Genomic DNA, 72,089 nt, shown 5'->3' on the forward strand with positions numbered 1-72,089 from the left:
TTTGTGTATTCCGATGTGGTGGAGTACAAAGTGGTGGGACACACCTCTGTGCCGTTACTGCGTGTCATTCCTTTCAAAGTGGATAGTACCACGACCAGTGACCAGGAAGGTGGGAACACTTATCACGTCCACCGCGAATTTGTCCATCCTCACTATTTGCCCGTCAGCAAGTCGTATTTGGACACGGTCAACATTGCTATAAAAGGAGATTTGGGACAAAATATTCCATTCACCAAAGGAAAAGTCACGGTGAAACTCCATTTTCGAAAACGGTTTTCTCACGACTCGTAAGTAAGTCATTTATCCAGTGTACCGAGGGGTTGCACGACAGCGAGGGCACGGTTTAGGAGATATGTTAAAATCGGCCTTTCGTTCGGTGGCCCCAGTGTTAAAACCGATGGTGACACGCGGATTGCACGCCTTGAAAGATGCGGCACTGACGCAAGGCAAAGAATTTCTCCAAAATGTCATCATCGACAAACAAAACCCTAAAGAAGCTTTCATGAGGGCAGGCAAAAATGTCTTGCTGCAAATGGGTAAAGACATTTTGGACCGACGAGACACACCTATAAATGCCCTGCACGCTACAGAGTCAGGCATTCAGCAAGGACAAGGCAGAAAGAGACGAAGAAGAAAACACCCTTTCACCAGATTTCAAGCTAGAAAGGCAAAGAAAAGAAGAACCGTTCGAGACTTAGACGTTTTCGATTATTGAGAAACAGACAAAAAATGATGCACCGAGAGTCTTGCGCTTGTTCCAAGTCGGAACTGGATCTGTTTGCCATGCCACCCACCATGATAACCATGCAAGAATCCCAATGGGTGGAATTTCATCCCGTCTCCTCATTGACCGATTCCGCTCCCATCGAGTTTGAAATCAAAGGGCAGCCCGAAGATTACATCACTCTGAATAGCAGTTACTTGTATCTGAAAGTCAAAGTTCTAGATAAGACAGGAGGTGATATAGACACTGAAGCAGTAGCTCCCGTCAACAATTTCATGCATTCCTTGTTCAGTGGAGTGGACTTGTACTTGAATAACAAACTGGTCAGTAGCAGCATGGATACATACCCTTACCGTGCCTACCTGGAAAATCTCTTGACGTACGGAATAGACGCCAAGAACACTCATCTCAATGCCTGTGTGGTATGGGAAGCTGACGAAGCAGGCCAGTTTGAATTATTGGAAACTGATACAACTGATAAAAAGAAAGAATACAATGAGGGATTTGTAGAACGAAGAAACAAAATCAAAGATGGACAGAGTTTAGAACTGATGGATCGTTTGCATTTGGACATGTGGTTGCAAGAAAAGTATTTGCTGAACGGGGTGGATGTCCGCCTGAGACTGAATCGTAGCAGTAGCGCTTTCCATTTAATGGCTGATAGTGACGGTTACAAAACCAAAATCCAAGAAGCCAGACTCTACGTACGCCGTGTGGAAGTGTTACCTAAAGTGGGAAACGACATCAGTCAGACGTTGAGCAGAACGACCGCCAAGTATCCCACACGACGCGTGGAAGTGAAAACTTTCACCATTCCCAAGGGACAGCGATCCATGATCGAAGATCATCTGTTCCAAGGACAGTTACCCAAACGTTTGATCGTTGGTATCGTCGAGAATACAGCCTTCAACGGAGCTGCCGAGAAAAATCCTTTCTACTTTCAACACTTTGGCGTGTCCAAGATCGAAGTCAGTCGCGATGGCAAGACCTTGTGTACCCGACCTTTTGAACCTGACTTTACCAAGAAGAATTACTTGAGATCGTACTTGTCCCTGTACGAAGCCACTGGTCAGTTAGGAACCAACACCAGTCACGGTATTACGTACGAGGATTATGCAGGAGGCTACGCTTTGTGGGCTTTCGATTTCACTCCTGACCAAGGCAGCGACGAGAGACATTTCCACCCTATAAAATCCGGCCAGATTCGTGTGGAACTTCGTTTGCAAACCGTGTCCCTGATGAAACGGTGAACGTCATCCTGTATGCAGAATTCGATAATACGATAAAATCAACAGTTTGAGAGAAGTCATTCTAGATTACTAGAAGCCATGGAAGACTGTTATCCCTCTTTACCTAGTGGAGAAACTTTAGACATGGAATGTGAGGAGACTGTGAAAGAAGAAGATGTGATCATGATGAAGTCAAGATGGCCAGAACAAGAAGCCCGTTTAGTCTGCTGTTTTGCCAAACAGTTGGTCGAAAAAATGACGGAATTGATCAAGAAAAATTGCTATGGATGTCAAAACGATCATCCCAGTCAAATTCAACACGATAAATGCCTGATGTTAAGTCAAGAAGAAAAATTGGACGAGTATCTGGACGAAGCTTGGAGTCTCATCTCGAACAAAGACGAGTTGCATCAGTGGTATAAAGACTTGCGTGAACATTCTTGTCCACCATTAACCACTCCAGAGATCCATCGTATCGAAGCTCTCCTGAATCAAAGTGAGGAGACGAAACGAAGAAACGGTTATTTGTCAGACATTTTCAAGCAAAAAGTCAGGATCGAATTGACGACTTATTATTACCTGTGAAGAAGAAGAAAACCACACACAAAACAATGGATACCTGGGAACTTTATTACCTTTTGAACCACAGTTCGTATAAGGCTTCTTGGAATCCTGTCGTCTGTGCTAAAGAAGAACTCCCTCATCGCAAACCTCAAGACCATCTAGCTTACGTGATCAACACGGACGACAGTCATCTCCCAGGGACCCACTGGGTAGCCGTCTACTTTCCTCAAGAAGGATGTGTGGAATATTTCGATTAGTACGGATTGCCCCCTTTGGAAGACGATATCATCGACTTTATGAGAAGAAATGATCAAACCACCCGATTCAATAATGTGAAATTACAAGGCACAGATTCCTTGGTGTGTGGACAGTACTGTGTGTATTTTCTGCATCATCGCAGGTTGGGCTATTCCTTAGAACATTTAGTGACTCATTTTGATCCTCGTTCTTCTTCAAGAAACGATGTGAAAGTAGATCGATGGTTTTGTGACCATTATGCTTATCTTTTGTCTCAAGCTAGGAAACGTAGTGTCCATCAATGGCCTAATGATTTCCAACAGTGGAAATCACAATTTCATTCACAACGTTGTCAGCCCTGTTTAAGGTAGAGTGTGAATTGAGAAAAAATATTTGTGATTTCAAACAATTGTTTGATGTTATATTGTTGGATTATTGTTAAAAAATGATAGAGTTGTTGTTGGTTAGTGTTAAGTGATTATTGAATAAAAAAATGTTGTGTTTTGAAAAAAAATGCCTTTGTGGTTTGTTTAGCTATAAGAATGTTGGATTCATGCTTTTTCATTTCTTACTATCCCTCTCATGACACTCATTGAACGTTGCGACTCGAAAACCGTGTGGGGGATGTTTTCCTTCACGTCCGCGCTTTGACTTTAAGAACCGGGTTGTTTCCAGTCTAACCATCCATTGTCGACTCATCCTCCTACGAAGACGTGCTTCAAACTAGCTAAGCTCAACGAAGCCTACGTAAATTTGCATAGGGTCAAACACAGTCTGATACCGAAGCCAGAAGAAATAGAGAATGTGAGAATGCTAAAAGTCACTGAAGACCTGATAGAAGAGCTCTTCAGAGAAGAAGTGAACAGGGAGAAAGAAGAATGGACAGAGAAGTACAGACTTCAGAGACAGCAGCAACAGCAACAACAACAACAGCAGCAGCAGCAGCAGGAACCTGAACCTGACAGAGGCTTTGTCGATTGTCGTATCGACACCAAAGAGTTCTTCTTCTCTTTCCGAAGAAGCAGACCTATCGTCACAAAGTCTATCCTCAGAGGACGACGCATTCTTAGAAACTAAAAGATTGCCATAGCAAACAAAAAAAACAGCCCTTTTCAGGGCTACCCAATACTCTAGAAAAGAAATAACAATCGATTTGCCAATGTGTGTAGGTAGAGTAGTGTAAATATAAACACTGACTCTTTTGTGATGTGAGTGTATGTGTTTGTGTATAAGATTTTGTGTTTGTAAGTGCTCACGTACGTTGGTGTGGATAGTAGATTAAAATCATGTTTTTTTTTTTGCTGTTTGAGGTGTGGGAAGAGTAGATTTGGGGTTTGATTGCTTTGCGTATGTGGATAGTCTATTGAAGTGATTTATAAAAAATTTTAAAATAGTGATGGATAGCATAAAAAAGTGAGTGAGTGTTTCTTTTAGGTCCGCGCGTTGTTTTTTTTTTTGGTCATGATCTAGGTAAGATCAATTTTATGTTTTTTAGGGGGATGTTTTCCTTCACGTCCGCGCTTTCACTATAAATTGAAACTCGTTCGGCAGTCTAGCTACCATTGTTGATTGATCAACACCAAAAATGAACACGAGATTGGCGAAACTGTTGGAACTTCATGTGCATCTGGAATATGCCAGGCGCCTGTTGAACGAACTGGCCGCGAGGCCATTGTGGAAGAAGGAAGGATGAGAGAGGAGGAGCAAAGAAGAAACAAAGAAGAGGGGGAGAGAAGATATAAAGAAGAAGAGGAAAGAAGATACAAAGAGGAGGAGAGAAGATACAAAGAAGAGGAGGAGGAAAAGGAGAGAAGAAGAAATTTCAGAATCCCAGAAACCGAAAATTGGGATTCTGAAGCCACATATCCTGCCTCTGCTCTCTCCCCCCAAAAAGTAAAAAGTAACTGGGGAACAAGATGTGTATGTGGCGCCAGGCCTGGAAGGTGCCACCATTAACCAGGTGTCCATGAAGTTCCAAACAAAAAACAGCCCTTTTCAGGGCTACCCCAATACTCTAGAAAAGAAATAACGATCAATTTGCCAATGAGTGTTGGTAGAGTAGTGTGAATATAAACACTAACTCTTTTTTATAGTGCGAGTGCATGTGTTTGTGTGTTAGTGTTTGTGTTAGTAACTGTTTAAGTAAGTTGGTGTGAATAGTAGATTATGGGTTACTTTATTGTTTCTTAGCGTATGTGGAGAGTATAGTTAGGGTTTTATTATATGAAATGAGAAAAGTGGGGATGTTTTCTTTCACGTACGCGTTGTTTGGTCATGATCTAGGTAAGATCAATTTTATGTTTTATGGGGGATGTTTTCCATCACGTCCGCGCTTTCACTATAAGAACCCACAAAGTTTGATGTTGGAACCATTCTAAGGAATAACTGAGACAAAAATGACTCAAGTATCAGTTCTATTTAATCTATTGAGAGACATCTATTTCTGGATGTAGAATATGTTTTAGGAAGAATAGAAGAGGAATGGAGGCATGGAGATATGAAAGACTTTGTAACGAGACAAGTTCAAGGCCTAAAGACAGCAAGAGATATCATAGCAGGGATGATTGAAGAAGAAGTCAGTAAGTCAAGAGGCTTCATTAACTCACCTTACTTCAGAGTGGGAAGTTTGAAGGAAGCACTGGATCATGTCATCCAAGTCCGGTGCTTCCTAGAGAAAATATTGTACTGGACAGAGTGGAGAAATGTAAAATGGGGATTGGAAAAGGTGAAGAAAAGGGAAGATCTGATGAGAAAAGTAATGGAGGAAGAAGTAGAGAAGATTAAAGAGAAATGGAGGGAAGAAAGAAAAGATGTGGAAAACAAAAAGAAACAGGCAGAGTTTGAGAGGCTGAATCAGAATTGGATAAAAGTTCAGGAAAAGTTTAGAGCTCTAGGTCATCCTGACTGGATGCCAGAAAAGGAGAAAAAGAAGACAGGAATAGTGACAAAAGTGAGAAGATGGTTATAGAAGTGGAAGTGTTAGAAGAAACCCAAAGGCCCTTTTCAGGGCCCCCATATTTCTCGAAAAGAGAATGACTTTTCAATTGCCTACCCCTTTTTTTTAAAAAAAAATAAAAAAAAAATAAACAAAATCCCATATTCAATTCCCCTTGTCCCTAAACAAGCCCAAACTCTATTCCCCATGTTAAATTCCCCTTGTACGTAAAGTGGCCCACGATTTATTCCCATGTTAATTCCCCTTGTGCGTAGATTTGCCCACGATTTTTCGCCATGTTAAATTTCCATTGTACGTAGATTTGCCCGGGGGGGGGTATGTAATGCTAATTCCCATTGTACGTAGGGTGCCCCCATTCACTACTGATGGAAAAAATAAGAGGATGGTGGAAGAAGTTAAGGAGTTAGAAGAAGAAAAAAACCCAAAGGCCCTTTTCAGGGCCACCCATATTTCTCGAAAAGAGAATGACTTTCAATTGCCTACCCCTTTTTTAAATTAAAAAAAAAAATCCCATGTTAAATTCCGCTTGTCCCTAAAGTAGTTTTTTTTCTCCCATGTTAAATTCCCCTTGTCCCTAGACAAGCCCAAACTATATTCCCCATGTTAAATTCCCATTGTCCCGAGACAAGCCCAAACCCAATTCCCCATGTTAAATTCCCATTGTCCCTAGAGTGGCCCAGGGTTTTTCTCCATGTTAAATTTACATAGTCCCCAGAGTGGCCCAGGGGTGTTTTTAATGGTAATTCCCATTGTCCCTAGGGTGGCCCACTTCACTACTCATATATGACATGAATTGGAGTCATACTTACTAGTAAGAAGAACGAGGAGGGTAGTGGACCATCTTCGGTCATTTTATATGTGGACTCTAAGTGTTTTGTTTTTACTTCAAGTAAATTTGCGAACCTTAGTTGCTCCGCCCCATGAAAACCCTATCAATGATGACATTCTTTAATGTAGCTATTTGCAAATCTTTCCAGAACCACTATCCCTTTTTGGGGATATTTAGAACATGTTTCATTCTGTTCACATTTTGTACTTAATTCACACAGAGTAAATCCTGTTGTTATCTCTCCTGTTTTAGCAGAAGCGATACACACTTGCTAATCATACAGGAACAGCACCAAGTTAATTTGTAGTGTTGAAATGTTTATAGTTCAGTATTATATGTACCTAACCATTGCATATATTACACTCATATTTAGCTTTCATGCACGGAAAGAGACAAATTTGTTCACACTGGATGTCAAACTATAACTTGTTAGCAAGCTGTCTAAGGCTACTATTAAGTCAGAAAACCAGACTGGATTTTTGTATTTCTTGAGTGGGTTCCTGGTAACTATTTTTCAATTATTTGTACACATTTATTAATTGTTTTTGGTCCCGGACATTTTCCAAAAACTTGCAAGCAACATTAAGAAAAATCCCTTAGGTTGACAAATAGAATTTAATACACATATTTATGTTTTATTGAAATAACCTGTCCCGTGCTCCCTACGGAATTATTACTAACCCCAGAGAAGGACGAATAATTTAAATGTCAGATAGCTCCGAGCCCCCAGTCAGCAAAGCTGAAGGTCTAGGTGTTAAAATATAAAATTAATAAGGTGAAAGTTTTAATAATTTAATAACTATATCGCGGTATTCCACAATTACAGGACAATTTTTCAATGCAGTTGATTCCAATAAATACACGACCTATCCCAAATGGCAATTATTTTATCCCGCGAAATTAAAGGTGAGAGGGTTTCCTTCCCGTGTCCCTTCTATGTTACTCATCTGTGACTTCCGCCTTGTAATCCTTCCTGTATCTCCGGTGCCCTCGTTTCCGTTTCACGGCTCTCCTTCTCGGTACTTCCGGTACCCTCGTTTCTATTCTCTCGGTCCTCATTCCTCGCACCAAAGTCTATCTCTACGTGCTCTTAACGTTTCTTCCTCTCTAATCTTCGGGTGGCGACCGATCCCACCCGGAAAGATTCCAGTGGATTAGAAGTAATGTACAATGGTGCCTCTTTCTCGAACACGGGAGAATTAATACACTCTCACAGATCTTTATTATCAGCATAATGGCAATTAAATCGTAAGGTAACTCGTACACTCACATCTAAATATTCCACACACACACTTGTTCTATAATAAAGGCAAAAACAACAACACTAATATCACGACTTTTGATACATATATACATATCCGTAATTCTTTACATAGTAACTATCAACATCAACAAATTTCCTACGCACTTTCTACCTTACAAATTATAAAAGACACATACAAATATAAATGCCTAATTATACGTTCACAAGGCCTAACTCTGCTCAATCCACAACTATATATTAAAATACAAACAAGTACAAGGTCTAGCACCCACTATTAAGTTCAGTTCTGCACCACGATGCAACATCGTAGCAGATTACACCATCCACTTCGATTTTATCCTAACAACTACATACATTAATTTTGAATATTATTAATTAGCTATTTACTATATTACATGTTGGTAACTTAGAAATACATGGAAGATCAAATTTATACTAAATTAAATGCACATAATAACGTATAAAACTTACGACACCTAGTTAGTAAAGTGAGACAGAATCGGGCGAAGATATTTTACCTCATCGGCTTTTGTTCCAATATCGTCCGAACTTCCTAGAACTCCCTTTCCCGTCCTTTTAACGAGCGCGCAACATCAGCACTCGGAGCGCAGTCAAGTGTCCCAAACTTCCCTATTAGCTGCTCTTTCCATTTTCCAAAGGAAGTGACTGCAAATTTGACCGTAATGCAATGGCTAATTCACGGACAGGTAGTTTCTTTGGTTCAAAATCGGTCTAAAGTCGGAATATTATAAAACACGGATCGACATTACCCAAAGTACTTTTAATTACAACTTCTGTCAGAAGAAATTTATAACATGAAGCAGGAATTGCTAACAAATTTTCTCACACAACGTGACATAACCTGATTAGACCTTTATGCCCTTAGGATAATGTTTCATCTTCTCCACTTTTGTAAATATTTGGAACCTGCAATTATTAGACATAAACCTTGTAAGGAAGATTAATCTAATATTACTTTAGGTAGAAAAATGGAATTTATTAAGCATATATATAGATATATAGATGTTCTAATTAGAATTGTGAGCTATTTGTTCCATTTTAAAAAAAAATTATTCTGGATTTTTTTAAAACCAAATCTTTACATTTAAATTGTAAAAAGGTATCCACAAATAAAAAGACTAATTATCAGGCCATATGAAATATTTATTGATTAGGTCCTAAGATCGGTTTAGGTTGTTTAACTTTGTCATTATGTTTTTATGTGTACACCTGTTTAAAATTTAGAATGAGACATTTTTTAAAGATACAACATGCTGGCATGTTGCACTAACAACCACTTATCGTCACCAAATAAAATGCAGTAATCACGTTTTGCAATAATATGTAGATGACCTGATTTAGGTCATGTCAGCTAATTTTCCAGTTCGTACATATAGAGTAACATTTTGAATTTGTTTATAAACTAAACACTATTAGCGCAGTGTAGAAAAGAGGTTTCATTAGATTTCCTGTTATTATAGGATTATTTCATAATCTTAGCTTCCAGGCAGAAACTGTTTCCCTTTGACATGAAAATCGATGATTTTTATGCCACTCTACTAACAAACCTCCCTTTACATCACTTTTCCAAAACACTTCCTTTCCATGTATCAAGTAACAGTATATCAGCCTGACATTATCATAATGAGTGGAGATACGTTTTGTCTTTCAAAAACAAATATGTTTTGTCTTTCAAAAACAAATTCTTCAATTTTACCAAAGTTAAAGTGCTATGTAATGGATGTTTTGCCAGGTGAATGCATTCCAAAAAACATCCCAAGTTCATTAAAAAATTATTTTTTCGTATATAGATTTATCTACATTCAGCTGGTTGTACATGTAGTCACTTTGCAAAACTGCATGTGTATTCAACCAAAGAAAAACGTTTCTCCTATGCGCCCTAAATAGGTGAGTAACCCCTGTTTTGTGGGAAACTCATATATGAAACTATGTTATCAAATCTTAAGCTTGCATCGACTTTTCTTGCCACTGTGCGTTTACACTTATTTTTATATCTGTAAAAACGCACAATTACACGGACACACTGTATAAAACTGAAAAAGAAATAATTTTGTTTTACCTCTGGTTTTCGTGTAGAGGAATTTGTGGTGACTTTACAGTATTGTTCACATATATCAGTATTTGCTAGTTATACAGGGCACAGTTAAACCTAGCAAAGACAATACAATGTACTGACATTTTCACTTCCTTAAAATTTTCTAAATGTGCTGTATCAAGGCAAGTTTTGAATATATATATATATATACAGCAAAGAAAATTTTGTAAACCGTTCATTCTTTCTTCCCTTCATCTATTTGTGTCCACATGAGTGTGCAAATTATACATTTCCCTTCATAAAAATCAATGTGTGTGTGTGTGTGTGTATATATATATATATATAAATTATAAAATAAACAACACCAACACGTAGAATGTGTGACCGGTTTCGCTTTAATGCTTCATCAGACTGAATTCAAACTGAATTCAATATCATTGCTTACGTCATTAAATATGTTGTTTCTAAGTGATCAATGAAATAAACAATGATATAAACAAGATGACGTCATAGCTTACATTTTTAACGTAATTATCTAATACTTTAACGAATAATTTACATGGAGATGTGTATATACAGCAAAGATTAATGATATCTTAATACATAAAGATACATATATCTCTACTGAAAACTATATATACCATTTATTAACAAATAGAGATAAACAGTTTTAGTAACATTAGTATTATGTATAATACATGCTTATTATTAAAAAAAAAGAAAATAAATTACACAAAAAAAAAAATTACAAAGATAAATGTAATCAACATATACAATAGTATAATCTTTATAGCTGTGAAAATGGTTATCAGAACTCAATTTATTTAATAAAAATATAATACAAATATGGTGTGCATTACGGTTACTATCAAGTATTTTATAAATAATTAATCATATTATAATGATAATTAATTACAAATTCAATTTCATTTTTAAAGAATTAGTAAACATATTTTTATGTTATTAGATTATACTTTTACAATTAAGATTTTCTGTAAAGTAAAATAATATGAAATATTCATATCTAATTGTAAACAGGGGACATAATTCAGAAAAAAAATTAAAAATTAATAAAAAATTACTAAATGTCATATAGTGTTTTTGAATTTAGACCTTTTGGATATACCGTATTAAGACGGTGAATCCAATAGGTTTCCTTTAGTAGACGTTCCATTTCAGAATCAGCTTTAACAATAGGTTGGAAGGAGAAATCTTGCAATGTATGGGAATTTTTGTTAAAATGTGCGGCAACATGAGATGAAAATGATTGATCGATATAATTTTTTTATATCTGATCTATGTTGGTTCATACGTTTAGATATTTGTTGACTGGTTTGTCCAACATATTGGATGCCACATTTTTTGCACGTTATCAAATAAATAACATTTGATGTTGCACAATTAATGTCACAACGCATATTAAAAATTTCTTTCGTATTATTACTATAGAAAGAAGTATTTTCATTAATAAATGAACAGTGTGAGCATCTAGGTCTATTACATTTAGTTGATGATCCTATTTTATATGATGGTTTTTCTAATTTGGAATTAGTTAGGAAATCTTTCAGATTTTTAGTCCTTTTATAAGCAAGTGTGGGTTTGCTTTCATGTAGCGATTTAACACTTGCTTTACATGATAAGTTTAATAAATCCCAATATTTATTGATAATCTTACCTATATTAGGCAAACTTGGATTATATTCAATAACAAAAGGAATGATATCTTCATTTCTATTTTTGATTTTATATTGTAAAGATTCAAGCTGTGTAAGAGAAGATACCTTTTGGAAAGCAGTATTAATGATGTCAATAGGGTAATTTCTATTTAAAAAATGCTGACCTAACTCTGTCAAAGATGATTTAAAAACAGCATCATCCGAAATAATTCTTCTGTATCTTTTTGCTTGACTATATGGTATCCCATTTTTACATGATTTAGGATGGCATGAAGAATATTCAACATATTGATGAATATTCGTGTTTTTAACATGAACCATGGTAGTAATTTCATTATTTTCATTTTTCATGACATCAACGTCCAAGAATGAAACTTTAGTTTTAGAGACATTGAATGTAAATTTTATTGTTGGATGTAATTTGTTTAAACTATCTATAAAGTAATAAAGGTCTTCTAATGAATAACTCCAAATCATAAAGATATCATCTAAAAACCTTAACCATACATCCGGTTTTAAGAGGCATTTATTTAGAAAATCATTTTCTAATTTTCCCATAAATAAAGATGCATAAGCAGGTGCCATAGGACTACCCATTGCTGTTCCCATTTTTTGGAGATAGTTTGTATTACCAAATTGAAAAAAGTTATTTTCGAGCACAAGTTTTATCAAATCACAAATATGTTCTTTGGATAGTTTATATGTAAATTCGTTATCTTCCAGATAATATTTACACGCTTCGACACCATCATTGTGTGGTATATTCGTGTAGAGTGAAACCACATCAAATGTAACAAGGAATGAATTTTCCGTTAGTTTCGGTAAAGATTTCAATTTGGTAATGAAATCAAAAGTATCTTTGACGTATGAAGGTAGTGATTTCATTAGTGGTTGTAAAATGTGATCAATATATTGCGATATATTATTTGTAACTGAGTTGTATGTAGAAATAATGGGTCTACCTGGATATCCTAAAGGTAGTGACTTATCAACAGCTTTATGTATTTTTGGTAAAATATAAAACTGAGGTGTGCGTATTTTATTTGGGAAGATATCTAGTTCATCATATATAGAACAGTTGTGTACAGAGAATAAATTAATACATTGGCTTATTTTTTCTTTCGTATCTTCAGAAGGAATATAGGAAAGTTTTGTGTAATATTCTTCATCATTTAATTGTCTTTCCACTTCTTTAATATAATCTTCCTTATTCATAATTACTATGGTGCTAGACTTATCCGCTTTTTTAATAATAATGCTTTCATCTTGCGATAAGCTACGTAAAGAATTTAATTCTTCTTTAGATATGTTTGTAAAATGTTTTCTTTTAGGACTGCTATTTAAAATTTCTTGTTTAGTTGCTTCAATATAAAAATCGAGATAAATATCACGTCCACTAGAAGGTGTAAATGTTGATTCTTTTTTATTGTAAAAGGGGCTTATTTTGTAGATGGAAACTATTTTCATACTGTGAAGATGTACATGATTGTGAGAAAAATTCTTTTAATTTTAACGATCTTGTATATTTAAAAAATGCTTCTGCTAAATTAATATTATCATGCACTTTGGTTCTAGGACAATATGATAATCCCTTACCTAGAAGAATGTAATCACTATTAGTTAGAATTCGTTTATGTAGAATTCATTTTTCATGACATCAACGTCCAAGAATGAAACTTTAGTTTTAGAGACATTGAATGTAAATATATATGTATGTATGTTCATTGTTTACAGACAGGGGTGGGGGTGAAGGTGGATGCATAAAACAAGAGAAAAATACTATTAAGTAAAACATGTTATGTGCTGCAATAAAGAATAGCTGAAATAAAGTACTTTGACATGTGAACAAGTTATTATCAAAGGATAAATATAACAACTTATTTTGTTTTCATCCCAAATGCCAATTCTAGCAATGTTATTAATGTCTCCACATTTTAACACATTTCATCTGTAATACAGTTAAAACACAAAATGATGCAACATTAGATCAAAAATTTCACTTGTCATTTTTTTTCAATAATATAACAGTACATAGAAATTCCAAAATTAGACATTTTTTACTGGTATTTTAGATACAGTTTCTTTGGCCACGTTATTTTGCAAAATGTTTGATAAACGCTTGTTCTTGTGTTCTTGTTGTAAGTCTGTTGATGTGTTTTGTTTTACTTGGATATTATTCAAGAGGAAAGAAACATTTGTTTGGACTTTTCAGTGGATATCGAAAGTGGTCATTATTTGGACTATAGTATTATTCTGTAACTCTTATATAATATTTGATGACATTCTATCAGACACCATCTTGACAATGTCCCCAGTACACTTCTGGTTTTGAAATTTATACTGAATTTTTCATTTATGTAGGACTTTCATAGAACTTTATCAGGATTATTCTGGATTCACTTCATAAGGATGTAACAGTGTCTCACATTTTCAGTTATAACTTTGATAATTAAATTCTTTGTTAAGTTTTACAAAACTGGTTGGTTTTGATTCTGTTACTTATGACAATAGGGTCGCAGCACTGAAAATAAGTTTGTTGACAAAGTTGCAAAATTGTGCGGAACATTAACAAAGCAGCACGCTACTCCCTCAAATTGAACATTTCAATAGAACAAGATAAAGGCAAAGCAATTAATAATAAAAGAATTTGAGAAGCTCATACATTCCGTAATATTTTAATAGGTATAGTTTTGGCAGAATCACCAATAAGTGATATAGAACCTTTCAACATGAATGGTTCATAATTCTCCATAATAAAGTCAGACTGAGGTTTGGTCGACTCACAAATGTATTGTTTCCAATACATGACCAAGGCCTTGAACTCTTAGAAACAAATCATTTATAATAGCTCTGTCTTTATTTTGTTGCTTATTTTTCAATCTATAGACATCTGAAATAATGTGCCATGTTTTCTTGCAATAGGTTCATGTAGGAAGGGATAAGGATTTCTGATCAGTATTACCTATCTCTCTGGTGGTATAAGTGGTTAGAGTATCCGCCTCGGATATAGGAGGTCGCAGGTTTGATCCCTGGCTGAGTCATACCAAAGACTTACAAAAATGGTGCTAGCAGTTGCCTCGCTTGACACTCAGCATTAAAAGGTTAATGTTTGAAATATCGTTCTGTCGCCAGGATAATGTGAACGAGTAGGACATCATGCTACTTGTCTTAGGCAAGTTATCCCACTGCTATGCATCACTTTAAACTGCCATAATGCAGACATCATAACGATATGACTAAAATTGTTAAAGCTATGTTAAAAAAAAAAACCACATCAGTCTAATCAGAAATTTGAGTCCTCTAAGTTGAGCAAGATTGGTATTTGTAAGAACTCGCATGAGACGGATTTGGTTTCTTACTAAGAACTTGCTGAGAGGAAGATTTATTGACAAATGAAACAAGGAATAGCCAGTTGTACGAGCAACAAGCAACTTTTTCCAAAGTGTCTATAAGATGTTTATCAAGGGTAAGTCTTAACGTCAGTATAGACTCAATTCTTGAATTCTTTCTTCGACTAACATTAGTTGTCCAAGGTTGTAATAATCTTTGCTAGCCTCTTTAGTTGCATACTGCCTTTCAAATAGTCATTCATTTTCCCTAGAAAATTCAACATGGGTGAGGCTGGTTTCTTTTTTACAATTCCTAAACCTCTGTTGATATGCATCAGGTATCAACTCATAACCATTCAGGATACATTCCTTAACCACACCATAATCAGCACTTGCTTCTACTGACATTGAAGTGTCAACTTCACGATCTTTGTCGATAAGTATACTTTATAGTAACAAAATCCAGTGCTTTCTTGGTAGTTTCAAACATTTAAACTATTTTGTCAAAATGCGAGAAGTATTGATCTTCTTCTTCTTTAAAAGGAGTACTAGCCTAATTTTCTGGGTGACATGAAAACTTGAAATTTATTGAGGGGAGTGCTTTATACTTGCCTGTTCTATTTCATTAAATTTCATTTCTATTTCTTCCTTTTATATTTGCATCTTGATTTTGCTTTTCTCTTTCTCCTTTCTTCATTTCCATTTCCATGCAGGTCACAGAATTAGGCAAAGAAATAACTTGGTTTTGCCTTAGAACTATTTGACTATTTCTCGTTGTACATGCGTACAACGTTATCTAGGGTGAATAAGTGTTTTTCCAGGTAAGCGACTGTATTAACATGTACCTAGCCAAAAACTGCTTGTGATGAAGGAACATTAATAACATGATGTGCACGGGTATTTTACACTGACATTTGCTCACTCTCCTAAGTAAGATCAATTTCTAAATCTGACACTTGTCCTTTTGGATCACGTCAATGAGTGTACTCTCTCCATTGTTCTCCAGCCATAGGGATAAGTGTTAAATTTACATTTCATTTGATATGCGAAGCTTATTCGGTTTGTAATGTCTTATCGCGCAATAATGCATTTATTATAACGCAGATTTGAACTTTGAATTACAAGTCACTATTAGAGGTTAAAGTATTATCATATATCTGGAGATTATACAGAAACTATTATTATGACCAATTTGGTTTTATTGTAGCTGATTGTGGCCATGATTCTGATTGTGACTGTCACTGTGATTGTGAATGTGAATATGACTAGAGCTGTCTGAAGCTGTCTAAAGTTGTTTAGAGCTGACTGGAGTTTCCAGAGTATTTAAGGCTGCGTGCTGTCGATACGTATGTATGTATGTACATAAGTCTGAGCCACAGACATAGACGTAGCAAATTAAAAAGGGTGCTGTATGCTGTCTGTACGTGTGTATACATATGACTGTACATGTGGTGGATCCATAAAGGGTGCGAACGGCCGACAAGAGTGTGGGCCAAGCCAAGGAATCATGCGACTGTACAAGGGGTCTAGAAGCATACGTTTGGTTCAATTGTTGTTCCAATTGCGTTTTATGTTCATAAGATTATTTTGAATCTTAGTTGTGTTCATAAGATTATTTTCAATCTTAACAGAGTTCATATTCGAGATTATGTGAATCTCTCTTGTAGTGTAAAATACTGTTTGAAGCATATCTGCAGTCCATGAGGTTTCTTGGATCTGAACTTCATGTTGATTTAATATTTTTGGTTTATTTTTGATGTGTGAATGTTGTGTAGAGTGATTTGAGTCAATCGCATGTTGAGAGCATGAGAGATTCATTATATTTTTACATCATAAAATTCATTTCATAAATTTCACATCTTTCTCACATTGTGTTTGTCTTATTCATTTAGTCCAAAGACCCACTCGGTTTCTATTTTGCGACAGTGAGAATCCACGGAGTATCATACAAACTTTGACGCTCAAAGAAAAAAAACAGGAGGTGGTCCTAAGACCATACTATCATCCCCTTGATTAAATTAAGAACAAATATATCATTTAAAGGTGCTTGTTTCTCAAAATATTGGATATTCTCTCCTTCGAAATAACCAATAATTTTCTACTGTTATGACTCTGTGGTCTCCAGCTATGTAACAGAAACAAGCAGAAACAAGTTCCGTAAAATTCAACAAACAATTTATTTTTCCAAGAATTAAAAGCAAAAAGTTTAAGAGGAACTTGAACGGCTCATGGAACTAGTTCAGCAGTAAAACTATGGAAACAGCACAATTTTAAAAAGTCAATAACTTCAAATTTCTAAATGCTTAAATAATCAAACCATTATTTCTCAGTATAGTCCCATCTGTGATGCAAGTTTCTGTGTGGAAAAAGCCATATGCCCCATGAAAGTTTATTAATTTATGTGTATTTTCTATCCACAGCTAAAGAACCTGGTGCTAATTTCAGTAATGTGCCTTTCAAAGTCTGTAAAAAGACTGAAATTCCATGAAAACACATTGTATATTTTTCCAGCTCAAACAGGATAAGCTCTCAAAGATTCTATTTACTAAAATTTTACTTTTGATTATCAAGCAATCAGGACCAGCCAACGCCATATATACTCTATGTTCACCCATTTCTAGACTGGTTCCCATGCAAGACTAATATGTATACATGCTTCAATTAAGTAACTGTCTCTCATCCAGAGTTATCTGAATTGTGCAACATAGTTCTGTGTGCTTTCAAAGTGCTGAAATTATTTTTTTAAACAAATAAAGGTTTAGATGATACAGACTGCACTTAATGAAATTTTTCAAGCGACTGTAAGTCTTGCCATCAATGAAAACATTTTGCAAAAAAAACAGCACTATGGGAAAGCATCATGGGTACTTTTGTCTCTCCTAAAATTACATGTATCATCAGATTTCTGTCTCAAAGCTAATGTGACCTAGATTTAATAATATACTTATCTTCTGTTTCGCACTAAATAAGTGGGGTTAACTAATGAATCAGAATCAGTCTGTTCAACAAAGCCAGGACCTAGTGTTGGCATTGATGTCAAAGATAAAATAGAAATGTTTGTCAGGTCTTTTGATGGCACTACAATTTGACAGTACTGGCTGGATAACAGTGATGGACATTCTGGTGGATTCGGTGGAAAGGGGATATTTGTCAGATCTGCTGATTGTGCGTGAGCCTTGCTATTAGTATTAACTGGATGCAGACTGTCAAAATCTGCATTTTCTTCATGTTCCATAGAACACTGTACAGCACATTCTCCTGGGAATGATTGATAAATTGACCCATCAGAAAATATTGTATCATCTGTCTCACAAACAAGAGCTTGTCTTCTGTAGGAATATAGTCCATCAATGGATAGAGGTGGTGGAAAACTGGCCCTATTTGGAAGGACAGTTTGAGGCTGAGTATTGTTGATCGCAAGAAGACTGCTTTCTTCAATGTCCTCTGATCCATCCTGCACCTGCACTCCCATCTTCTCATGATTGGGATCTGCTACTGTATAGATCGGACCCTGTGGCAGCAATAATGCAATCTGTACTGGACTTGGACTATTTTGGCTTGACCAATGGTCATGAACGGAAGACCAGCTAGCAACATTCTCTACTGCCTGAGAGTGGTACACACTCATTTGAAAATGGTCAGCCCTAAAGCTGGATCTTTTCTGAGTGTCTTTGCGTTCCTTTAAATCTGTATCGGATTCCTCATGAAGGACAGAGCTAATAGCTCTAGCACATCCTACATCTTTCCTATTTAAAAATGTCTCTGGTCTCTCCTGTACATATTCACTATTGTCTGCATAATTTTTGGGGGATGTTTCATCCTGATCATACAGTGGGTGTGGAAGAACAGGATGTGATCCCTCCACTTCCTTCACTGCTGTGTCAGGTTCCTCCTCTTCACTACAACTTGAGGCATCACACTGTGTTCCTGCTGAGTGATTTTCTTGAGGCATGCTATGATGGCTACCGTCTGAAACCGGGGTGCAAGACTCCTCTGTTGGCACGGAGTCTAGAAGAGTCTGTTTCTGCTCAACATCCCCATCTCCTCCAGCATTTGAAGAAGAACTTGCAGCCTCACTATTATTTGCAAGTACAGGTCCTGTATGTGCCAAAAGATAAAAGAAACTATTATAGAACATTTATGATTTTACCCTCAAGGTTTGATATGAAAAGTAGGTACTGTACAATATTACATTACTATATTAGTATGGTATTGGTACAATGTCAGTCATGGGCAAACTGAGGCAATCTTTTGAAAATTTATTTGTTTGCTGTCCTCCAACTTACATATTGAAACTGCTGTAGCTGAATTTGTAAATGATATAAGGGACCTTTTTAACAATGTTGTAACTGAATTTTAAAATGATATAAGGGAACTTGTTTAGTTGCATAGTTATCAATACTAAATGTTTAACATTGTTCAAAATTGTGCATCTGGCAAATAATTCTTACCCCTCTATGCACAAAAGAAACATTTGGGTCAGGATAAAGGGAACAAGTGTAATGTATCATATATGCTATTACTAACTCTAAACAATCTGCCCAAAGTAATTCTTCTTAGCCAGTGTATTTAAAACAGTCTCTCATTGAGATTTAAAATTTTGCTCTCCTACTTTCTACTATTTTGCAACAGGGGTAAATAAGATATAAACAATATGGATCTGTAGAAAGTATGGAGGAGGACTATTTAATAATGTTATTTTATATTATACAGTATTGAAGATGACTATATAATAATGTTGTTTTATATTATACAGTATTGAAGAGGACTATTTAATGAAGTTGTTTTATATTATACAGTACTGAAGATGACTATTTAATAATGTTGTTTTATATTATACAGTATTGAAGATGACTATATAATAATGTTGTTTTATATTATACAGTATTGAAGAGGACTATTTAATGAAGTTGTTTTATATTATACAGTACTGAAGATGACTATTTAATAATGTTGCTTTATATTATACAGTACTGAAGAGGACTATTTAATGATGTTTGATATTATAATAAAATACTATCTGTTAATAGTTTTTTTCTGTGTGTAACATAAAAGCAATTGCATTTAATGTGTGTTTTCAGAACTGTAAACAAGATCTATTCTTGGAGTGTTCTAGAATGCCAGGAACCATAATTGTACACAATATCTGTATTGGGAGTCCTTGAAGGCCAAGAGCCACAACTGTACATAAGATCTGTATTGGGAGCATATTAGAAAGCCAGGAGACATAATTATAACACAAGATCTGTATTGGGAGCATATTAGAAAGCTAGGAGTGATAATTATAACACAAGATCTGTATTGGGAGTATCATAGAAAATAAGGAGTCAAAATTTGTTATCCTGAGAATGCTCTGATTCCTTAACTCCGAAGTGATTTTTCCAAGATTTTCACTGAGGGAGAATTTCCAACTTAGTATTTTCATAAGAAGCAGGGGGATTTCCAACTTACTATGTTCATAAGAAGCAGGGGGATTTCCAACTATGTATTTTCACAGAAGCAGGGGGATTTCCAACTATGTATTTTCATAGAAGCAGGGGGATTTCCAACTATGTATTTTCATAGAAGCAGGGGGATTTCCAACTATGTATTTTCATAAGAAGCAGGGGGATTTCCAACTATGTATTTTCATAGAAGCAGGGGGATTTCCAACTATGTATTTTCATAAGAAGCAGGGGGATTTCCAACTATGTATTTTCATAGAAGCAGGGGGATTTCCAACTATGTATTTTCATAAGAAGCAGGGGGATTTCCAACTATGTATTTTCATAAGAAGCAGGGGGATTTCCAACTTAGTATTTTCATAAGAAGCAGGGGGATTTCCAACTTAGTATTTTCATAGAAGCAGGGGGATTTCCAACTAGTGAACAGCAGGACAGTTTTATATGAAAAGAGTACCTATAAATAGAACTTATTTATTAGACAAACATCCGTTAATGAATAATAACATTTACAGTTTATCTTCATGTCTTATAACAATGGCACTGTATTATATGCATTAACACTGCATGTAAAAGCAGAAGCATTACTCCTAAATACCCAAAATGCATGCATGCCATTGCACAACCTTGGAAACTATAGATATTGCTCTTAAATACCCACAAATGCATGCCTGCCATTGCACAACCTTGAAAACTGTAGACATTACTCTTAAATACCCAAAATGCATGCCTGCCATTGTACAACCTTGTCAACTGTAGATATTACTCCTAAATACCTCAAAATGCAAGCCTGTAATTGTACAACCTTGCCAACTGTAGATATTACTCCTAAATACCCCAAAATGCATGCCTGCCATTGTACAACCTTGCCAACTGTTGATATTACTCCTAAATACCCCAAAATGCATGCCTGCCATTGTACAACCTTGTCAACTGTAAATATTACTCCTAAATACCCAAAAGACATGCCCCCAATGTAAATCCTTGCCAAATGCAGACATTACACAAGAGTACCAAAAAGTGCAAGCCTCAGCCAATGTACAATAGTGCCAAATATAGAAATTACTCTTAAATACCCAAAATGCATTCCTGCCATTGGACAACATTGTCAACTGTAGATATTACTCCTAAATACCCCAAAATGCATGCCTGTCATTGTACCTTGCCAACTGTATATATTACTCCTAAATACCCCAAAATGCATGCCTGCCATTGTACAACCTTGCCAACTGTAGATATTACTCCTAAATACCCCAAAATGCAAGCCTGCCATTGTACAACCTTGCCAACTGTAGATATTACTCCTAAATACCCCAAAAATGAATGCCTGCCATTGCACAGTCTTGTCAACTGTAGGTATTACTCCTAAATACCTAAAAATGCATGCCTGCCATTGTACAACCTTGTCAACTGTAGATATTACTCCTAAATACCCAAAATGCATGCCTGCCATTGTACAACCTTGTCAACTGTAGATATTACTCTTAAAAAGCAAAAAGTGATAGATGCATTGTACAACCTTGCCAAATGTAGTTTGTAAAATGCAATTTCCATGTGCTTCCTTATTTCTAAGAGGACATTCAAATTTATTACATTTAGGAAGAACTTATTTGTAAGATGCATTGATATTCTTGACATTTATGAATGACTTATTTGTAACGAGGCATTCATATTCATTACATTTTGGGTTTATATGTAAGGAATCAGTCACATTCATTATATTTAGGACTTATTTGTAAGGAGGCATTCATATTACATTTAGGACTTATTTGTAAGAAAGCATTCATATTACATTTTGGACTTACTTTTAATGAGTCATTCATATTCATTACATTTAGGATGTGATGTGATGTGATTTGTATTTTTAATGTAGCTTTAAAAAAATTTCAGTCATATTGCTACAATGTCTGCAGTGTGATAGTTTATAGTGATGTCTAGCATTGGGGCATCATGCTGTAGACATGTAGCATGATGTCCCACCCAGTCACATTATTCTGACACCAGGCTGACCAGTCCTATCACTAACTTCTTGATGCTGAGCACCAAGCGAGGCAGCTGTTAGTACCATTTTTGTAAGCCTTTGGTATGACTCAGCCGGGGATGAATCCATGACCTCCTGCATCCGAGGTGGATGCTCTAACCACTAGGCCACCGGAGCAGTCATTACATTTAGGACTTATTTGTATGGAGTCATTCATATTTATTACATCTGGGAAGGATTTAAGGAAACTTTCATATTTATTACATTTAGGAAGACCTTATCTGTAAGAAGGCATTCATATTTAGGACTTATTTGTAAGGAGGCATTCATATTTATAATGTTTAGGACTTATTTGTAAGTAGGCATTCATATTTACTACATGTAGGAAGGCTTTCTTTATAAGAAGGCATTCACATTCATTACATTTAGGATGGATGCAAAAAAGCATTTATATTGCATTACTTTAGGAAGGATTTAAGGGCATTCATATCTATTACATTAAGGACTTTTTTGTAAGGAGGCATTCATGTTCATTACTTTTAGGAAAAATGTATGGGGGCATTCATATTTATTACAATAGGTAGGATTAGAGGAGTACACATATTTATAACACCAAGCCAAGGACTTACACAATCACACATCCTAAAAACACCACTTCTCCCCATATCCACCACTACTACCAAAAATGGAGACACTCCTGAAAATGGTTCACTTTTGCATATTAGTTCACCAAGAATGTATTTAAAAGTTTTAATCATGTTGTCTCTTTTTAAATTGACAAATATTAAGTCATTACTGTAGGGGAAAAGTGGAGTCTTTGTACCTAGATTAAGCCAATAGTCTTTGTACCTAGATTAACCCAATAGTCTTCATACTTAAATTAACCCAATAGAGCCTTTATACCTAGATTAACGCAACAGTGTATTTTTACCAAAATAACCCAACAGTCTTTCTACCCCAATTAACCTGATAGAGTCTTTGTACCTAGATTAAACCAACAGAGCCTTTATACCGAGATTAACCCAATGGAGTATTTGTAAATAGTCTTCATACTTAAATTAACCCAATAGAGCCTTTGTACCTAGAGTAACCCAACAGAGTATTTGTAAATAGATTAACCCAATAGTCTTTGTGCCAAAATAGCCCAATAGTCTTTGTACCACGATTAACCTGATAGTCTTGTACCCAGATTAATCCAATAGCCTTTGTACCTAGATTAACCTAATAGGTCTTTGTGCCTAGATTAACCCAACAGAGACTTTGTACCTAGATTAACCCAAAAGTCCTTGTACCTAGATTAACCTAACAGGTTTTGTACTTAGAATACCCCAATAGAATTTTTGTACTTAGATTAACCTAATAGAGTTCTTGTACCTAAATTAACCCAACAGAGCCATTGTACCTAGATTAACCCAATAGTATTTGTACCTAGATTAACCCAAAAGTATTTGTACCAAGATTAACCCAATAGAGTTTTTGTACCTTAATTGGCCCAATAGTCATTTTACCTAGATTAACCCAATAGTTTTTGTACCTAGATTAACCCAACAGTATTTGTACCTAGGTTAACCCAATAGAGTTTTTGTACCTAGATTAACCCAATAGATTCTTTGTAACTAGATTAACCCAATAGAGACTTGTACCAAGATTAACCCACTATAAACCTTGTACCTAGATTAACCCAATACAGTCTTTCTACATAGATTAACACAATAGTCTCTGTACATAGATTAACCCAATAGAGTGTTTGTACCTAGATTAACCTGATAGAGTCATTGTACCTGGATTAACCCAACAGATTCTTTGTACCTAGATTAACCAAATATTATCTGTACATAGATTAACCCAATAGTCTCTGTACATAGATGAATCCAATAGAGTTTTTGTACCCAGATTAACCTGATAGTCTTTGTACGTAGACTCACCCAATAGTCTTTCCACCTAGAACAAATGAATAGTTTTTGTACCTAGATTAACCCAATAGTCTTTGTTATCTAGATTAACCCAATAGAGTTCTTGTACTTAGATTACCCCAATAGTCTTTGTACCTAGATTAACCCAGTAGTATTTGTACCTAGATTAACCCAATAGATTCTTTGTACCTAGATTAACCCAATGGAGTTTTGGTACCCAGACTAACCCAATAGAGGTTTTGTACCTAGATTAACCCAATATAGTCTTTGTACCTAGATTAACCCAATAGAGTCTTTGTACCTAGATTAACCCAATAGTCTCTGTAGCTAGAGTAACCCAAAAGTATTTGTACCTAGATTTATCCAATAGAGAATTTGTACCTAGATTAACCCAATAGATTGTTTTTACGTAGATTAACCTGATAGAGTCTTTGTACCAAGAAAAACCTGACAGTATTTGTACCTAGATTAATCCAATAGTCTTTGTGCCTAGATTAACCCAATATTATTTGTACCTAGATTAACCCAACAGTATTTGTACCTAGACTAACCCAACAGAGTGTTTGTACCTAGATTAACATGATAGTCTTTGTACCTAGATTAACCCAACAGTATTGGGAACTTTTTAAAATAATTCCTTATTTGGTTTGGGAATTTTATACTGTTTGGTAGACATGGATTGCAGATGGGGAGTATTACCAGGTAGCCTATACTGGAATAGTGATTGTAAATATTCAGGAGCACTATTATTGGATATCCTGCACATTAATTTGGATTTTCTCAAACAGATTTGGTCTTTAATAGGTAATATTTTTTAACTTACCAGCTAAAGTTTCCTTGCTTTCTTTCTGCATTGATATTAGCCCTAATGCTCTTTTTTGAAGATGTGCCAGCTTTGCTATGTTTTTATCATTTGAATTACCCCATACTGTATTACAGTAGTCTAAATTGGGTTGTATGTAACTGTTACAAAATAGTTTTCTGTGCCTTTCAGGGAGAAAATGTCATATTAACCTGGGTACCACTCTGGAGGCCTTAACATCCGAGATAGTTTTGATCAAGCTTGGAAAATATGCTTATATCCTTAAGATTGTCCCTGATTTTGATAATTAACAGTATCCACCTGTATTAATTAGGTGATCTTGCATATAATTGGCTGAACATGTTCCCAGTCTGGATGACATTTTTCAATTTAGTTTTCATCTAACTTAAAATATTGGCTTATATCAATAATGAAATGGTATAAATTTAACTTCAAGAAGATTGATGGGCAGTATCTGTCCCATTAAAATATTGGCTTTTATCAATAATGAAATGGTATAAATTTAACTTCAAGAAGATAGATGGGCAGTATCTGTCCCATTAAAATATTGGCTTTTATCAATAATGAAATGGTATAAATTTAACTTCAAGAAGATAGATGGGCAGTATCTGTCCCATTAAAATATTGGCTTTTATCAATAATGAAATGGTATAAATTTAACTTCAAGAAGATAGATGGGCAGTATCTGTCCCATTAAAATATTGGCTTTTATCAATAATGAAATGGTATAAATTTAACTTCAAGAAGATAGATGGGCAGTATCAGTCCCATTAAAATATTGGCTTATATCAATAATGAAGATAGATGGGCAGTATCAGTCCCATTTATTTCTTTGTATTAGTTTCTTGCTCATACGTGTACTTTGCATTATTTTACAGAAAATTGGCATCCACACCCCAACCCCCAATACCCCCATCATCTTTATTTGGATAAATCATAGATCAAGCTTTGTTAACTTGACTATAGCATTGACATCCCTTTCCTAATGAATCTAACATTCAAAACTTTACTAAAAAAATACAACTTATCTAAGCATAATCCTTTTGATATGTTAAGTTCTATGATAGGTTACTACTGACCAAAACACCAAGTAGTCTATCATGACAGAACATTGGCAAATTTGTATCCTTCCATGTCAGACATAGTTCATCACTATCAAGAATTTTCCTCTTCTGCCATGTTGAGATAAGTAATATTTTAGTTTTACCAGTATTTACCACCATGCCATTGCATGTGCACTAGTTTTCCAGTTTGTTTAGGGCATTCTGTAAAGAATTTTTGAGTTCATGCTTTGTGTTTTGGATGTCTGACAATGTTGTGTCATCTGCATAGAGATCTGTTGATAATATTGAGTCTCTTAGTAAAAATGGCAGGTCATTAATAAATAAAATAAATAGCAATGGACCCAGAATAGAGCCTTGTGGTACTCCATATCTAATCTGTTCCAGGTTCATACAGAACATTATTTATGTAAACATGTTGTGTTCTCTCACTTAATTATGAAGTAAACCATCTAACTGTTCTTTCATCACATTGGTAGATTTTCAGTGTCTTCAAAAGGATTTCATGATCCACCATGTCAAAAGCTTTCCTGAAATCTACAAATACAGATCCTATTATTCTACCTTGGTCAAGTGCTTGAAGTCATTTATCAGTTAGAGAGATCAAGGCAGTCTCACATGAACGTTTCTGTCTAAAGCCTGATTGATTAGGGTGTAACAGCAAGTGTTTGGTTAAATATAACATGAATGAGCCAGGGACATGTTTTTCAGTCAGTTTTGACAAGTTTGGCTGCATTGAGATTGGCCGGTAGTTATCAGCATCATCCTTAGAACCAGATTTATGAATAGGAGTTACTTTTGCAGTTTTCCATATTTTGGGGACAGATGAGGTTGCAATACTTAAACTGATTATGAATGTTATGCTATCTACAATAGCAGAGGCAGAAGATTTAATGAGTCATGGACCAATCCTGTAGATTTATTGGTATCAAGTTCACTAAGACATTTTTTAACAAAGATTTTGATACTGGTAGGATAGAGAAACACACCTCCTTAGAGATTTTGCTGCTGCAGGACCAGAACCTTTTCAGTTCATTAAAGTTGTTTTCTATCACTGGTTCTTATAACTTTGTGGTAATGTTGGTGAAAAATATCATTGAAAACATTTGCAGTGTCTTCAGCGACTATGGTGTCATTTACCAGAAGTGAGTGAATTTTATTTGTCTGATCTTTGTGTGTTCCTCCAGTGAGTTCATTGAAGACTTTCCAAATGGAGTTTGTGTCGCTCTTTTTGTTTTCAAGCAATGAATGATAATAAGTTTATTTAGCTTTTTTATTCATGCTTGTTATTTTATTTCTCCATACTTTATATTGTGCATGGTTTCCTATAGCCTTGAATTGGTCTCATGTTTTCATAGCATCTAGGATTTCAGTAGTGAACCAATTAGGTTGAATTTCAGTCTTTACTTGATGTACTTTCAGTGGTGCATGCTTAGATACTACACCCTAAAATAAGTCAGTCTACAACCTCAGAGCTTCATCTATGTCATCCAAATTTTGGATCATATTCCATGGAACTTTACAAAGGTCACTGAGAACTTTTTGTTCATTAAAATTTTTGAACGATATGTAAGTGATAGTTTTGTGTGTATTTTTCTTATCTCTCCTGCATTTAACCTTTCTTGCCAAAAAAGTAGGATAGTGGTCACTAAGACCAACATTCGGTACGTTAACACAAGCCAAATTGTCTGGTAGGTTGGTATAAATGTGATCAATAAGAGTGCTTGATTTTTCTGTTACCCTTGTAGGCTCATTTACCAGCTGGTCTAGGCCTAATGATTCAATAAATTCCATCCAGTTGTTCCTTTTTTAAGTATTGAAAAGGTTCTTATTTATATTACTGAGTATATCTGTTTCTTTCTCCTGTGTAAGAACATTTTCCATTTGTTTCAAAAATTTATAATTCCAAATTGCTTTGGAGAAAGGTGGCCTATAAATGAAACCAACTAGAAACGATTTTGCATTATTTTGATAAATTTCCCCCAGATACTCTCAATTTCATGTGACTCCAGGTCAAGTCACCTTTTTGCATTTACAGCTTCCCTAATGTATACAACAAGACCTCCTCCCCACTGTCTCTCTGTCCCTGCGTAATGGGTTATTGTAGCCTGGACAGTGAAACAGATTATCATTGTGGTTAGCATTTAATTTGGTTTCAGTGAGTCCTAAAACATGTATATTATTTTCCTTGGAAGACAACATTAACTTAATTTGATCTATTTTTCCCACTATACCTTGTACATTTAAGTGACCTATGTTAAAAATAATACCTCAATTTGTAGGATTGCTTATATCATTGAAAATTACTCGTGAGCGCATGATCTAACATAAATGAAACAGCTGATAAGGACTAGCTGAAGAATGCAATTTGGTTGAATAAAGCAACACCTGCATCTATGTATGGGAATAACTAAGGATTTAAGTGACACTATGCACGCTCTGCACTGTGTAAGTACTGTACATTATAGTTTAGCATGGTCTCTCTGGTAAACTCAACTGGCCCACGAATTATGAAGTCTGTATTTACCTTTAATTAACTTCATGTTGGAGAAATCAGAAAATATGCACATGCAAAATAATAACAAAATCAATCATAGTACTTTATAACAGTTTAATAATTGTCGGGTCACTGAATGTTACTCTATTTTGCATGCGTGTGTCTTAGGACACAGACAAAATTATTGTTTCATGTCCCAGGATTTACAGCCATTACTGTAGTCAACAAAAAGACCTAAAATCTGTCAAGTTTAGACATTGGCCTGCGGATAAGCCAACCCCTCTTCTTCCAGGCCTTTATTTTTTCCTAAATTATTCGGCTTATACGCGAGTATATATGATAGATTAACCCAATAGTATTTATACATAGATTAACCCAATAGTATTTGAACATAGATTAACCAAATAGTATTTGTACATAGATTAACCCAATAGTATTTGTATACAGATTAACCCAATAGAGTCTTTGTACCTAGACAAACACAATATAGTCTTATAACTAGTCAAACTCATTGGAAAGCAAACTGAAAGCATATGCAATGGCTCATTTTGACAAATTCTCCCACCTTTCACTGCAGATTCCAAAAACTCCACCCTAAACCTAGGTGGGTACTCTTACCTCCTGACAGTGACCCAAGGGTCATCATACAAGATCTATTACATACATATATTATCCTGCATGATAAAAGGGCTTTGGTTATAAATACTTCAAAATGTCATTTTAATTGAACTATTTCTTCAAACAAATATTTGAATTCTGACCTCTCAAAGGAATTCCTGGGGTGGGACCAGGGATAATACTCCTGTCATATCACAAAGGTAACCCAGTTCCATCAAACAGGAAATACAGTACTGGACTGACGGATGGATGTAGTTATAGATGATTGTAGTACAGAACAGATGGATGTAGTCACAGATGGTTACCATTTTGGCAGCATAACTACCCAGTTCATGATAAATACATCAAGAATTTTAAGGAAATGTAGCAAATGACAGGCACACCTGGTTACAGATGGTTATCTCCAATGTAATACAAATACCCAGTCAAATGAAATTCCATCAAGAGTTTTGAGCAGAAGTTTTAAATGATTTAACAACATTTTTCAGCACAAGATAGGCTATACATGGCAGCCAGTATAAATGGTGGAGAACCCAGGAAAACCCCAGAAAGAACCAACAATCCACAAGAAGCTACTGGCAAGCTTCCTCACATTCCCACATGGCTGTGCATGAGACTCGAACCCACGCAGACAGAGATGAGATAGACAGAGATGAGATGGCAGTGTTCCGTAATGTCCTGTAACTATATGTATGTCCAGTTGTGAAGTGTGGGAGACTAAATTGAATAAATGGTCTGACAGTATACACCAGCTAGAAAACCTATTTTTATCGAACAAACGTAAGCTCTCTGTCATATTATAATCATCTGATAGGATTAATACATTTTGTAGTAATCTGGTAAACCTGATGAGATCAGTTAGGTGTGATACATTTTGTAGTAATCTGGTAAACCTGATGAGATCAGTTAGGTGTAATACATTTTGTAGTAATCTGGTAAACCTGATGAGATCAGTTAGGCGTAATACATTTTGTAGTAATCTGGTAAACCTGATGAGATCAGTTAGGTGTAATACATTTTGTAGTAATCTGGTAAACCTGATGAGATCAGTTAGGCGTAATACATTTTGTAGTAATCTGGTAAACCTGATGAGATCAGTTAGGCGTAATACATTTTGTAGTAATCTGGTAAACCTGATGAGATCAGTTAGGTGTAATACATTTTGTAGTAATCTGGTAAACCTGATGAGATCAGTTAGGCGTAATACATTTTGTAGTAATCTGATAAACCTGATGAGATCAGTTAGGCATAATACATTTTGTAGTAATCTGGTAAACCTGATGAGATCAGTTAGGCATAATACATTTTGTAGTAATCTGATAAACCTGATGAGATCAGTTAGGTGTAATACATTTTGTAGTAATCTGGTGAACCTAATGAGATCAGTTAGGCGTAATACATTTTGTAGTAATCTGATAAACCTGGTAAACCTGATCAGATCAGTTAGGTGTAATACATTTTGTAGTAATCTGGTAAACCTGATGAGATCAGTTAGGTGTTATACATTTTGTAGTAATCTGGTAAACCTGATGAGATCAGTTAGGTGTAATACATTTTGTAGTAATCTGGTAAACCTGATGAGATCATTTAGGTGTAATACATTTTGTAGTAATCTGGTAAACCTGATGAGATCATTTAGGTGTAATACATTTTGTAGTAATCTGGTAAACCTGATGAGATCATTTAGGTGTAATACATTTTGTAGTAATCTGGTAAACCTAATGAGATCAATCAGGTGTAATACATTTTGTAGTAATCTGGTAAACCTGATGAGATCAATCAGGTGTAATACATTTTGTAGTAATCTGGTAAACCTGATGAGATCAGTTAGGTGTAATACATTTTGTAGTAATCTGGTAAACCTGATGAGATCAGTTAGGTGTAATACATTTTGTAGTAATCTGGTAAACCTGATGAGATCAGTTAGGTGTAATACATTTTGTAGTAATCTGGTAAACCTGATGAGATCAGTCAGTTAGGTGTAATACATTTTGTAGTAATCTGGTAAACCTGATGAGAGCAGTCAGTTAGGTGTGATACATTTTGTAGTAATCTGGTAAACCTGATGAGATCAGTTAGGTGTGATACATTTTGTAGTAATCTGGTAAACCTAATGAGATCATTCAGGTGTGATACATTTTGTAGTAATCTGGTAAACCTGATGAGATCAGTTAGGTGTGATACATTTTGTAGTAATCTGGTAAACCTAATGAGATCAGTTAGGTGTGATACATTTTGTAGTAATCTTGTAAACCTAATGAGATCAGTTAGGTGTGATACATTTTGTAGTAATCTGGTAAACCTAATGAGATCAGTTAGGTGTGATACATTTTGTAGTAATCTGGTAAACCTGATGAGATCAGTTAGGTGTGATACATTTTGTAGTAATCTGGTAAACCTAATGAGATCAGTTAGGTGTATAACCTCGAGATAGTATTACACAGTAAAATACTGGTCATATTCACTAGAAAGTGACACTGAATCTTTGGCACATCAACGTTTATTAGAAAGCTGTGATCAGTGGTTGATTAAAATTATTTTTTGCAATCTCAGCCGTCAGCATACATGGAATAACAGATGCACATTGAACTTAAGAAAATCATTAATGGTCCTAAAACTCATGTGAGAAAACAAGTATTACAAAGGGTGGAATAATCAAGTGAAACAATATAAATTGTCCTTTTATTGCTCAAACAAGCATGGCATTGAATTTAAACAAAATACTGTATATAACCTATTGAACAAAAATGAAATGGACACATTGTTGAGAGATGGTAGTACAAAAAGAAAAAAAATACCAAAAGATTTATGATTGGTTGTATTTGTATAAGTCGCCCCCCCCCCACGAATGCTAAGATATGTATGATTTGTTTTATCAGCATAAGAACACCCCCATCCCCCTGAGTACCAGAAGATTTAAAATTTGTTTTATTTGCATAAGAACCTCCTCCCCCAGTACCAAGACATTTACGATTTATTTTATTTCCATAAGAACCCACCAGCATCAAGATATCTATAAATAAATAAAAATTGTATAATCATGCCCCCTCCCCCATACCAAGAGATTTATGATTTGTTTTATTTGTATACGAAATCCTCCAGTACCATGAGATTTATGATTTGTGTGTTTGTTTAGTTTTATTTGTAAAATTATACTGAAGATGAACAAATACACCAGTTGACAGCACATTTATTAGTTAGTGTGTGTGTGTGTGTGTGTGCTCATAATCTTTTCTATCAATATTGAAGGAAGGAATGTATGTGCTAGGCATGTTTGCTTACATAGGTACACACTTTTGTACTTTATGTTTGTACACATAGATATGTAAGTGTGTGTTTGTACTTTATGTTTGCTTATGTAGGTATGTGTGTGTTTGTACTTTATGTTTGCTTATATAGGTATGTGTGTGTTTGTACTTTATGTTTGCTTATATAGGTATGTGTGTGCCTTTGAAATGTATGTTTACATATGTAGGACCACTCCAGTGGCCTTAGTGGTTAGAGCATCCGTCTTGGATGCAGGAGGTCATAGATTTGAAGCCCAGCTGAGTCAAACCAAATACTTATAAAAATTGTACTAGCAGCTGCATCGCTTGGTACTCAGCATTAAGAGGTTGGTGTTAGGACTGGCTGGCCTGGTGTCAGGATAATGTGACTGAGTGGGACATGATGCCAGATGTGGTATGATGCCCCAGTGCTAGACAACATTATAAACTGCCACACTGCAGACATCATAGCAATATGACTCAAATTGTAAAAGCTATGTTAAAAATCCAAATCACACAAAAACACATACATATATAGGCCTGTGTGTGTGCTTGTACTGCATGCATGTGTGCATGCATGCATGTGTTTTTGGCTATTTAGGCTCCTGTACAAAACTACACTTGTGTGTCTTTAACTGTTTATTCTTTATGTCATTGTTATGTCCTGACATTCTGATCACCAACATCCATCTAGCTGTTATGATTATAAAATGTACATGAGATATCATAGTTTTCAGACATTTTTAAGTGATTTGTGTGTAGGTACTTTTTTTAAATTATGCGTGCGATATACCTTGGTCTGGGTTCTTGTCATAACCACATAGTCTGAAGTTAGGTCGAAGTCTTACACTAATGACCACAGCCACCACTAGCACCAGCAGTACAACAGCAATAGGAACCAGCACTGTGACAAGTTGTGTATCCATCACACTGGGTTGATCTGTACCTGGTCCACCAATTAGCTGAACTGGTGTTCCACTGATGCTTACAGGAGGGGCTATTTACAAATGAAAACACAAGAGTTAGGATTCTTTACAGAGAATTACACTCCAGACTTGGAAAAATGTTTGGATCTGCCTGATACTGGAATGGAAGACTGAATTAGACCCACCATATTGAAAGCTGAATTAGGCCCACAATATTAAAGGCTGAATTAGGCCCACTATATGGAAGGCCAAATTATGCCCACCATATTGAAGGCTGAATTAGGCCCACCATATTGAAACCTGAATTAGACCCACTATATTGAAGGCTGAATTAGGCCCACAGTATGGAAGGCTGAATTAGGCCCACCATATTGATGGCTGAATTAGGTTCACCATATTGAAAGCTGAATTATACCCACCATATTGAAAACCAAATCAGACCCACCAAATTGAAGGCTGAATTAGGCCCACCATATTGATGGCTGAATTTGGCCCACCATATTGAAAGTTGAATTAGGCCCACAATATTGAAGGCTGAATTAGACCCACCATATTGAAAACCAAATTAGACCCACCATATTGAAGGCTGAATTAGGCCCACAATATTGAAGACTGAATTATACCCACCACATTGAAAACCAAATTAGATGCACCATATTGAAGGCTGAATTAGGCCCACCATATTGAAGGCTAAATTAGACCCACCATATTGAAAGTTGAATTAGACCCACCATATTAAAGACAAAATTAGAACCACCATATTGAAGGCTGAATTAGGCCCACAATATTGAAGACTGAATTATACCCACCACATTGAAAACCAAATTAGATGCACCATATTGAAGGCTGAATTAGGCCCACCATATTGAAGGCTAAATTAGGCCCACCATATTGAAAGTTGAATTAGACCCACCATATTAAAGACAAAATTAGAACCACCATATTGAAGGCTGAATTAGGCCCACCATATTGAAGACCGAATTAGACCAACCATATTGAAGGCTGAATTAGGCCTGCCATATTGAAGGCTGAATTAGGCCCACCATATTGAAGACTGAATTAGGCCCACCATATTGAAAGTTGAATTCGACCCACCATATTAAAGACAAGATTAGAACCACCACATTGAAGGCTAAATTAGGCCCACCATATTGAAGACCGAATTAGACCAACCGTATTGAAGGCTGAATTAGGCCCGCCATATTGAAGGCTGAATTAGGCCCAATATATTGAAGGCTGAATTAGGCCCACCATTATTGATGGGAATCTGTCAGAATTTCATAATCGATAATTGGTTCCACTTAACCAACTGATAATCAATTATAATTGGCTACTAAGAGTAAATTTTTATTTGTATTTGCTCAGTAGTTCAAAATGTTAATAAATGTACAGGTGTAATCTCTTTTAATGACATGTATACTTTTACCTAATAAAAATATTACATTTTTTCTATTGTGCTGAGTTAATTTTTTTCTACAACTTTGTTAAATGAAAGCAACATTTTATGGCTGATTAGCCTTACTGTTACAATCCCCAAAATGCTTTCATTCATATGTGATGCATCTATAATTTGAAGTATGGAAGGACATGGTTATTTTGTTTGTCAAATACTGCAAAGGATTTTACATTTAAACTGAAAGAAATCATCAAAATGTGTTACATTTATTAACTCAACAGCTTAATCATGTACTCATAATGATAATAATGCTTTATTTATAGAGGGTGACTCATTAGTCCAGGACTATTCTCCCTTGAGGCCCTCTTAAGGAGAGTATAACAATGCACATTATATGAAGATAGCAATAATTACTGTTTATTTTGACATGTTTAGTATTAAAATACTAAATTCCATTATCTATTAGAAACATACATGCTCATGATATCTCTTCTTAAATACTCTAATATTTTCAGCAGATTTTACATGTAGTGAAAGCTTGTTCCACAGAACTGTACCAGAGTACTGGAAGCTCTTTTTAAACTGCTCTGTTCTTGGTTTTGGTGCTAGAAGGTTTCCTTGTGATGTTGATCTCAACTGATATTGTGTTGAATAAGTCCTGAAGATACTCTGGTACAGTTCCATGCAGACATTTATAAAAGAACTGCCTTATGAAAATCTATTGTGTGTATTGTGAACCATTTGAGTTCTGTAAATAATGCTTTTGAGGGATGATCAATAGGTGCATCTAAAATTATGCGTGCTGCTCGTTTCTGAAGTTTATAAATCCTGTCAAGCTCAGATTTAGCACAGTTTCCCCATACATTTGAGCAATAATCCATTGTTGGAAGAAAATATGACTTGTTGCAATTGCGAGTTTCCATAGGTAAATATTTCTTAATTCTGCTGAATAGGGTAATTTTGGATGACAGTGTTTTACAAAGCTTATCAATATGGTCATTCCATAATAAATTATTATCTACAGACATGCCTACAAGCTCTTCATGTTTGACATTTTCTAATAGATGATTATTTTTTGTGAGAGATAGTTCTGGGGTTCCCTGACTTGTGTAGCTTTTGTGATGTCCCCAAAATCATACATTTTGTTTTACCTTCATTACCAATCCTATTTTGTTGTGCCCAGTTTTGGACTCTAATATGGTCTGAGTTTAATCTCATTTGGATAACTTCAGTATCAGAAAATGATTATATGTTCCTATTTCTAAACATCTGCACCTACGGAATATGGTATGGTTTAATATTTTTGTAAGCTGTGATGGAGTAAATGATTCAAATCAACTTTAGTGGATTGGAAGCCCTGGTAAGCTTACCACTTACATGGGAGTTTTACTAACCTTTGTTATTTGCAAGCAACTAAAACAGAAGTAGTCTCCCTTTACAGACAATTGATTATGGAGTTTCACAATCGATTATTTCTTGTTCATGCTTATCAAAGTCGTCTTCAAAATATGGTAACTCTGCAGTGGAAATTCTGAAGAAATGCATGCAGTGCAAATGCAAAGGTTCGTATCCCACCCAGATACATTATAGGTAGTTTAAGGGGTCATCCATAAATGACGTCACACAATTTTGGCTGATTTTTTACCCCTCCCCCCCTCGTCACACATTTTTAAAACAAATTCCTTCCCCTCATCACACATCGTCACAAATGTGTGACCCCCCTCCCCTCCAGGTGCGTGACGTCATTTATGGACGGTCCCTAAACTACCAAGTAAAGTCACATTTATTTTGATTTCATGAAATAGAAACTGTTATGAGTCTATGCTCTTAAAATACGTAACAGAAAAGAGTGTATGACAACAAGCTTTGTAAAATTTAACAAATAATTTATTTCCCATGAATGCAAAGTGAAAATGAGAAAAAAGAACTTACAGTATTGTGAATTAAATCCCCGAATTAATCCAAAAGCTACAGACACAAGAATTGCTAACTTAAAGTCCTGAATAAAACTCAGTACAAGTCCCAAAGAAATCCAAAAACTGAAAGTGATGATGTATCTTTTATAGCTTATAGAGTAATGTGTCAACAGTCCTTTGTTGAATCACAGTAATATAATTCCATGTCTGAATTCAGTGTAAATTCCAGTAAAAGTCTTTATCGAAGAATTTTAACAGAACACATTTGTATTTCCAGAGAAAAAAATCACATGAATTCAGTAATTGGAAGAAATAAAATTCAGCCCAACTGGTCACAACATAATACAACTTTAAAGTGCTAGATGTTAAAGCATGAATGACCAAGTCCTCACAGTTACAATATATACAGTTCTCTACTTGACCTCAGGTTACAATTAGCATTTTCTATATATAAAAAAACTCATTACTCAATGGAAAATAACCTAATAGAATGATCCTGATATTTACAAAATCAAAACCATAACCTGGATTACACTCAGGAAATTCCAAAACTTAGACCCAAATAAACATATTTACTTCTTTTGTTAATAATGATCCTGATATTAAGCCCATATACAGAAAGAATAATTTACTTATTTATGAGTTGTTTACTCAAAATAAAATTAAAAAAGTCAATTTGGGTCAAGCAGAAATTAACTCAATTTTAGACAAGTTCAAGTCCAACATACAATGTTACATTACAACATCATCTAATGAAATAAAATAAAACTAAATAACAAACAAATTAAATATACAAAACAGAACAGAATTCCACCTGATTTCCTTCCTCCAGCACTCATTCTATGCTTATAACAATGTTCAACAAATGGAGCTTTTACTGACACATTACTATCAATCTATGGTCTTAAATATGTAACAGAAAAGAGTGAAAAGTGACAAGCTTTGTAAAATTCAACAAAATAATTATTTCCCGAGAATACAAAGTGAAAAATGTAAAAAGAACTTATGGTATTACAATTAAAGCCCAAACAATCCTGGAATTACTATCACAAGTCCTAACAATTAAAGTTATTAATACACTTTAGTGGTGTTCCAAAACAAATTCATCACTCAAAAATTTGATGTACTTGTGATGGCCCATGTCATGGTGATGTGCCAACAGTCACAATAATAATACAATCCAAGAATATATCCTTATTGAAAAAATTCACTATAATTCCAAGTCTCTATTTCTAAAGATTTTATTTTTGGGCACTGTGTATATCCAGAGAAGAATAACTTGAATTAAATAATTGTAATAAACAAATTCCAGCCCAAATGAAACATTGGACACACCAATAATACAAGTCATAATAGCTTTGAAAGAACGTGTCGTTGTGAATGTTATTTTATTTTGTACATTTGACCTTTTTATGTGATTAAAGGTAGATTAGTTTTAACTCTAAATAATTTTTTAAGAAGTTGTTTACCAATATTTAAGTTCATAACCTAGTCTTATTTACAAATTAAAATGTTCTCGAAGATAACTTTTGGCCCACATTTGGGTATTTTATTGTCTTACGTTTTTGTATACGGTTCTAAACAAATTTTTTATTTCCTTCTTTAATTTCAGTTTGCGAGTTACTTCGTGATGTGTTCAAATATAATTTGAGAAGAATAATTTTTATTAATTATTCATTGGAATTAGAAAGTGATTATTGGCATTTTGAACTACAGCACTACTTTGGTATTATTGTGAATTCATTCTAAGACATTCTGGATTATATCATTGTGATAAATAAAGACTATTGGTACATCCACTCAATCAAGATATGGTACATGAACACATTCAAAATTATTGGAATTCAGTAGGAACATTCTAAAATTTTTAATTGTGATATAGCATTAGGAATTTTTTTAAATTTAATTTACATTACAGTAATTTGTTTAAATGTTCACTTTGTTACCCTTTTCAGAGATGTGCGTGTATGTTTGAGCATTCCAGCCTTGTAATAGTATGTTTGTGCTTATGTGTTTATACTATGTTTGTTAGCACTCCTACCGTCTTGTGTCATAGTGTTTGATTTCTTCCCCTACTCCACTCGTTTTCATCCTCCTACTTCGTTGATTTGTATGTGTATACGTTTGCAAGTCCTACGGTGTGTTGGATTGTAATGTGGGATAATAGATAATAGATGACTCCACATTGGTCACTTTGTCAAGTTGTTGGATAGGATAGAAAGTGTGGGGTGTTGGTTAGTATGCGTGGGGTGCTAGATAGTAGGTGTTGTTCTCTCCGAGTGGCATATTCATGGTATAGTGAGATGTGTTGGATAGTTAATAAATGGTCGTTGATTATATGTTTTCACTAATGTTAAATTCCTTCTAGACCGCCCTAGAAATATATTTGATATAGTTTGTAGGGATCTAATGAAAAATTAACATTTGCAATGGTTTAATGCTCAATTCCCTGTAAGATATCCTTAGAGATCCATTTAACATTTTCATCTGGGTCTAATTGAAAATTCACTTTGATAAAAGCGTAATGTAAATTACCGTTAGACCTCATATAGTCACACGTGTTGTAATTTTAGTTACAGTTAGACCCCATATCGACTCACTATATTCGTAACAACACTCTATTTTAACTATGAGAAAAGGGTTTTAAATTATTTCAAAAATTTTTTCTCCACGACCAGTCTAAAATTGTTCACGTAGTTTAGACAAAGCAAGGACAAATAACTGACGTAAATTATATTTGCTACTTTTTACAACATTGCTGTATTTCTTTCACAACTTGTTTTTTGGAAGTAAAGTATTCTTCAAAACAGAAAGATGTTATATATTCACTGCAACCCACATCCAAAATGCTAAAGTAGTTTACCTCAGTGCAATACACAGTACTGTTCCTTCGCAAAACCAGATAGAACAATATTTAGCTTAAACAAGGGGCCCCGAGTGGCCAAGTGGTCTAACACGCTCTCCGTTACGGATTGCTGCCATCTCAACTCTGTCTGCGTGGGTTCGAGTCTTGGATTCAGCCAATGTGGGTATGTGAGAAAGCTTGCCAGTAGCTTCTCGTGGGTCGGTGGTTCTTTCCGGCATTTTCCCGGGTTCTTCCTCCACCATTAATACTGGCCGCCATGTATAGCCTATTGTGTGCTGAAAAATGGCGTTAAACCCTTTTACTAAAAAAACAAGCTTAAACAAAATTAACAAGTTAGTAGTTTGTCCGTTATACTTGTGTTAAAACGTTGTGGTGTAGTCTTTAGGATTAGCAATGTGAGGATCCCTGCATTATAAGAAATGTTAACAAGGTTTGTGCAATCTCTTGTGAAGATTCATGCATCCGTAGACATATGAACAAGTACAGTTTAATATTTTGTGTGAAGTACAGTACTGACGCATACCAGTTATTTATCTGTCTTAAGACTGGCCATACATTTTAGACAGTCATCCTTAACTATACATGTTCAAATGATGATGAAATAAATGACATTGGAAGACAACTGACTTGGAGAGAAATGACGGCGTGTCTAAAGTCTGAATCAATGTGCAAACGATTTGATGAAGAACAGATTTCACCCTGTATTGATCGGCCTATGCCTAAAGAACAGATTTCACCCTGTATTTATCAGCCTATGCCTAAAGAACTGATTTCACCCTGTATTGATCGGCCTATTCCTAAAGAACAGATTTCACCCTGTATTGATCGGACTATTCCTAAAGAACAGATTTCACCCTGTATTGATCGGCCTATGCCTAAAGAACAGATTTCACCCTGTATTGATTGGCCTATTCCTAAGGAACAGATTTCACCCTGTATTGATCGGCCTATTCCTAAAGAACAGATTTCACCCTGTATTGATTGGCCTATTCCTAAAGAACAGATTTCACCCTGTATTGATCGGCCTATGTCTAAAGAACAGATTTCACTCTGTATTGATTGGCCTATTCCTAAAGAACAGATTTCACCCTGTATTGATCGGCCTATTCCTAAAGAACAGATTTCACCCTGTATTCTGCTCTGATCTTACAGCATGAATGAAATATTTATAGCTAAATAAGATTACATAGTCCTCTACTTGACCTCAGGTCAGAAATATAATTTGCTAAAAAAAACCTTTTACAAAAGGAATAATTTCATTCTGGAAGGTTCTAAATGTTTACAAGATATAATCTGTTACTAAAAGAATAATATAAAATGTGTTAAGCAACAGGAAGACCTGGCATTTCATGGGGAACTTAAATGTTCTAGAGATAAATGTTGTAGAGATAAACATGTTTACAAATAAAAATCAATTATTCAGGTCAGGTAGAAAATAAATTTGATTTTGGACAAGGTTAAGTCCAAAATACAATTATCCATTGCATATAATGAATAAAAAAGTACAAACATAACAAATAGTGCAAGAAAGATTTATGCATTAAAGCTTTAATTTTAATATGAATGACACATGAAACAACATAAAATTTCTATATACATGAAAGTGCATCTGCTATTAGTCTGTCTTTTCCCTTAATGTGACTGATGTCAATACTGTGTTCTTGCAATATTAAACTCCACATTAATAATCTCTGATTTTTCTTTTTTTATCAATGAAAGAAAGGGAGTTGTGACCAGAGAAGGAGCTGAACTAATATACATTTCAGGGTGTTGCAATGTGAATATCAAAGCCAAACATTCCTTCTCGATTGTGGAATAATTTCTCTGGTGCTTATTTAATTTCCTCAAAAATTAGCACGATGGATTATCTACACCATTATTTCTTAATGAATGAACACTGCACCAACCCCAATATCACTCGCATCAATAGATATTTTAAATAATTTAAATTTGGAGCAAAAAGAACTGGTGCACTCTTGAATCAGCTCCTACAAAGTCCAGTTCTTCTTTGTAATTGACTAAGATCAAGGAATGACATCCACGGGTTTTTGTCGAAAATCATCTGGAAATGGTGGGAAGGTTCTGTCAAATGCTACGTCTTGGAGAAACACGGTTGTTGTGCCATTTTACCCCACAAGTAATTTAACATCACTCTGGCAAACGAACACCTTCCTTCGTTTTTCTCCATGTGGTCTAAAGTGATGCCTTCCTGCTCCGGGTATTTCTCTTTAAATTTCTGTTGGTCTTCAGGAGTGTGGCACCAGGAAGGATAGCTGCTGGCTTCTTATTTCAGTTTTGAAAAGGTATCCATGTAGTCTGCGAAAATGCCTTTCTGAGTCTCATTGCCCTTGTAGTATTTTTCTGTCTTAGGAAAGTGGTAAATTTCGTACACTTCTAACAGTTGGTATCCCAGGTCCAGAGCTTTGAACAATTCCATGCTGACCCACATTCCTGTCATGTTCTTCCTGGGTGTGTTGATAGGGCTGGTCTTGGTTGCACGTTTCGGCACAAGTACAGCACAAGGGAAACATCAGTTTTCCTTGGCAATGGTGAGGTAAAACAGGATGGTACAAGTCCATGAGGCAAGAATTTGCACTTAATCAATCTTTCATATTGTCGAATGTTGTCCAGGTCGATGTGTTCTGTCAGCAATTGCTGGTGCCCTGCGGGAAAGTGACAATACGTGCACATGTAAGGATACAACGAACACACATCCAATTATTATATTTCTTCTCCATTCTCTTCATCAGTGTGGTATGGCAAACAGGTGGCATTTGTCCATCCTCCATACAAAATGTCCCTCTGGTTCAGAGGGTCGACAAACTTGTAACTTTCCATGATGCATTTAAACTCAGAATTGGTTTTAAAACAGTGATCATAATCGTGTTCCCACATTTTTACCACTTGGTATCCTTCCTGTTCTAACTTCAAGCACTCCTGACCAGTGGACTCATATAAGTCTTCCATGGTATGTTGTAAAAACTGATTTTATTGTCACATTGAGGGTAGCAGATGGGACATCCATGAAAAAAGCATCTGTTAAAACTCGTACATGATCTTGGGGTTTTCTATGTCCCAGCCATGCACCAAATCCATTTGTCTTCCTTGTCGCACAAGTAATGTAGCCAGCGTAGGGCTTTGACCCAGTATTGATGTTTGACAAAATTCATCGTTTAAGGGCTTATGACAGCCAGGGTATTTTTGGAAATGAATCATTGACAGTACACTAAGAAACATGCTTTGGCAATGGTACAGGCTTCTTTCAAAGGGTTGATCCCTCCATGTTCCATGAACAGTTCTCAAAATTTTCCACAGCAATGCCATAAAATGTCCACTTTAGAATGAAAATACTTTAGCATTTCTTCCTGAAAATTGAAGGGGTCCAAGGCATGAGTCTGGTAGCAAGCATAGAAAGCTTGTTGTTCAGCACACATGTTGGCAGGGTCATAGTAGTGAGCCTCAGGCAAATGGGGTAGAATGGCATGTTGATTGGTTTCGATATTGAAAAAGTGCAGAAAATAACCTTTGGCCATTTCTGTCATTCCAAATGTTTTAGGCATTCAACTCAAAGGCATGGCCAAGTAACTCATTGAATCTTTAAACCGCACTTGCCCCACTTGCATGGAAATGATTTTGGCTCCATTCAGTCAGTTTCGGATGTTCAGTACTTTGTTCCGTATAGTATCTGATAAGAAATTGTGCATCGTATCCAGAGAAATTGTGAGCAATCACTGTGGCATTGCAATGACAATCTCTGTAATATTCGATGTCCTCTTAGCTCCATGTCTCGTCGATGGGTCTAAGAGCCATTGGGTGAAATTGGCCAACATGTTAGATCCCCGAAATATTTTTTCACGTCCTCCAGGAATCTTGCTGCAGGAAGGGCAATGAATAAAGTTAGCTCTTGGATGCACTTCTCACACGCTCGATGAGCCACACAGAAACTAGTAATGTGAATGCCAGTCTCTTGCACACATTCAAAATCGAAAAAGATGAAATTGCCTTTCTTCAGATCATCTTCCTCCTCTTGTTCAGAATGGTATTTTTAAATGTAGCATTCGTGTTCCAAGTCCACAATTTGGCAACAAATGTGATATTGTTTCTTTCCTTGACCAACATGTAACTTAGCACTATTGTCCACAAGTAGGACACAATGACAGGAGATGACAAGCACTTTTCCACTGTGAACCTTGCGTCTTCAATGTTTTTGGTAACAGGTTGGACTGACAAAAGTGTGCTGACAAGCTGGGCAATTCACTTGTTCTTGTCCCTCATCAAGATAGGGTTTAGAGGCCAAATATCCCCCACAATGCTTGTGTTGCTCTTGATTTTTATAACCATATTCACCTTTCTCATACCGTTCCGGTGGCCTATTGTTAGAGCATCCACCTCAGATGTGGGAGGTCGTGGGTTCAATCCCTAGCTGAGTCATACCAAAGACTTACAAAAATGGTACTAACAGCTGCCTAAATTGGCGCTCAGCATTAATAGGTTAGTGTTAGGACTGGTCGGCCTGGTGTCAGGATAATGTGACTGGGTGGGACATCATGCTACATGTCTGCGGCATGATGCCCCAGTGCTGGACATCACTATAAACTGTCACACTGCAGACATCGTAGTGATATGACTGAAATTTTTTTAAACCTACGTTAAAAACCCAAATCACACACCTTTTTCACAATAATAACTGTATCCCAGGAATGGGGTGATACTGGTGATGGCATCAAAATGTTCATCATGATGACGTGAATGTATTTTCTGTCTTTGAAATCTTTGCCTCAAAACAACAGAGGTCCACGCTCTTCTTGAGGGTTCACTTTCAAGGTGTAACATGGAGCCAAGACATCTTGCAAATTTTGCATTTCAGGAATGCCAGAGGGTGTGTCTTTGGACAGGCCAGCCTGCTGTTACAGGAGTACTGCTTGTCTTCATCGTTTGGCTCGGTCCGATCATTGAATAGTTTTCCAGGCTCTTTTCCATTCTAACGTGTCGTTCTTGTCAGCATATGTTCATCCTATGATGATGGCATGGGCTAAACACATCTGGTCTTGAGGGTTGTTAATTTGGAAGAGGCTGCGAAGGTCATCAAGCAAAATCACATCCTGTCCCTTGGGAATGAGACATGTGGGTCATGAACAGTGTCGCTTTTCCATCAGTGATGTAAAACTTGTCATTGGATTGTTGCAAGTGTTGAATCTTGTTGATGACTTTGGAAGGTGTCAGTTCTGCCAGGCTGCTAAACTCAATCCAAACGGGGACATCAAACTGTTGTGATGAATGGAAAGTCTCAAGTGATCATCTTCTTTGGCTTCACGTTGTTGTTTCAGTGTGGTTAACAAAGAATCCCACACCTCAGTGATGAATCCCTCTGCTTTCTCCAACAGTACTTCAGAATTGAGATCTTTAAACTTCATCGTGTACATGTAAGCAGTAGTTCTAAATTTTCTTGAGAAGCGCTTTTCCATCTCTCGAATGTGGTAGTACTTTTGAGGAGTTAATGGTGGACTTTGGTTGGGTGTAGACTCTCTGGGTCTGGATTCTGGCTCACTCATGTCATCTTTAAAATCAGTGGCATGAATCTAAGCCAAGAATTCAGCTACTGTGCGAGGTGATAAATCACATTTCTGCCTCTTACTTTCTTCTCCTTTCTCCACAAAATGATGCGATCATTTCATCTTGACTGCAAAAAGTCAAATGACTAAGTTTTTATATCAATGTCAGGTCAGTGTCTTCCCTATACAAAGGTTCAATGTCTCAGTATTCATGTCCCTCTCAAACCGACCGGAACGATGGAAGAGCCCTCACAGAACTTCTGATCAGAGTTTTGCAAGGTGTCATACAAAAGTTTTCTTCAGGCAAGCCAACGGACTACACCCCCTCCTTTCGAGATAAAAGTCAAGATACTTGCTATATCTGTAAGAAGAAAGGACATTGGGCTATAGAATGTCCGGACCGTAAAGAAAGCAAGACATGTGTCTGAAGAGACAAAAGTAAAGATACCTGTTATCATTGTCAAGAGAAAGGACATTGATCTTCAGAATGCCCTAAAAAACAACAGGAGCAAGAAGAAGAGGTGGGTTCACAACAGGAAGAGGTACCTTCACAAAAGGAAGAAACCTGACATGTTCAGAAAGATAAAAAAGAGAAGAAAAGAAAAAAAGAGAAAGTGAGGACGAAGGAGGAAAAACCTGTGAAAGTGAAGAAATTAAAAAAAACAGTGAACAAACACACACAGGAGAAGTCTATGAACTTTTTAAAGTCTTGTGTTGTGAAATGGATTGCAAATTCGTAACAGATTAGACCAGACAAAAAACGTAAGTGTCTCTCGGTTTTGATGTTGTAGAATGTGGACCTACACTCACACAATCACATACGTACATCATAGACAAAAAAATGGATTTTGAATTTTAATCGATTTTGGCAAAATGAATGCTATCTCTTTTCAAGAGAGGTGAGTGACCCTGAAAAGGACTGTTGGGTGTTTTTTTTTATATTAAAACAACAACCTCAGGAACAGGAAGGAATCAGCTTTAACTGACTTACACTTTTGCCACGGCCAGGGCCTACTTCTGGACTTGCTCCTGCTGATGATGGCTTGGTAGAAATCACTAGTGGTGAGTATCTCAGGTGTAGTAACAGGGTTGGGATGTTTGGCTCAGGAAGGTCTTTTTCTCTTGGGTTGTATTAAAGAAGTCTGATACATTTGTTTCAGACTCCTTAACTCTGCCAAAATATCTAAGAGTACCATCACCATTTGACTTTCACTGTCCTCCTTCTCTCGTAGACCTTGTTTCTTCTCTGCTGCTGCTTCTTCTTCCTGTCATTTCCTCCTTCTTGCCTCTTTTTCTTGCTGTTGCTGTTGATGAGAAAAGCTTGTTCTTCTTTCTGATGCTGTAAAAAAATTTCCAATTCTTCTTTCTGTCTCTGTTAAAGATCCTTGACATGTGGTAAAGAAGGAGAAGGTGGCGAAGGTGCTGGTACTGGAACAAATTCTTGCGAATAAGAGAGAAAATCCACTAAATCCCAATTAAAATTAGTCTCTTCTGGCAGTAGGGCTGTATTGACTATGCCATCGCTTCTCATCTCCACAGCATGTGCACCTCAATTCATCATCTTGGTTTCCATCATGTTTGAAAACTTTGTCCCACTGAGTCACTGCACACAGATGTTAGCACATCTATGTAGGGAATGTGACATTACAATCAACTCTCTTCGGAATGGAAGACAGACTCCATACTGTGACTAAATTTTTTAACGCGTTACAAAAACTAAATCCGTTTCGATGTGTTCTTCCAGTATAAAAAGAACCAGTTCACTTCATTCCCTTCACCTGTTCGCCACAGGATGTGGACTAACATTGAATCATCTACCCTTGTATCATTGATGCTGTTCCGTACGGACTTACCCATGTATGTCAGATCATGATGGAAAATCATCCTGATCACCGATACAAGCATTTGGAAAAGAAGAATCTATGTGGAGAGACAAGGCTGTCTGAGAGTCCTCATCTACCATCTAGAAGTCAGAAGTTTGAGGAAGAGAAGACTGATGTGATGTCCTCTCTATTAACGGAATATTAACACAAAAAAATAAAGGCCCTTTTCAGGGACACTCCACTGCCTTGAAAAGATATTTATTCTCTTTGCAATATATGTGTGTTTGTGTGTCTTTGTTTACCCACTCCACCTATTGATCCTATATAATACCCTAACTTTCCCTTTCCCTATACGGTCCCAATATTCCCCATGTTCAATTCCCTTTATGCCATGGGGGGGCAGCAAAAATCTTGTCGCTAAATAGCCCCACAAATGTTTTGACTGGGATTTCCACTGTTGCTAAACAGCCCCCTATTACTACTAGTATGACACAAACTGGGTCAAAAACACATACAGACTTCACTTTATGAAAAAAGCAGATGTTTATACCAAGGAATCAGATTATACAAACATATTAGCCATTATGCTTTTTGTTGTAAAAACGTTTCTTGTGTAATGTATATTTTAAGCTAGGCTCGATATATATGACTGAGATATTGCTACTGTCAGTAGTAGGACCACTGTTGGTCCATCTACTGGTAATATTCCAGTACGATACCAGTAGGACCACTGTCAGCCCATCTACCAGTAATATTCCAGTACGATACCAGTAGGACCACTGTCAGCCCATCTACCGGTAATATTCCAGTACGATAGCAGTAGGACCACTGTCGGCCCATCTACTGGTAATATTCCAGTACGATACCAGTAGGACCACTGTTGGCCCATCTACTGGTATTCTACATAAGATTCTTATCTAGAGACACTGGTGTGTCTGTGAGCGTGTGTGTGTGTGATTTAGATTTTTAAGGTAGCTTTAACATGTTTCAGTCATATTGCTATGATACTTTCAGTATGGCAGTTTATTATAATGTCTAGCACTCTATTCTCTTAGTATGTCTGCAAAAACAGTAATAACTACTAAACTAAATAATGTGTGTGTTACACGGTTCGTCTTATAATAGTTCACATGGTCCGAATCAGCCCGTCATCTGGTCCGAATCAGCCCGTAATTTGGGCCGAATAAGCCCGTCATTTGGGCCGAATCGGCTATGGTCCGAATCAGCCAGGGTCCGAATCAGCCAGCATTCGGTGGGACATCATGCTACAAGTCTGCGGCATGATGCCTCAGTGCTAGCCAACACTATAAAAACTGCCACACTGCAGACATCATAGCTATATGACTGAAAAATAGTTAAAACTACGTTAAAAATCCAAATCACACACACACACACACACACACACACACACGCACACACACCAGTGGAGTATGGGAGGAAGGAGGGATGTGGCAAACGCTAAAGATCGAGGACTTTTTCATCACGCGATGAAAGTAAGAATTAAAAAAAATCTTTTAACGAAAATACAATTTCCTATTGAAAGTACTTACCAGAAAAATAGCCGGGACAATATGAAGCACATTTTTCTGTCGTTCTTTGAAGGTCAGAATGCACACAGATTAGCGCACATGATACACACGTTTCGGCACTGAGTTCCCAGAATTGGCCCGTAGGACACACAGACCGAGCTAATACTGAACAAATATTAGTCAAAAGGAAATAAATATTAAAGACATATTTCAGCTGAAACACCCACATGATCGATATAATACACCCTAACGAGGAAACAAACTCATCCATCCATTGGCAATTGATTCAATTACTGTTACTTGTTGATAATTTTATTGTTGCGTCAAATGATCACGTGATTTTCATGGTAAGACTTGGAAATCCCCTTCGAATGAGTTTGCTAATCATTGGAGAATGCCCATGTGACGTCATTTGCATGAGAAGAACTTTGTTTGGCAGACTCAATAGCAACGAAGGAGAAGAAATATATCTATTATTAAAAAAGATCTAATATATTAGGTTTAATTTTCTTTTCTTTGTATCTAAAACAATTATTATGCAATGTATTACAAATCAGTCCACAAATGTGCACTGCGCCGTCCCAAGTATTTTGGAGTTGACATCGTGGCAATGCAAAAAGTATTTTCGTCAGGCTTTCTCGTAAAATGATTTTGCAGGGCTGAGCAAATCACATAGCCCGACGTCCCGGACTAGTCATTTTTGAAATCGGACAAGTAAAATTTTCCAAGTTGCTAGTCCGGGACAAGTGCTTTTTAAAAAAGTCGGGCTAGTCCTTATTTTCGTACTTTAATCACTATATCTGCCTTTATTTGGCCAATCATGCCCTCTGGGCGTAGTGAATACTTGTTTCTACCCCTCTTCGTGTATACATTTACATCCTTTTACCGCTTTACTGCACATTGGGCTAAGCGACCAAATTATCGGCAAATCAAAACACGCCAAACAAAAGAAAGCCAGTATCATCAATTAGCAGCGTTGGAAGCGGTTTTGTTACAATGAGTTTATTCAATCTAGATCTTAACGAGCGGCTCACTATGATTTTAATCCAGCGAGTCAGTGTATCAAAATATTGAAAGGTACTTTACCGACATCAATGTTGGTTTCCTTTATGAACTGATTAAATGATAGTAATGATTCTTTAATTTATAATTGATTATACAGATGATTAACTTCCACGTGCGATATTCTGTTTGAAGCAAACAATGACGCTAATTAATGCGCCGTTTCAGTTCGTATTTAAAAGAGAAAATTGATGTTATGATCACTTTAGAAGTAGTTGTCAAGCAAGCTGATAGTTACTCTGTGGATAAAATGAGTTTGCTAAATTATTTTCGCAAGTAAGGTAATAACGGCGATTCGGCGAAGGTAAATTTGTTTGAAAATGGAGAGATAAAACGTAAGACAGATACTGAGTGTGCGGTAGCTATTTCTGAGTGTGAACGAGGATTTAGTTCAATGAACTTAATCAAGACTTCTTTAAGGAATTCCTTAATCCAAAAGAGTTTACAAATGCTAATGAACATTTCTGCAAATGGACCAGAGCTTGAGGACTTTAACCCAGACACAGCTATCAACTGCTGGCTTAGTGCTGGTGCAGGTGGCAGACATATTTTCAAATCCATTAGCTAAAACATATATACATGAACCTGAAGGAGCCAAATGTATAACAACCAATGTTTTTGAAAAATTAAATTCTTTTAAGAAATAATTATGTTGTATACCGTTTATTTTTTTTTTTTTGTCTTTTTTTCTATGGATTAAGCACATACGTCTCATCAAATCTCCGCAAGTGATTACCATTTTGGGACCAGTGAAAAATAAGGTGGGACTAGTTACGAGTAAGGTGGGACTAGTGAAGAGAACGGTGGGACTAGTGAATTTTCTGAAACCACTTGTCCTGGACTAGTGGTTAAAAAAATAATTTGCTCAGCCCTGTTTTGCCAACCAAACAGCATGGGACAAATTAAACTTTACATATTTGTAGTTGACAATCATTTGAAACAGTCTCTGTAGCGTTGCTATGTTAACTGAGTTAAAGTATCGCATACATACTCAGCTACTTGAAGACACTAGTGTCAGTTTTAATTATTTGTGCCGTCTTTGCCTGTCTTTGTGCATTTTCGTGACCAAATTTGCATGTTACCGATGGCACGATTTACCCAAATGCACCAAATACTGCCCAAATACTGTCCAGAAACAAACAAATGATACATTTACAACTAAAGAGATTTTTAAATTCATTGCTAAGTTAAGTTCTGGGTTAACATGAGTAGTGAAGGGGGATATTATAGGGTCTATGGGACTTATCATTAAAAATACCCTTGGGACAATATAGAGTCTATGTAAATTTAACATGGAGAAAAATCGTGGGACAATATAGGGTCTATGGGAATTAACATGGCCAAAAACCCTGGGACAATATAGGGTCTATGTAAATTTAACATGGACAAAAACCCCTGGGACTGTATAGGGTCTATGTAAAATTGAAACAGGGAGGGTCTCTATTTTTTTTTTAAAAAAATTAAAAAATAAAAAAATGGGGTAGGCAATGGAAAGGCTATCTCTTTTCGAGAAATATGGCTGGCCCTTTTGGTTTTTCTTCTTCTTCTTCTGCTTCTAATTTCTTCTTTTTCTCAACCAACTTCTTATTTTCTCTCCTACACTCTTTTTCTTCTTTTTTTCTCCTCCTCTTCTTTCTTCTCTTCCTCTTCTTTCTTCTCTTCCTCCTCCTCTTCTTTCTTCCTCTTCTCATTTTCTTCTTCTTTTTCAATCTTTTCGTTCCATTTTGTGACGATCGTGGATAAATACCTATGTATCTATAATCAGCTGAAATTCCTATGAAATCCCACTATCTATTTATAGCTCCAACTTAGTGGGTTTTTCCTTTGGAAAATCCCACTATCTTTTTATAGCCTCAGCTTGAGTGACGTTCTTGTTTATGAATTCTAGTATATATGTATAGCTACAAAATGTGGAAATCCCCAAGTCGATATTTATAGTCTCGAAATTTCCAGCGTCAGTGACGTCACTGTACTGAACACTAAGGATAAATATCAACAGTGTTGCAAGTGGCTGACCTGAATACGCGCTACTGTAGGTAGAGTGTATCCGATAGGGATAAAGTGAGTTTTATACGGACAAACAGAGACCAATAGACACACACAACGTACGCGCACACACACACACACACACAACGTACGCGCGCCGACATACTCACACACACACACATACTCACACACACACACAAACACACAACGTACGCGCGCAGACATACTCACACACACACACACACATAAACACACACACTATAAAATAGATAAAATTAGTAACTACTTACAATATCAACTTCTGTGACGATCGTGGATAAATACCTATGTATCTATAATCAGCTGAAATTTCTATGAAATCCCACTATCTATTTATAGCTCCAACTTGTGGGTTTTTCCTTTGGAAAATCCCACTATCTTTTTATAGCCTCAGCTTGAGTGACGTTCCTGTTTATGAATTCTAGTATATATGTATAGCTACAAAATGTGGAAATCCCCAAGTCGATATTTATAGTCTCGAAATTTCCAGCGTCAGTGACGTCACTGTACTGAACACTAGGGATAAATATCAACAGTGTTGCAAGTGGCTGACCTGAATACGCGCTACTGTAGGTAGGTAGGTAGAGTGTATCTGATAGGGATAAAGTGAGTTTTATACGGACAAACAGAGACCAATAGACACACACAACGTACGCGCACACACACACACAAACACACACATACACACACACAACGTACGCGCGCCGACATACTCACACACACACATACACACACACACACACACACACAGAAACACACAACGTACGCGCGCAGACATACACACACACATAAACACACACACTATAAAATAGATAAAATTAGTAACTACTTACAATATCAACTTCTGTGACGATCGTGGATAAATACCTATGTATCTATAATCAGCTGAAATTCCTATGAAATCCCACTATCTATTTATAGCTCCAACTTGTGGGTTTTTCCTTTGGGAAATCCCACTATCTTTTTATAGCCTCAGCTTGAGTGACGTTCCTGTTTATGAATTCTAGTATATATGTATAGCTACAAAATGTGGAAATCCCCAAGTCGATATTTATAGTCTCGAAATTTCCAGCGTCAGTGACGTCACTGTACTGAACACTAGGGATAAATATCAACAGTGTTGCAAGTGGCTGACCTGAATACGCGCTACTGTAGGTAGGTAGGTAGAGTGTATCTGATAGGGATAAAGTGAGTTTTATACGGACAAACAGAGACCAATAGACACACACAACGTACGCGCACACACACACACACAAACACACACACACACACAACGTACGCGCACCAACATACTCACACACACACACATACTCACACACACAAACACAGAAACACACAACGTACGCGCGCAGACATACTCACACACACACACATAAACACACACACTATAAAATAGATAAAATTAGTAACTACTTACAATATCAACTTCTGTGACGATCGTGGATAAATACCTATGTATCTATAATCAGCTGAAATTCCTATGAAATCCCACTATCTATTTATAGCTCCAACTTGTGGGTTTTTCCTTTGGAAAATCCCACTATCTTTTTATAGCCTCAGCTTGAGTGACGTTCCTGTTTATGAATTCTAGTATATATGTATAGCTACAAAATGTGGAAATCCCCAAGTCGATATTTATAGTCTCGAAATTTCCAGCGTCAGTGACGTCACTGTACTGAACACTAGGGATAAATATCAACAGTGTTGCAAGTGGCTGACCTGAATGCACGCTACTGCAGGTAGGTAGGTAGAGTGTATCTGATAGGGATAAAGTGAGTTTTATACGGACAAACAGAGACCAATACACACACCCACACAACGTACGCGCGCAGACATACACACACACACACACACACACACACACATACAGAGGGAAGAGGAAAAAACAAACCCCAAATATACTATCAACACAGAAGGGAGATGATACAAACCCCAAATAAACTATCCCACAAACGTACGCGAACGCATACAAACCCCAAATATACTATCAACACAGAAGGGAGATGATACAAACCCCAAATAAACTATCCACACAAACGTACGCGAACGCATACAAACCCCAAATATACTATCAACACAGAGTGAAGAAGAAAAAGTTTTTTGAAAGCACCTAAGCCCTCACCTGCAATGACCAACTCTGCCAAACACCTACACCCCACCCCACCCCACCCCCCACTCCCAACACTACAAAACCCATTTAACCCGTTATTTTATGGCATCAGTGTGTGATTTAGGAAACATCAAGGCACAAAATAATGGAGGAATAGACTGACTATTGTTTACCGACTTGCATGCCTAAAGAGCGTGCGTGAAGGAAAACATCCTTCCATTTCAATTCTAACTAAAACATGATCCAGAGGGATAGAGATAGGTGAAAGGGCACAATTTCATAAAGTGTGAGTAGAAAACAAAACACGCCATCCTTATTATACAATGTCAAGACCAAGAGACACTTACGTGTTCTTTCTGGTCTATTCTCTTTTAGAAGGTAGTATGAAATTTCACATCAGGGCCAACGCATCGGCTCACATTGTCAATTTTTCCATTTCCATGTCTTTACTGGCACAAGTTCTTCATCATCTTCAATTTCTTCTTCTTCTGAATCCCTCTTCTCTGTTTCGTCTTGTTTTTGTTTATTCTCTTTTCTCGTAGGGCACTCTGAATTCCAGTGTCCTTTCTCCTGACAACGATATTAGGTATATTGACTTTTGTCTCTCTTTCTTAGACGAAGCAGGTATTCTGGAGACAAATACCCATTTACCTTTGCAGATATAGCAAACTTCATTAGCACTTACACACTTTCGTATGACTCTCATCAAATCAACGACCAAAAGAGTAAGTTTTGTTGCCACTTTCGCATGTGAATTATGCTTTCGTATGACTTTTAGCAAATATTTGACCAGCAGGTCGATCTGTGCTGACTCTTCCATCTTTCATCTTTTGAGAGCGGAATGAATACTCTGACGCTAAGACACTCTCCTTATATACAGAGACCTGCTGCGTATGAAACCTAGTCAAATGTAATTTTGCAATAAGATGAAACGATTTCATTGAGGAAGTAAAAAGCAATGATGTACCGTATCGCCTCACACAAAACCTGAAGTGTTAGTTCAAATCCGTGTCAGCGATTTCGAAGACGACATAACTGGGCTTTAATCAATGCTCTCCATTTCTGCCACAAAACCACGAGTCCTGATTCACGCCAAAAGAAATTTCGTTCGGTCCATAAAAAATAGTATCACATCTGAGAAACGCAAAAACGAACTTCCAGAAAACTGAGAACGACGGCTTACACCTACAACGTAAATGTATGAGTTCAAGTAGTGCGTAAAACTTAGTCAAATTAAATTTTTATAGTCAAGACGAAACGATCTCTTTTTCGAAGAAGAAAGCAGACACCAAACGACAATGGCGATCCGTGTCACACAACACTTTTCAAAATGTGTATGATTTAGCGATCTGCACGGTTAAATTAAATGTTGATGTATTTTACAATAAGACGGACACAATTTCCATGGGATCGCCCATGGTACGATTGTTCGTGCATTAGTTTAATTTTTAAAAATATTTTTTTATATAAATCGCCTATAGGATAGACCCAGTAAAGCATGGTCATTCTCGTCACTGTCTGAATGGCTACTCAAGTCAATTCGAAGCGAACGCGGTAAGAAAATAAGTATAGCCAATGAAATGGCTTACAACGGGTGATGCATTGTTTTGTTCTAGGACTGTGTGGCATAATAATCCCTATGTTCTTGCGTTGTTACCATTACAGTGCAGACACTGAAATGTGAACTTACAAGCCCTCTTTGTGTGTGTGTGTGTGTTGTACCATTTCCTCTTACCACATCAAAATACTGAGCGTCACAGTATTGGTTCGCGTTTTCAAGCTGACCATTTTTTTATATCTCACTTAAACATTTCGACATAAACACTCACACTCACATCGGTAGAATCAGAACAGACGTGTTACAGTATTGAGGGGCATGTTATCTTTTTTTTTCAAACCAATAAATTTGGGGTTTGTATGAAGTAAAGAACCGAAAGTACAGTGAAACTCAAGGATGATGACCCAATCTGTCTGTCTGTTGATGCATGTATTTACTTAAGAAGAAATATGACCTCTAAAACACAAAGAGATACGGCAAGCATGATTAGATTAAACACAACGATGTTTTTCCTTCACGCCTGTGTAATTTAGAGTTTCAATCGTCTTTGAACACAAACTTGGTCTCCTTTCGTAGGGCTTGAAATAATAAAAAAAGCTGAAAAATCTTAAGCACTTTGCTATAAATAATTTCATCAACAGACTAAACAACATAAATACCGTTACAACAATAGAAAGCCTTAAATCTTCTATCAAAAAGAAATGCATGAAAAAAATGAAAGATTAACGATAACTAACCAATGAAACCGAATTTAACAAAGGCAATGACATGTGAAGAAATGCCTCTCACTTTGGAAAGGTAGGCGAATGTACTCTGTCATGCACCATCAACTTGAAAAAAATTATAAACAGAGAGAAACCTAAATTCAAAATTCAGTTGTTTTTTTTTTTTGTTTTTTTTTCTTCAAAATTATTTCGTTTCTTTTTTCTTTTTTTTTGGAACAAATCTAAGCACTAATATAGAGTGGAAAAGGGAAAATGCACATACAAGCTTTGATATTTCTGAAAAAATGAGGGGATATTCCTAACGTTCATAACCACCTATATATGCTTGGACTTGTCTGTGACTTATCCACAAAACAAGATGTACATATTTCTGGTCAAGCTGCAAGTGTGTGCGTGTTTTTGAAAATGGTAAAAACTTGGATATACAATTTTCTCGTGACACTTATAAAGTGAAGAGTCTGTGCAAGTGTCAAAAGCCAAAGTCATATAAGTTTTGTATTTTGTACGGCTTGTAAAGATTTCCACTTTAGGAAATGTGAAGTATCACAAGTTATTATCACAAACAGAAGTGGAACATAGGGGCTTGCAAGAAAGAAAATAACCCAGACAGTTGGTGTCATCAAGAGTGCTAGAGACGGTACCCGAACTTGCTTGCTTGCTTACTTGAATTAAAGTGATTTTCGCTCTAATGGAGCATGTATCACTGGTTTAATAACGCACCGCGTGATTTTTAATTACTCCTGGGGAAGGAAAGAGAGCCTCATCCCCCAGGCTTTTATGTACTCACAGACTATTTTTAAATTTAGCCACTCAGGTGTAGGACTAACTAGTCCTTAACAACCTGACTGAAAGGCTTTACACATGAGTGGGAATTGTCTCACCACACACTCATTTTTCTGTCCGAGCGTGGTAAAGGAGGAAAAAGGTGCTCAGCAAGACAGCCATGGATGTTAAGTACTCACCAAAACGCTAGCCCGTACTTATTTCAAATCAAGTCCTGTTTTTTTGCTAATCGACAATAATAAGTACCAATAATGTGTTAACCACCTGAGTAGTTAAGGGGGGCACTTTACGTACAATGGGAATTAGCATTACAGACCCCCCTGGGTTAGATTACGTAAAATGGAAATTTAACATGGCGAAAAATCGTGGGTCAGATTACGTACAAGGGGAATTAACATGGCGATAAATCGTGGGTCACTCTACGTACAAGGGGAATTTAACATGGCGATAAATCGTGGGTCACTCTACGTACAAGGGGAATTTAACATGGCGATAAATCGTGGGTCACTCTACGTACAAGGGGAATTTAACATGGCGATAAATCGTGGGTCACTCTACGTACAAGGGGAATTTAACATGGGGAATAGAGTTTGGGCTTGTTTAGGGACAAGGGGAATGGAACATGGGATTTTTTTTCTTTTTTTTAAAAAAAGGGGTAGGCAATTCAAAGACTATCTCTTTTCGAGAAATATGGCTGGCCCTGAAAAGGGCCTTTGGGTTTATGTTAATATTAATATTAACATAGATGGCATCTGTCACATCTTCTTCTTCTTCTTAAACTCCTTCTAACTGCCGGTCCATACACAAGTACCCTCTTGAGACATCCTTGTCTTTCTATATAAACTCTCCTCATCCATAGACTTGTATCTGTCCTATCAACAACAGTCCACTTGGACCGGACATACATGAGCATGTCCGTCCTGAACATCATTGTTGACACAAGGGTTGAAGATTCAACGTCGGTCCACATCTTGAGGCTCCGAGAAACAGGTGAATCAATGCAGTGAACGGCGCTTATTTATAGGCAGAGGTAGGATTGAAACGGATTGAGTTCATTCACCAATCCGAACACGCGTTACAAAATTCAGCCAGCCGCATCCAATCCGAAGAGAGCAGTCTGTGACGTCACTTAGTCAATATAGATCTGCTAGCGCTTGTGTGCAGTCAATCTATGCGACAGTGATTCAACATGACGGAAACTCAGAAAACGATCCAATGGGGTGCACCAGCAGCGGAGACCGCCCAAGGGAACCCGGACTTACTTTCAGAAGAGGTGAATTGGGATTTTGTGGATTTTCTCTCCTCGCAAGAATTTGTTCCGGAACCTTCGTTACCTTCTTCATTACCGCAAGTGGAGAATTTTAGACAGAGACAGAAAGAAGAATTGGAGAAATTTATACAACGACAAAAGGAAGCGGAACAGGCTTTTCTCCTACAGCAACAGCAACAAGAAGAAGAGGTAAGAAAAAAACAACAGCAGCAACAGCAAGAAGAAGTTACAGCAAAGAAAATAGAGGGTGAGAATCAAACGGTCACGGTACTGTTGGACATTTTAGCGGAGTTAAGAAGTCTGAAACAAATGTATCAGACTTCTTTATCACGACCGAAGAGAATACGACCTTCCCGAGCTAAACACGTCAACCCTGTGACTAAGCCTACCGTACCACCCTTAGTGATTTCAACCCAATCATTATCATCATCATCAACATTACGCAGTCCAGAAGTAGGCCTTGGCCGTGGCAAAGGCATAAGGCAGTTAAAGTTGATTGCTTAAACTCACCCCTTCACCATGAAGAAAAAAGGCCCTTTTCAGGGCCACCCACATTTCTCGAAAAGAAATACAATTTCAATTTGCCAATAACTCAAAAAAAAAAAAAAAAAAAACCACCCATTTTACCCTTATAGTACGTGTCTGTGTATGAGTGCGTGAGTGTACGTTCTTATTTTAAAATCAAAACTCAAAGACACTTACCTTATATCATTCATTTATTCTTTTCTCCATTTTTTACAATCCAATTCACAATTCACAACACAACACTTTAATAAAAAGTTCATTAACTTCTTCTTTCTCCTTTTTTAGTCTCTCTGTTTTTTCAATTTCTTCACCGTCTCACTCTTTTCCTCTTCTTCCTCCTCTCTTTCTTCCCTTCTTCTTTTTTTCTCCTGTTTCTTTTTCTTCACCTGTCTTCTTTCTTCCTCACAAGAATCCCTCTCTTCTTCTGAAGAATCCCTCTTTTCTTCTGACTCCTCTTGTTTCTTTTTGGGGCAATCTGGAGACCAATGTCCTTTTTCTTTACAATAATAACAGGTATCTTGACTTTTGTCTCTTTTAGTCCCTGTTTTTGTTCTTGTTTGACGGTCTGGACACTCTGAAGACCAATGCCCTTTCTTCTGACAGATATAGCAAGTATCTTGACTTTTATCTCTAAAGGAAGGAGAGTAGTCCGTAGGCTGGTCTGAAGAGAATTTTCTAATGACCCCTCGCAAAGCTCTGACGAAACGTTCCATCTGGTTAGTCTCTTCCATCGTTGTACTCGGCTTGAGAGTGAAATGAATAGTGAAAGGACAAGACACGCACCCTTTTATATACGCTGGTCTGCTATGACTATAAAGAAGCTCATGGTGTTTGAACTTGAGTCATTTGACTTTTTGCTTTCAAGATGAAACGATCTAATTCATTCGAGAAGAAAGAAGAAAAAGAAAGTAAGAGGCAGAAACGTGATCTATCGCCTCGTACCAGGGCTGAAATCTTGGCACAAATTCATGCCAGTGATTTTGAAGAGGACATGAGTGAACCAGAATTTGAAACCTCTAAACTAAGTTCACCACCCTTAGTCAATCCTGAAAAATACTATTCCATTCGAGAGACGGAAAAGCGCTCCTCTAGAAAATTTAGAACCACGGCTTACAAATACACGGTGAAGTTTAAAGATTTCAAGTCCGACGTACCGTTGGAGAAAGCAGAAGTGTTCATCACTGGGGTGTGGGATTCTTTGCTCACTTCACTCAAGCAACAATGTCAACCCAAAGAAGACGATCGCTTGAGACTTTCCATACAACACGACGGTTTGAAATCCCCTGTTTGGATCGAGTTTAGCACCCCGGCAGAATTGACTGCTTCCAAAGTCATGGACAAGATTCAACACGTGCAACAATCTAATGACCAGTTTGACATCACCGATGGTAAAGCCACATTGGACATGACCCACGTCTCTCCTCCTCAAGGAACTGGACGCAAAAAGATGTTATTGGTGGACGACCTTCGCAACACCAAAAAGAGTCTCGTCCGAATTAACAACTCTCATGACCAGATGTGTTTAGCCCGTGCCATCGTGGTGGGACGAACCTATGCCGACAAGAACGACACGGTAGAATGGAAAAGAACCTGGAACACTATTCAACGTTCCCATCGAGCCAAACAACGAAACGAAGCAGAACTCCTGTTGCAACAAGCTGGCCTGTCCAAAGACACACCCTGTGGCATTCCTGAGATGCAAAAATTGCAAGATGCCCTAGCTCCACGCTACACCTTAAAAGTGCACCCTCAAGAAATGCGCGGGCCTCTGTTGTTTCGAGGCCAACATTTTAAGGACGGAAAATACATTCACGTTTATTATCACGATGAACATTTCGATACCATTACCAGTATCACCGGATTCCTGGGATACAGTTATTACTGTGAGAAATGTGACCATGGTTATAATAATCGAGAGCAACACAAGCATTGTGGATTGAAATGCTCAGGATGTTTGGCCTCTCAACCCTGTCTGAGCGAAGAACCAGTGCCTTGTTCGACTTGTCTGCGCACGTTTGTTAGCCCTACTTGTTACCAACAACATTTGAAGACGCAAGGTTCACAGAAGAAATGCGCTTGTCAACTGCTGAGATTGTGCCCTACGTGTGAACAAGTCATACGTACCAATAATACCAAGGCACACGTATGTTCAGGAAAGAAAAAATGTCACATTTGTCACCACATCGTGGACTTGGAACACCAATGTTACGTGCAAAAATACCAACCCCCACCAGAGAAAGAGGACGGTCACAAGAAGAAAGGCAATTTCATCTTTTTCGATTTCGAATGCATGCAAGAGACCGGCATTCACATTCCTAATTTCTGCGTGGCTCATCGAGCGTGCGAGAAGTGCATTCAAGAACCTATCTTCAGTCATTGCCCTCACTGCAGCAAGATTCCCGGAGGACGTGAAAAAATCTTTCGGGGGCCAAACACGTTAGCCGATTTTGCCCAATGGGTCTTAGACCCCGTCGACAAGACGTGGAGCCAAGAGGATATCGAACGTTACGGAGATTGTCATCGTCATGCCACGGTGATGGCTCACAATTTCTCCGGATACGATGGACAGTTTCTTTTGAGGTACTATGCGGAACAAGGCACCGAGCGTCCTAAAGTGACTTTGAACGGAGCCAAAATCATTTTCATGCAAGTGGGACAAGTACAGTTTAAAGATTCGATGAGTTACTTGGCCATGCCTTTGAGTCGAATGCCTAAAACGTTTGGAATGACAGAAATGGCTAAAGGGTACTTTCCACACTTTTTCAATACGGAAGCCAATCAACATGCCGTTCTACCCCATTTGCCTGAGGCTCACTATTACGACCCCGACAACATGCGTACCGAACAACGAGAAGCTTTCTACGCTTGGTACCAGGCTCACGCCTCGGACCCTTTCGACTTTCAGGAAGAAATGCTAAAGTATTGTCGTTCCGACGTGGACATTTTACGGCGTTGCTGTGGAAAATTTCGAGAACTGTTCATGGAACACGGAGGGGTCGATCCTTTCAAAGAAGCTTGCACCATTGCCAAAGCGTGTTCCTTAGTGTATCGACAACGATTCATGCCTGAAAACACCGTGGCTGTCATCAGTCCTCAAACGACCCACTTTGTCAAACGTCAATACTCAGTCAAAGCCCTACGTTGGTTACATTACTTGTGCGACAAGGAAGACAAGTGGATTCAACATGCCCGCAACGGAGGGGGCGAAAAGACCATCGGAACGTATTCGGTCGATGGCTGGGACTTAGAAAACCCCAAGATCGTGTACGAGTTTAACGGTTGCTTATTTCACGGATGTCCCGTCTGTTACCCTGACCGTGGCACCAAGAATCAGTTTTTGCAACGAACCATGGAAGACTTGTACCAGGACACTTGTCAGCGACGCTTGAAGTTAGAACAGGAAGGATACCAAGTGGTGGAAATGTGGGAACACGAGTACGATCACCGTATGAAAACCGATCCCGAGTTTAAACGCCTCGTGGAAAGTTACAAGCTGATGGACCCGCTGAACCCGAGGGATAGTTTGTACGGAGGAAGGACCAATGCCACCTGTTTGCTGTACCAAGCCGACGAAGAGAAAGGAGAAGAAATCAAATACTTGGATGTGTGTTCGCTGTATCCCTACGTGTGCAAATATTGTCACTTTCCTACAGGGCACCCGCAATTGTTCACGGAACACATCGACCTGAAAAACATTCGACAATACGAAGGCTTGATCAAGTGCAAAGTTTTGCCTCCCACGAACCTATACCATCCCGTCTTACCTCACCATTGTCAAGGCAAACTGATGTTTCCCTTGTGCCGTACTTGTGCCGAAACGTGCAACCAAGATGAGCCTTGTCAGCACACCCAGGAAGAACGGGCCTTGACGGGAACCTGGGTCAGCGTAGAATTGTTCAAAGCTATGGACATGGGATACCAACTGTTAGAAGTGTACGAAATTTGCCACTTTCCCAAGACACAACAATACCACAAGGGTGACCCTACTCAGAAAGGCATTTTCGCAGACTACGTGGATGCCTTTTTGAAACTGAAGCAAGAAGCCAGCGGCTATCCTTCCTGGTGTCACACTCCCGAAGACCAAATAAAATTCAAAGAGAAATACCGGGAACAAGAGAGCATCACTTTAGACCACATCGAGAAAAACGAAGGCAGGCGATCGTTTGCCAAAGTGATGTTAAATTGCTTGTGGGGTAAAATGGCACAACGACCGTGTTTACCCAAGACGGAATATTTGACAGAACCTTCCCGCTACTTTCAGATGATTCACGACAAAACCAAATACATGAAACACGTGGACGTCGTTCGAGAGGATTTAATCTTGGTCAATTACGAAGAAGATCTGGACTTTGTACAAGACGACCCTTTTGGAAATGTCATCATTGCGGCTTACGTGACAGCTCATGCTCGCTTAAAATTGTACGAAGCTTTAGAACTGTTAGGGGATCGCGTCCTGTACTTTGACACGGACAGTTGCATCTACATCGATCGACCGGGTCAGCAATACCCTAACATCGAAGGAGACCGTTTAGGAGCCTGGACAGACGAACATCCTGACGACAAGATTCTAAGTTTCGCGAGTGGCGGTCCTAAAAATTACGGCTACGAATACCGGGACCCACAAGGAGAAGTGCACACAGAGTGTAAAGTGAAAGGACTGACTCTGAATTATCGTACCAGTCGAGTGGTCAACTTTGGGGTATTGAAAGAAGCATTGCAGTCTGGAGAGGATGGAAACTTTAAAGTGACTACTCACCAACCGAACAAGATTGTACGTTTACCCACTCACCACATCGTCAGTCGACCCTTGGAAAAAATCTATCAAATTGTATACCAGAAGCGAGTTCGACTTCCCAATCATTTCACCTTACCGTACGGTCACGTCGGTATTGGTCTGTATATAAAAAGGAACCCTAGGCAAAATCCATAGTTCATTGTGACTACCAAGACTGAGCGAACAAGATGAATACTTTCAGAGAAACACAGAACAAGTTGTTTAGAAGGGCACAATTCAAGTGTGAGGCTTCGGAAGTGGAATGCGATTGTGAGCCTTGCGATGGGACCGATGCTGTACCTTGTGACCTGAGCGATGCCGTAAAGCATCATGGGAACTTTAGTGCCCCTACCCCTGTCATGGAAAGTGATGCTGTGCGTGTCAAACCTGTGGGATGCGAAAGCGATGCTGCTCGTCCTCTTGGACATTTTACTGGGTTTCGTTTTAAAGGGGAATGTCGACCTTCACGTTTACCTCCCTACGGATGTCATCCAGCCCTGAGCAAACTCCTGCCCATTTCACTCAACCCTCATCGAAACGAACCTGTGAAAAACGAATATTCGTTTCCTGTGCGTTTGTCGGAATACTGCGACTTTGAAAATCGTCTTCAATCGTTCAAAGGAAAATGGCCTAAGTATCTGGGAGGACCGACCCCCGAAGAATTAGCCAGAGCCGGATTTTTCTACTTGGGCGAAGGAGATAAAGTCAAGTGCTTCAGCTGCAGTGTGTCACTTCACCACTGGGAACCGCAAGATTCGGCCTACGTAGAACATGCTCGATGGTCACCGAATTGTCATTACTTACCTTTAGTGGGACCGAGACATTGAAGTAACTTCTTACCATAATAATCTGTTCATGGATACTTTACAAGAGAACATTTGTGCTTTGCCTGTGGAGTTGAGAGAACGCATTTATCGAGAACTGGTCAAAATACAAGTGAAACGTAAAGAACAATTGCATCCGTTACGTCACCAGATCTTTAACCACTGGTACCTGAATGGTATAAGAGAACTGATTCGTCAGAAATTGTTTCAGTGGTCAGACCTTGTTCAACACTTTGAGTTAGTGAATGATCGAAATGTTCATTATTTTGGTTACTTCGAGATTCACCTACAGCAATACATTGAGGAAGACAAGTTAAAGGATTATCAACATATTTTACGTGGAATCTACTTAGAGGAAGAGGAAACTTCTAAACGAACTCTGAAGTTTCGGTTACAGTATGCAAGATTTAGATTCCCTACTGGAGAACGAAGATCTCTGGCTAGAAAGTACGTGTATTGTTTCCGAAACAAAGAGACTATAAAAACAGGCTGCCATGCCACGACTTATGTCACATGTCATCCAACAGATTCCGTGGAAGGAACTCAATGACCATATTCAAACCGTGGATCATTACCATCGATTATTACAAGAACTGTATCCATTCAATTTGGGACGACAAGTGGTGTGTGTCTTAGTGACTTGTTTTTTGGGATTTCGTTTACCAGCCGATTCTTTGTGGACTCTTTACGATCAGTACTTACCACCTCCATGGCCTTAAATGGTCACGAAAAACTCCTTTTGCTCAAAGCCTTGCGGTTTCATCTGGATACTTCTCGACCTCAACAGGAAAAAAAGATTCGTCAACTTTTAGCTACCCAAGACGTGTATGACGATGTGTGTGTAGCTTGTGACTTACACCCTCATTGGACAGATGTTCGTGACTGGAAAAAGGGGGGTTTTGAGGCTTGGACCCAAGAAGTGGCCCAGTATGCACAAGAGTTGTTCAAGGAAAAAAGTTACTTTTCAACCTGTGTTAGTGACGGTGCCAGAAGAACCCGTCACCGAGAACAACCACTCGCTTCAGGACAGGACTGCCATGGACATTCCTGAAAGGTCATTCCGGGAGGACACTTGTGTGACAATACCTCATGTAGAGACTGTAAGAACATTACACACTGTCCCTAGGACATCTTGGTTAACCAAAACATGTTGTACAGACACTTGTTTATATTCCACTTTGATCGCTTTGCTGTGTTTTATATTCCTGTACATCACTATTTGGGTTGTATGTATTTTTGTCTTTCGTGTTCATATTTGAAACATTCAATAAACGTGTTCTGAAAAAAGTATATAAACTCTTGTCTTGTTTGTTTTTCGTGTCACAAGTGACATTTCTCACACCATGGCTACCTCTGCTGTCTCTGCTCCCTCTTCCTCTACTGTCAAAGTCATCGACGAACACTTAGATCGTGCCAGTTGGGAGGCTTTGTATCTTCGCCATCCCTTTAACATGCTCATTGCTGGACCTAGCGGTTCTGGCAAAACCGAATTCGTCAAACGTTTGATCGAACATAAACATCATTTGATCGATCGGCCCCCTCATCGGATCGTGTGGTGTTACAAAGAGTGGCAATCGGCGTACAGCCTCTTGCGAGAAAGTCAAGGCGATTCCATCGTGTTTGTGGAAGGCATTCCTAAAGAAGACGACGGCATCGTCTCTGACTCCCGTCAAACCCATTTGGTCATTTTCGACGACATGTTAGGAGAAGACGAAGAAGAAATTAAATTGTGGTTCACGCGCAAAGGGCATCACCGTAATGCCAGTGTCATTTATATCACCCAAAATTTGTTTCAACAAAGTAAAGCCCATCGCACCATCAGTCTCAATGCGCATTACGTGGTCTTGTTTAAAAGCCCTCGAGATAAATCACAAGTGCAAGTCTTAGCCAAACAGTTAGGAACGCCTTGGCTGACTCAGGCGTACGACGATGCCACTCAAACACCACACGCCTATTTGCTCGTCGATTTGAAACCTACCACTCTTGAGGATTTGCGATTTCGTACCCACTTGTTTCACCACTGGTGCCAAGACGGAGGGCCTGTCCTGTACACGTCTCCGTCCTCGACTTCATTTCACTCCCCATCAAAAAATCTATAAAAACCTCAGACCCTTTTTCGTCTGTCTCACACTCAGTGCGAACATGACGTCCCTTCAGTCGCATCTTCCCGTCAAATTGATTCGTGCCTTGTATGGCATCAGTCGAGAAAAAGATCCACAAACACGAGCCCGTGTCTTAGAAGCTAGTCTCAAAGAAGTCTTACGATGGTTCACGGTGACGGCACGTCAATTACTCCAAGGAATCATTCAGATTCCTCATCAAACCCAACGCTTTTTCGATCGAAACAAAGTCGCTTTGGTCCAACTGGCCGATCCCCGCATCGACACTCAAACCAAAAAACAAATCATTTTGAAACCTGGAGGGAGCGGTACTCTAGGAGGGGTCATCATTCGCTCACTCTTAAGATGGGATCCTAATGCCCCCAAAGTTATCCCCAAGACAAAAGTCCAACGAAGCCCCAAGAAGAAAAAGACCAGGTCCCCAAAGAGAAGAACTTCTCCAGTGGCGGGACCCTCCTCTTACCAGACACCACCCCGAAAAAAGAAAAGAAGCCCCCAGAAAAAGAAACAGAGAAAAAGTCCCCAGAAAAAGAAAAGTCCACAGAAGAAAACTAGTCGCAAGAGAGGCACTGCGGCCAGGACGCAACCTTACACTCGCAAACCACGACCTGCCAGAGCAGTGACTGCGTCTCCGGCATCCTCACGTTCATCCACTTCTCCGTTAATGTCACCCAGAACTGAAGAGTACTTGGAGACGTTGATCACACCAAGAACATCTCCGTTGATGACCCCCAAAAGAACTTCCCCAGTGGCAGGACCCTCCAATTTAGTGGCAGTGGCTGCTGCTCACAAAGTACCTTCTCCCAAAATCAAAGTCCAAGAAAGATCGGGCATGTTACAAAGTTTACTGGATTTGTCCAAGCAAGAACTGGCTCGATTTAGTCCGTTACGTACCCCTGCACGACGTGTCATGCCTGTCCTCAAACTGATAAAACGTAAAGACAATCAGTGGCGACGCGTTCCAGTATAAAAAGAGCCTGTGACCAAGTAGGGTATCAGTGTTCTTTTGGTGCTCCTAAAGACTCAAAGATGTCACCCTCCAGAAAACCCCAAGGAAAGAAAAGGAAAGGACTGCCACCACGTTTAGCCAAACATGGGGACCTGTTATCTGTCCTGTCCAAAGCTTCTCCACCCCTACGAAAAAAACTCATTCAAACGGCCTCCAAAGAGGTCATCGATACCGTGTGCGAATGTTGTTTGAACGTTTTGAAAGGCACGATCCCTTTGTCCAAACACCAGAAACAATGCTTAGGCAAACATCGTCACGTTCTTCGCCAAATGGTTCAAAAGAAAATTCCCATTCGTCAAAAAAAGAAGATGTTGGTTCAACGTGGAGGTATTTTGCCTCTCTTGTTAGGCCCCATACTGAAAGGAGTCTTGGGAACCATGTTGGGAGGACTGATGGGAGCAAGATAAAAAGGCCTTCGAAAGTCCCAAGATCTCAGAATCGACCCCTGACAACCCCATGGAAGGACGAAAACTAGCTTTAGTGCCTTACAAACGATGGATGGAATACCATCGGTGGCAAGAACAACGCACCCCGCATTTACCTCCCAATCCCAATTTGAGCGAGATGTCCCAGTTACAACACGAATTGCAGTCCTTGATGGATCGCCAAGATTTGTCCGAAACAGAAAAATCGCAAAAGTACGGTCAACTCTTGCAACGACTGCAACTCTTTCACCAGAAAGCTTTAGACGAAACAGCTTTACCCACTCTAAAAGATTTTAAGACCTTGATGAAAAGTCCAGCACCATCATCATCATTACCACCACTACCATCCCCAAGGGTCACCAGAGATGCTACCCCACAAAGACCTGAGGAAGAAGAGATGCGCGAAGTGTTTCAAACACCGTCAGCAGCTCCCATTTCGAGTAAGATTGCAGCATCCTTGTTGACCCCGTCCCCTTCACCCCAACGAGAAGAAATGAAAGCTTGGGTTAAAAAGATGATGTCCACGCCTCCTTCGACAGAAGTGAAAAAGAAAGAAGGGAAACCAGAAGCGAAAAAAGAAAAGAAGACCAAAGCCATTCCATTGCCACCACCACCACCACTACCTTCGACTTCTACTCCTGTAGCCCATTGGACACGTAAATCCGTTTCCAAACCACCCTTTCGACCCACCCAAAGTAGCATCACCGAAGAGTGGGTGACTTATTAACACACCAACACAAAATAAAAAATGGAAAAAGTCTTAGCCAGCATTTACTACGATCCCTCCCATCCTGCAGGTTACGCAGGAGTTCAAAAATTGTATCGTGCTGCCAAAACTCGACTGAAAAGTCTCCGTTTACCTCAAGTGCAACGATGGTTACAAGAACAAGCTACCTACACTTTACACAAACCCATTCGACGCAAGTTTGCCAGAAGTCGCACCCGAGTGGAAGGCATCGATCATCAATGGCAAGCCGATTTAGCCGATGTCTCTCATTTGGCCAGCTACAATCGCGGCTACAAATATTTGTTTTGTGTCATCGACGTCTTTTCCAAATTTGCCTGGGTCGTGCCTTTGACTTCCAAATCGAGCAGCGAGTTAGTGCGAGCCCTGCAACGGGTGTTGAAACAAAGCGGTCGTCGCCCTCTTCGATGGCAAACGGACAAAGGCACCGAATTTCTGAACCAAGCTTTCCAAAAAGAATTAAAGAAACGTGACATTCATTTTTTTACCACCGAGAATCCCGAAACCAAAGCCAGCATCGTGGAACGTTTTCAACGTACTTTGAAAGAACGCATGTGGAAATATTTTACGCATCACCACACTCTGAAGTACATCGACATCTTACCGCACCTGGTGCAAGCGTACAACCAATCTTACCATCGAAGCATCGGACGTGCCCCGCAAGACGTGACTCCCGACAACAAAGTGCTGGTGTTCGAGCGCCTGTTCGGTACGTCCCCGACGAGGGCTGTCCCCAAGAAAAGTGGAGAGTTGACCGTAGGAGATTGGGTGCGCATTGGCAAAACCAAACGCACTTTCGACAAAGGTTACTTACCTAACTGGACGACCGAATTGTTTCGCGTCACTGGACGAGTACATGGCCGTCATCCTGCCGTCTATAAATTGGAAGACATGAACGGAGAAGTACTCAAAGGAACGTTTTATTTGCCCGAGTTACAACGTGTCACCAAAAAAGAAGACGACGTGTACGACATCGAAAGCATTCTCGAACGCAGAACCCGTAAAGTGGGCAAACGACGTGTCAAAGAAGTCAAAGTACGTTGGAAAGGATATCCACCCAGTTTCGATTCTTGGATCGACGCTTCGCAAGTCATCGACTATAAAAAGAAGAAGTGACCATCATGCCCTTTCACACAGCAGCAGACGCAACTACGTCAATCAGTCCTTCTTTCCCTAGTTCTTCTGTGCAAGATTTACAAAAACAACCCTTGTGGGTGTGGTGTGGAGAACGTGTGCCTAAAACGCAAATCGTCTTTTTCTGCCAAATCTTCGTGGTGTATTGTGTCATCGGGGCAGCCATTGCCAATTTGAGTTTGCAACAAGGAGACAAACAATTGTGGACCATTTTATTGAGCAGTTGCATCGGTTACCTGCTTCCCAATCCCTCCCTGAAATTCTCCTCGAACGGGAACGTTGTGTCCAGTGCCAGTCACCACTCCAACAACAACCACAATCAGAACCCCATTTTGGGCGGAGACACGCCTCTGACATCCATTAATAACCCCTCGGACAGCCACAGAACTCTGGAATTATGAGTCACCAAAACCAATTTTACTTAACCTTACCCAGTGACAGTTCCATGGAGGTGTTTCCCCACAACACGTTGTGCTGTTACACGGCCAAATTACCTCAGACCATCCCCTTAGATCACGAAGCCCATTGGGAAGTGGCTTTAGTGGAAATGATTCACCCGACCCAAGTCCTCAATGTCCTTCCCAATCAAAATGTTTTTGATGTGGAAGTTCATGACGAACAATTGCAACAGTACTTGGATACCCATAGCAAATATGACAAGAAAACCCCTGGCACAAAAAATCAAAAGTACACCACCTATCACTTGTTCATTCCCCCAGGGTATTATTTTAGTGGTCAACATTTGGTGAGCACCATTACCTCCAGGTTTAATGTCGTGTTTCTGAAAGCTTTGGAAAGTGTCAAAAAAAGTGTCACCATGGAATACCACAAAACAGCTCGTCGCTTCTTGATGAAATTTGACGGGAGTAAAATCCTGTCCATTTTATTTTGTCCTGAATTGTTTGACATGTTGGGCGGAGACATGGACCTGAGAATGGCGATGATGAAGAAAAACGAATCACCCATCGTTTACGACAACGAGTCTTTTAGCAAGTTATTTCGTGCCCCGGTAGAACTGAACCAAGGACTGAATTTGATGTTTGTGTACTCCGATGTGGTGGAGTATAACGTGGTGGGACACACCTCTGTACCGTTACTGCGTGTCATTCCTTTCAAAGTGGATTCTGCCACGAACGCTGACGAGGAAGGTGGAAACACTTATCACGTCCACCGCGAATTTGTCCATCCTCACTATTTGCCTGTCAGCAAGTCGTATTTGGACACGGTCAACATTACTATAAAAGGAGATTTGGGACAAAATATTCCATTCACCAAAGGAAAAGTCACGGTGAAACTCCATTTTCGAAAACGGTTCTCTCACGATTCGTAAGTAAGTCATGTATCCAGTGTACCGAGGGGTTGCTCGACAGCGAGGACACGGTTTAGGAGACATGCTGAAATCGGCCTTTCGTTCGGTGGCTCCGGTGTTGAAACCGATGGTGACACGCGGATTGCACGCCTTGAAAGATGCGGCACTGACGCAAGGCAAAGAATTTCTCCAAAATGTCATCATCGACAAACAAAACCCTAAAGAAGCCTTCATGAGGGCAGGCAAAAATGTCTTGCTGCAAACGGGCAAAGACATTTTGGGCCGACGAGACACACCTATAAATGCTCTGCACGCTACCGAGTCAGGCATTCAGCAAGGACAAGGCAGAAAGAGACGACGCAGAAAACACCTTTTCACCAGACTTCAAGCGAGAAAGGCCAAGAAAAGAAGAACCGTTCGAGACTTAGACGTTTTCGATTATTGAGAAAGAGAAAAAAATGATGCACCGAGAGTCTTGCGCTTGTTCCAAGACGGAACTGGACCTGTTTGCCATGCCCCCCACTATGATGACCATGCAAGAATCCCAGTGGGTGGAATTTCATCCCGTCTCCTCTTTGACGGAATCAGCTCCCATCGAGTTTGAAATCAAAGGACAGCCCGAAGATTACATCGATCTGAATAGCAGTTACCTGTATTTGAAAGTGAAAGTGATCAAAACGGACAACACCAATCCAGGAGGCGATGCTAGAGTAGCTCCTGTCAACAATTTCATGCATTCCTTATTTAGCGAAGTGGACTTGTACTTGAATAACAAACTGGTCAGCAGCAGCATGGATACTTACCCATATCGTGCCTACTTGGAAAATCTCTTGACGTACGGAAAAGAAGCCAAGAATACTCATCTGGATGCTTGCGTGGTATGGAAACCTGACACAGCAGGTGTAGGCACGTTTAGCGACACAGTCCTGACAGAAGATGGCAATCCTCACAATGTGGGGTTTAACGACCGTCGTAAGAAAATTCTGCAAGGGCGAAGTTTAGAACTGATGGATCGTTTGCATTTGGACATGTGGTTACAAGAAAAGTATTTGCTCAACGGGGTGGATATCCGTCTGAGACTGAATCGTAGCAGTGCCACTTTCCATTTGATGGCCCATGCCAACGAATACAAAACTATCATTCAAGAAGCCCGACTTTACGTGCGTCGTGTGGAAGTGTTACCTAAAGTGGGAAACGACGTCAGTCAGACGTTGAGCAG

General features: G+C 38.1%; 1 protein-coding gene across 2 annotated transcripts; it reads right to left on the reverse strand.

Annotated features, from left to right (window-relative positions):
• Positions 1 to 16,700: 16,700 nt before the first annotated feature.
• Positions 16,701 to 48,952, reverse strand: LOC149806245 (uncharacterized). Of its 2 annotated transcripts, XM_089951193.1 has the most exons (3): positions 48,494 to 48,839; positions 33,258 to 33,461; positions 16,701 to 18,962 (listed from the first exon to the last, which is right to left on the reverse strand). In XM_089951193.1, exons 1-3 carry the CDS (start codon positions 48,741 to 48,743, stop codon positions 17,809 to 17,811), a joined length of 1,608 nt encoding a protein of 535 aa, XP_089807319.1. In that variant the 5' UTR covers positions 48,744 to 48,839; the 3' UTR covers positions 16,701 to 17,808. The 2 variants fall into 2 exon arrangements, with proteins under 2 accessions (XP_089807319.1, XP_089807320.1); XM_089951194.1 differs by lacking the exon at positions 33,258 to 33,461 and having other exon boundaries at positions 48,494 to 48,952.
• Positions 48,953 to 72,089: the final 23,137 nt, after the last annotated feature.

The sequence above is a fragment of the Sinohyriopsis cumingii genome, chromosome 2 (assembly GCF_028554795.1).
Source record: "Sinohyriopsis cumingii isolate HCF-2022 chromosome 2, ASM2855479v2, whole genome shotgun sequence".
Lineage (NCBI taxonomy): Eukaryota > Metazoa > Mollusca > Bivalvia > Unionida > Unionidae > Sinohyriopsis > Sinohyriopsis cumingii.

Excerpts from the sequence above, each read along its gene's own strand:
- LOC149806245 (XM_089951193.1), bottom strand. The coding sequence starts at position 48,743 with ATGGATGAGTTTGTTTCCTCGTTAGGGTGTATTATATCGATCATGTGG. Across the intron at positions 33,462-48,493 it reads TTGTCCCGGCTATTTTTCTG|CCCCTCCTGTAAGCATCAGT; the intron begins GTAAGTACTTTC and ends ATTTGTAAATAG. Across the intron at positions 18,963-33,257 it reads TGACAAGAACCCAGACCAAG|GACCTGTACTTGCAAATAAT; the intron begins GTATATCGCACG and ends TGGCACATACAG.